At 34.6% G+C, this 72,089-nt stretch overlaps 3 protein-coding genes, 1 long non-coding RNA gene and 1 pseudogene across 4 annotated transcripts; 4 read left to right on the forward strand and 1 right to left on the reverse strand.

The window, feature by feature from the left end:
- Positions 1-8,845: 8,845 nt before the first annotated feature.
- Positions 8,846-10,300, forward strand: LOC145607006 (uncharacterized). The gene is made up of 3 exons (XR_014105484.1): positions 8,846-9,001; positions 9,141-9,592; positions 10,055-10,300. It is a non-coding gene; the product is annotated as an uncharacterized LOC145607006 (long non-coding RNA).
- Positions 10,301-12,189: 1,889 nt separating this feature from the next.
- On the forward strand, positions 12,190-18,017 carry LOC145636092 (uncharacterized). Its single transcript, XM_081687549.1, has 3 exons — positions 12,190-12,367; positions 12,427-14,280; positions 16,453-18,017. Exons 1-3 carry the CDS (start codon positions 12,190-12,192, stop codon positions 18,015-18,017), a joined length of 3,597 nt encoding a protein of 1,198 aa, XP_081543675.1.
- Positions 18,018-26,592: 8,575 nt separating this feature from the next.
- On the reverse strand, positions 26,593-48,192 carry LOC145607054 (receptor-like protein 4). Its single transcript, XM_081662849.1, has 9 exons — positions 48,059-48,192; positions 46,909-47,964; positions 46,253-46,403; positions 46,095-46,166; positions 44,931-44,999; positions 41,853-41,924; positions 30,633-30,710; positions 29,884-30,089; positions 26,593-27,393 (listed from the first exon to the last, which is right to left on the reverse strand). The coding sequence occupies exons 1-9, from the start codon at positions 48,126-48,128 to the stop codon at positions 27,287-27,289; spliced, it is 1,881 nt and encodes a 626-aa protein (XP_081518975.1). The 5' UTR covers positions 48,129-48,192; the 3' UTR covers positions 26,593-27,286.
- An 11,945-nt stretch (positions 48,193-60,137) lies between these two features.
- Positions 60,138-62,866, forward strand: LOC145636103 (uncharacterized). The gene is made up of 3 exons (XM_081687557.1): positions 60,138-60,155; positions 61,710-62,396; positions 62,537-62,866. Exons 1-3 carry the CDS (start codon positions 60,138-60,140, stop codon positions 62,864-62,866), a joined length of 1,035 nt encoding a protein of 344 aa, XP_081543683.1.
- A 1,525-nt stretch (positions 62,867-64,391) lies between these two features.
- Positions 64,392-65,965, forward strand: LOC145607128 (putative galacturonosyltransferase-like 3 pseudogene; annotated as a pseudogene).
- Positions 65,966-72,089: the final 6,124 nt, after the last annotated feature.

The raw sequence follows: 72,089 nt of genomic DNA on the forward strand, positions 1-72,089 counted from the left end.
TAACAATAGGGGATTAGGGGTGTTGTTGTTATTAATATTTTGTAATATACGTACTATATATCTTCAAAATCAATAAACTCTCATCTCACTTGTCCATGGACGTATTTGACTCGCATTAGTAAGTCATGCCACGTATGTAAAATTTGTATTTTTGTTTGTTGATTTCAATAATCTTTATTTCTTATATATGTCGTAACATGTTGTCCATTACCATATAGAGAAAAATGCAAGGTTTACTAAAAAGACGACTAACTAATAAACTTAAAATAATTTTTTAAACATTATTGTATGGATATAAATATCCAAAATATTAAGCGTAAAGGGAAATAATAAATCATCAATACAGATCAAATGATTTTATAAACATTTAAAAGAAAAAAAAAATCTTAGAGGAATTTTGTTTTTAAAATAATATGTACTAGTTTTATCCCCGTGCAAATGCACGGATTTATAATAATAAGACTTGAAAATAAAAATAAATAAATAAATGAATAAAATTCAATTAAAATGGAGTTAGTTTAAATGAAATGGCTTATATGTAACATTTTTTATTTTTGAATTTGAATTCATATCATGTCTATCCTTAAAATTCTCTTGTTAGATACATTATTTAAAATATTTTATAAATTATTGTAAGTTTTTTTTCATTAAATTTTTTTTATCATGTTATTTTTTAAGGGGAAAAAAGAAATTTTAAAAAAAAGCTAAAAAATATTTGGGCGGGAAAATTTTTGTTGTGAATGTGACCTGTGTACTTAAGGGATAACTCTGGTGATTACTTTAGTATATAGTATATAGATGGGCTTTTTTTATAAATAAATAAATAAATAATTATATTGTTGGGTTGTTTTATACCCTTATATACGAAGTAGTTAGGATATCCTTGTTTAATATTACTCGTATTATTTTTATTTTATTTTACATTTTCTTGTTTAATTTTATAACAAATTAAATCAACAATAAACTTAATTCTTTTATGAAAAAATATAATCAACAGGATAAGTTACTTTGATCAATTTAAGCATATTGTGTATTTGTGATCAGATATGATTAGATGATAGGATGCTAGAGCATCCTTATCTTTGATACTATACTTCATATATATTATTACTACATAAACTAGCATCATTCGTCCAATTTTTTCTATCAATACCTACTTTAAATTATTGTGCATGCTTTAATACGGAGTACTAAATTACTAATCATCATATTTATTAATTTAATTCATTCAGATCAAATGATATGTTTTTATTAATTATATCCTGGAAAGAAGGAAAAAGGTTTGTCAATGCAAGTTCAATCTTGTATATTATGGGGTATCTAATTAAAAATATCTGTCTTTTTCTAATTAAAATGAAAAGAAAACCGTCTTTATTACGCATAAATCAATTATTAGCTCACCTATCTTTCAGTTTATAGATATTATTGCTCAGTTTTTCTTCAATCAATGTTGATACTTGATACGCAAGCTATTTTTTACGGAGTAGAAAAATATCCATTCTCTTCTTTTTATATTAACCGTCAAAAACTATTATTGTGCTTGTTTAATTTCTTATTTATAATCAATTTATCAACTAATTTACCGAGTATGTCAATCGGGTCATATGAGGGATTAGAGAATGTAAAATAAATTTCTTGATCAATTTTGATTAACAAAGGTATCATGTATGTTAAACTTGATTGGGGTTGTATATATATTGAAAATAATAATTAAAAAAAAAAAAAACATGTAGGTTAAAAATACTAAATGATTTTATCTCAACTCGAAACATAAGATCCTTACTTTCTATTTCAGAGAATTGATAACTTGTAGTCATCTTTTTTGAGTCAAAATCAATGTTGGCGAAAATTAAGTCATTTAATTTTAGATATTTTATGTATGATATGGGTTGTTTAATGTCGGCCAATTCTATGTTGTTTTTGTTAATTCTACTCATAGACAACATATGAAGACAAAAGACCTAAATAGTCAATAATCCGTCCCTAATTCTTAAAAACTTGGAAAAGTAAAACGAATTCTATGGATCAAAACTATCAATAATAATATATCCCATTAGTACGACTATATGACCAGTACCTTTCTTAAATTGTAAAACCAATTCACACCAAGAAAATAAACATTGCATGCATGGGTTCATTTAAATTCATGATATGATACTAACTCCGTTTCATATTATTTGCTATAATTAGACATTTTTTCTCTCTAGTTTATGTCAAATCGTTACAAATAATATGAAATAGAGGAAGGAATTTTATAAACCATGTCATGAAAAATTTGTCCTAAATGAAAAATCAACAAAAAATATTACTTATGGAAAAAATTGTACGGATGGGGGTCCTTAAAAAGTTGAATAAATAGACAAAAACAATTGGACAACCCATCTCATCTCTTCATGCAACTTGACAATACCACGCGCATAATGAATGGGCGGATTCAGTAAATACTGTTGTGCTGCCTAATTATTGGTCAATTCATTTGTTTCATTTTTATTCCATTTTTTTTTAATTTTTTTTTTCTCTTTCCTATTGGCTAACTAAACTACAACATTGTCACGTTTTGTCAATTTTAACTAAAAATAATTATTTAAATAGTAATTTGAATTACTCAAAAGATATTTGTCACGTACAATAATAAGAGTATAAAGGTACGGTTAATGGTTGTATAATCTTGACTGTTTGTGTATTTATTGCATTTTTCCCTACAAGTGGGAATTACTTGCACCCTTTTTTGGGGTTTTGCATGTGACCCCCTTTTTTTTTTTTTTTTTTTTTTATAATAATAATTTTCTTGTTGGGGAATATTTATAAGGGTAATGTTATATGTAGCCCTAAGGGCTATATATAAGCATTAAAATACTTTTGGAAATTGTATAAAATTAGGAATTTATGACAAAAACACGCGTAAATCAGTGTTATTAGTGTTTATATTTTGATGATTTTTCAACTTTTTACGATTTTCAAGTGTAAATTTAATATTTATATGTAGCCCTAAGGGCTATGTATAACATTTTCCTATTTATAATGTACTCGTAGGATTTATATATACCACAACCATCATGTGATGGTGGTACAAAATAGGGGTGAGCGTAGCAGGGTACCCTGTAAAAATATCAAGACCCGGAACCGGAACCTGTTGCAACAGGTTCCTAAAAATAGGAACCGGAACCGGAACCGGAACCGGAACCTGTTGCAACAGGTTCCTAAGAATTGAGAACCGGAACCAGAACCCGCAGGTTCCGGTTCCTAAACAGGGTACCCTGTCTGTGAAAGTAAGTTTAATAGTTACTTGATAAATTGTGACAAATTTTTTTTTTTTTTTTAAATAGATGATCACAATAAAAGCTTACAACTTTAGTATAGTACTTCAAATATAACAAACCAACACTAATTGTCTAGAATTTTTAACACCATATAGGTACCGGTTTCATGTACCCTATAGGGAACCTGTACTAACAGGGTACCCTACAGGTTCTAGATCCAAATTTTTATTACCCGGAACCGGAACCTGTTGCAACAGGTTCTTAATTTTATTACCTGGAACCAGAACCTGATCAACAGGTTCCGGGTTTGGAACCTGCGGTTCCGAACAGGTTCCGGTTCCATATCAGGTACCCTAAATTTTTGCTCAACCCTAGTACAAAACATAGGTGTACGAATTTGATTTCCAATTGTACCATTTCTAGAAGTTAGAAACATTTTACTCCGTATTTAGTAACCAAAAAAATAAAGTTATGTAAGGAAAATATATACTTCGAATTTAACAGACCTAGTAAAATACATGTAGCAATTATGATCATTACGTTGTTCAAATTTGTTTAGTATATTTGTCTGCATACAATTTTAATTAAAAAAAAAAAAAAAAAAAAAAAAAACAGTTGAGTATTATTCACTTGATTATAAGATTCAAATATATTATCAAGTATCATTATGATTAATAAAATAACCAGCTCAATTCATAGCTAAAATAAGTTTTAAACACAATTTATTATAGTCTTGAAAATTCAAATTTCGAATTAATCAAGTTTAGTTTAATTTAGATAAATGAATGTATCCCATGAACAAAACATACCTCTATTCACCCCTCAATAAATTTTCTTATCACTTTTACTCCCTTGACACAAATTATCCACCACCACAAATAAATAAACTAATTTCATCTTATACTTATTTCTTATTTTATTTTTTAAAAAGTTCAAGTAATTTTAAATAGTAGGGCTCGTAACAGCGGCCCATAAGCTATACAACCTAAAATAGGCTCAACAAGTTCATAAAAAATAAGTTTGGAAAAAATTGATTTGGAAAAAATAAGTTTAGACAAATAAAATATATAAACTCTAATAATATAAAATAAGTTCAGATAAAATAATTTTAGACAAGATTAAATGTACCAAACAGAGCCTAATTTTGATTTATCTACCTTAATTCTTAAGTAGTTTAACGCCATCATATATTATTCTATATCATCTAGAACTTTAAGAAATCATATACAAGTACATGTATTACTTTGTAATTTCGTATATTTATATATGCAATGTTATCCGGCCCTTATCTCCCCATGAATTGAATTTTATTTAGTTTACAAATACTAAATCGGTTTCTTCCTTCCTAAGGAAAAGGAGAGTTATATAACATATCTCCATAAAACACCTATATTTATTTTTCTAGAAAAATGAAAAAAAAAAAAAAAAAGAAAGAAAGAAACAGGTTGGATTTAGTTTAGATTGATGACATCAACATGGAATTTATTCGTTAAGATCTTATAAGCCTTCCCATTATAATATAGGTGTTGTGAGGACTAAACACGTAGATAAATCATCCACCACTTTTATAATTGACAAAGCAATGTGAACTTGAATAGATTGTACCAATATCACGATGAACTTAATTGACATTATTATCTTTTCTTAATAAGGCATCATTTTGTTTAAGTGATCTATTTCTTGATTGGTTTGTACCCCTTAAATAAAATTCATTAGAATGCTTTTGCAATATGCTTCATTATCTACTCGACATTATTGCCAATATATTGTCATCGATAAATTAAAGGCACTTAAATAAAATCATAAGAGTGACATAGTATGATACTCAAAATGTATGATCAGATCAAATGTCGTTTGCATTACTATTTTTTGCATAACTTAAGCTTGTATATATTGCTTGTTAAATATATTAGAATAAATTGTGGTTGTATAATTTGATGAGTATTCATGACACATGGAATATCAAGCTTAATCTTAGAACAAATGATCGTTAATATATGATATATTCCGTACAAGATTTTTAGACTAACCATAACACAATGTAATATACGTTGCATCTTTTAATATCTCATTTCATGTTGCTTTTGGTGGCATTTCACTTTTTCACTTTTTCACTTTACTTAAATCCAATAAGCTATATATATCGATACTTTTGTTCTTTTATTCATTAAAACAATTACTTTACATTATCTAGCCTACCTATCGGTATCACTAACTAGCTTGATCCAATAGTAAAGACTCAATTTATTGGTGGTAATTTTATCCAAACCTAAAATTGTCCAAGTGGGATTAGTGCTAAGTTTAGCTAAGCCAATAGGTTAAGAATTAGTAGATTTTAAGGATTTAGTTAGTGCAACAATGCGGTCAGTTGCTCCCACTTAATTTGAGATATTTGTAAATTAAACTATCCGAATTTAGAATTTTTGAAATTTTACTCTTAACCTTGACTATTCGCCTAAATAAAATTTTTAAACTACGGGCAAAGTTTTACGACGCGAATTGAAATAATAATTTTTTTTCATGAATTTGCCACTTGATAATCGATTGTACAACTGTACTCATTCCTTTTACTACTTGTAATCATCATCATCATCCAATTAGGTTAGACTTTCTTATGTGGCCGGTTTATAGCACTAATGAAGCCACTAAGATAGAGTAGGAAACCCTTTTTTTCTCTCTAATCCACATAATTAATATGTATCTTTATAACTCTTCTTAACTAAATTTGAGTGGTTGTGATGTCATTTTCAAAACTAAAAAGTAAATTGGAATTTTATTTAATTTTTGACGCGTTGTTCCACCGTTTAACAACACAAGAAAATGATAAAATATAGCAGCCTCTTTTTTGGAAGCATTCGTTTACTAGTTTAGTGCTTAATTATATGCCTCAAAAAGCCAAAAAGCATGAGTTTATCTCTAGCTATCTCTAGATTTGTTTGTTTGCACTTAAACTTATCTTAAGCAAATTATACTATAATACTATCTAATTAATTAATTAATTAATTAGTGCGTGTGATTAAAATTGTAACTCCTTCTAACTCCAAAGAGCCTATTTCTGTTGGTTGTGACGCAATATAATTTGATTTGAGATTACTATGACACCTCATATTCTTTATATTTTGCACTATTCGGAATAACTTTTATTTTCCAAAGGTGATTGCCAAAGAAGATCTCCACAATAAATGAAAGAGCAAAAACAATAAAAAAGAAAGGACCTATTTTTTTTTTTCTTTTTTATTTGTTTTGGATTTGCTTACCAATGGGCGGCTATTAGACGTACGTAGTAAGGGTAAGGTGGCTATTCTAATTCCTACACTCGGGTATAAAATTACAACATGTTTGATTTCATGTTGTTATACTAGTATTACACAAATCGTGCAATCAACAATATAGTAATGAAGAAATAATAAAAACTAAATTAACAATAACAAAACTCATAATAACAATAATGAGCCTATGAAAAAAAATTCATATGGAAATTAAAATCGCCTCTTCAATTCTCCAATATAATCTTTATGGGTTGGTGTTGTGCATGAGCAATTGATGGCGTGGCATTACAATCTTGATTGTAGCCTTTGTAGGATAAAATTCGAACATTATACTCTGTCCGAATTTATATGTACATGTGGTTACTTTGTCCGAATAAATTATTTGAGTGTTTTTGAAATATAAGTCTTAGGGCCTGTTATGGTTTATTAAAACTGAGCTCAACTGAATTGATTGGAGCTGAACTGAACTGAAATGAATTGTTTATGAGAGAAAGAAACACTACTAGAAAATAGGAAAATAGCGACGGACTGGTTCCGACGGACACATTATTCCGTCGGAAAAGTCAAAAATTCGTCGGAAATTCAACAATTCCATCGCAAATCCGTCGGAAATTTCCGACGGAATAAAAATCCGTCAGAATATATGCGCGTTTCGACGGAAAATTTAGTCGGAAAAGACATTTTCCGACGGATTTATAGTCCGTCGGAATATATATATATATATTTTTAAAAAAAAATCCCAAATTCTAATAACCCTACACTGCTTTACGCCTCTTTTCCTCTTCTCTCTCCTCTCCTTATCCTCTTTCCTCTTTATTCTCCTCTCTCCTCTCTGACGTTCTCTTCTCCTCACTCCTCTCGTTCTCTTCTCCTGTTCTCTTCTCCTCTTTCGCTCCTCTACTTTCCTCGTATCCCCCACCACCACCGACAACGCTTATCACCACCGATATCACCATCGACATCGATCACCACCGACATGAACAACATCACCATCACCGTACCGACAACAATTTCTTCTGTTTTTGCCCTTTTTCTCTCTTCTCAAGTTGAAAACAAAGGTTTTCGGGTCAAGTTCGACCATGAAAACTCTAGATCTAGAGTTTTCATGGTCGAATTTGACCTCTTAAACCTAATTTTGAGGTCATGTGTGGTCGAATTAAGGTATGTATCTTATTTTATTTCAATTTTCTTTCTTTAATTTTTTTTGTTAATTTTTGGTGGTGATTGTGGTATTCGGCGGCCACGGTGGTGGTGGTTTGCTTAGGTTGGGGGGTTCATCCGAATATGAGTGTTAGGGTTGTAGATCTAGGCTAAGGTTAGGTGGGGTAGGTTAGGTGGGGTAGGTTAGGTGGTGGGTCTGGTTGTTTAGGGTTAGGGGGGCTGGTTTGGTTTGTGGGTTCTGGTTTGGTATGGGTGGTGGTACGGGTTAGGTGGTGGCTGGTGCTGTGGGGGTAGGGTTAGGGGGGTCTGGTTTGGTTTGTGGGTTCTGGTTTGGTATGGGTGGTGGTACGCATTAGGTGGGTTGGGTGGTGGCTGGTGCTGTGGAGGTAGGGTTAGGGGGCTCTGGTTTGGTTAGATGGGTTCCGGTGGATTTTGGTGTGTTGGGTAGTGGGTGAATGTACGGTTTAGGTGGGCTGGGCTGGTGGCTAGTGTCGTGGGGTGGTGGTTGCTGCCTGCTGGTGGGGGTAGGCATTTTTTTTTGTTTTTTTAAAAGCATTTTCCGACGGAATTTTCGTCGGAAATTTCCGGCGGAATACAGTCCGTCGTCGTACATTTCTGACGGATTATTTCGGGCCTTAAAATATCTTCCGACGGACTGAATTTCGTCGGAATAGTGGTTCCGACAGAAATTCTGTCGGAAAAGGCCCATTTTCCGACAACCAGTTCCGACGGAATTTCCGTCGAAAACGGGTTTTTCGACGGAAAACGGGATGTTTCCGACGGAAAATTTCCGTCATTATTTGGCTGTTTTCTAGTAGTGAAATTAGGAACTGAACTGAACTGATTGAAGCTGAACTCACTAGTGGAAAAAATCTCATTCGTAACAGGCTATTTGTAACAGGCGAAGTTCGTAACGGGCAAAATAGTGTCCGTTACGAATACTATATTATTCGTAACGGACAAATTAGTGCCCGTTACGAATAAATAAGTATTCGTAACCAACACTATTTTGCCCGTTACGAATATTATATTATTCGTAACAGACACATTGTGCCCGTTACAAATAAATTAGTCCAACTAAGCCCATAGCCCATTAGTTATTACGATTAGGGTTTCTCTCCAGCCATCAACCTTACTTATTGGCCTCACCCCTCTTTATCCTCTCTCCTCTATCGTCACTTCCACTCACTCTCTCTCTCTCTCTCTCTCTCTCTCTCTCTCTGTTGCTCACTCAATTTCTCTAATTCTCTCATCTCGACGGTAAACCAAGGTAATTAGACCATTGTTTCTCCTTCCACATACAATACCAAGGTAAATTTTTCTCATTTTTCTATTTAAATTCCTCAATTTTTGGTGTTTTACTCTCAAATTAGTTTTTTGGGGATTTCATGGGTTTTGTGGGTTTGTGAGGGTGGTGTTCATGGTCGAATCTAACTTTCTTGATTTTTAGGGTGGGTGTCACGGGTCAGAACAGTTGTGTTTGTGGTGGTCGGATAGCTTTGTGGGTGTAAATATGGGTTTGTGGTGTAAATCTGGGTAAGTGTACGGCGGTGGTGATGGTAAGTGTACGGCGGTGGTGTTCATTCATTTTGTGTGGATTTTCTCGTTCATAATTTGTAGATCTATAGTTGTTCTTTTGAATTTTGAGGAATTATGCATATTTGTGTTATGATTGTATTATGATAAAAAGGGATTGTTCTCAACAGACAAAAAATGGCTGTAAATTTGACATCGAAATCTGCTATAATCGAGGTCTATGGAGGACACTTGAATCATTCTTTCTCATCCGAGAACTCCAACCTTGGAATTAAATTTGCTCACTTTTAGCCATTTCATCTCAATCTCACTTTCGTTCTTCAAAGCTGCGTGCTTTGCCTCAAATTAGAGCTCAAACTGTTTCAGGTACTATTTCTCTGTGTTTTTGGGTTTTTAGTAGTTATCAATTTTTCTATCTTGGGTTTTCAAATATGGGCAGTTTCTTAATCCTCGTGTTTGTTGGCAAACCAAGTTTTACAAAGTGGAGGCAATTAGTTTCTTTACTAATTACTATCTCTCTATTTCGATTAACAATTAAAATTAAAATTAAGAGCACCCCTTAATTCAATGCTATGGATTATACTGCAAAATTTTAATGGGATTCCTATAAAGAATGCATATCATAATCGCATTTCATTGACCGATTGAAAGGGGAATTATAGTTGATTAATTATAATGTGGTATATTAGAAGTATTTTTGTATATATATATTCATGTTCACTTTTTTTTTTTTCCTTACGGGCAGATTCAACTAATTTTTTAATTTCGATTTTTTTTTGTTTTTGTTTTTTCAATTATGTTAATTTTGGTTTGTTGAAATTATTGAAGGTGGAGCATATAATATCTACACAAGGGAGCTTAAGACTCAACGTATCGGACCACAAATGTTGGGATAAAACTTGTTTTGTTACAATTATGATTTGTTTTTGCTCTTTTATTAGTCTTAGTCTTAAGATGTAAACTTGGGACATTATATGAGCAAGTTGATAAATTTTGAAGTGATAATGAATATATTTTTGCTTATAGTATATTAAATGTGTATTATACTTGTGTAATAAAAAAATTATTTGTGTATTATACTTGTGTCATAATAAAAAAAATTATCTGTGTATTATACTTGTGTAAAAAAAAAAAAAACAAATTATCTCATTATTTGGTAAAATGATCCAGCATGTGCTAGCACGTGCTGGATTTTTTTTAATTGCATCAAACACTATTCGTAACGGGCAGATATAATGCCCGTTACGAATAACCCGTTATTCGTAACGGGCACATGAAACGCCCGTTATGAATAACTACTTATTCGTAACGGACATTGTAAGTGCCCGTTACGAATAAGTAGTTATTCGTAACGGACGGTGCTCGTTACGAATACTAATGGCCATCCGTAACGGCCTCATACGTAACGGACGCTGCCCGTTACGGATGGGCCCTTTTTGCCTGTTACGGATGGCCTTTTTTCCACTAGTGACTGAACTGAAATTAAGCTGAAGAAATTAGGGCATGTTCTCATTGATTGAAATGAGCTGAGCTGAACTGAACTGAAATGAATATTTTATGAGAGAATGAAATTAGGAGCTGAACTGAAATAATCTAATGAGAACAGACCCTTAGTAGCAATATTTTAAAATTGTTTTTATACAACTTATTAATGAGAACAGACCAAATCCCTTCACAGTTCCAGCCGCAGCGGAAGCCTCGGAAGCCTTAACCAACAACAACACCCAAATTAACCCTTTGAGTGGTGATCCGTATCAATTCGTTGCGGCTGCTGATCTGGCACCGGAATCAGGGATTCAGCTCGATGCAGACACAAACATGATAGAACTAACCCCGCATTATGGACCGGAAATCAAACGGTTGAGGTTCGATGTTCTTATGAGCTCGGCGATACAATTGAGGGTTGAACTCAACAACGAAATCGCAGGCAGAAGACTTGACAATTCCGGTTATAACCAGCGCTTCTTTGTTGAGTACGACTCCCAAAACAACCCTAGGGCGGTGGAAATCAGGGAACCTGACTCGCCGGAGTACGAACCAATGGATTTCCAAGGGGAGGGGGAGGAAGATGCCTTTGAAACAGGGAAAATCCCGGAGGATCCCTTTGCACCTTGGAATGGGGAAGTTCAGGTCGAGGTGGAAGAAGATAATCAGCTGGATCAGCGCAGCGTTGATGCACAAGCAGAACAGCAACAACAAACCCAGCCGCAGATAGAACGCCTTGAGGTTGCAATTTCTGGGAACAATGAGATTGAATCACCAAATCCGGTTGAGACAATGTCAGACAGTGCAGTGATCTTTTCCTGGTGGGATGCGAAAGACAGACGAGGAAGATCGATGAGGAAAAGACGATTCAGGAAAGGAAAGAACAAGAGACGTTTTAAAAGAGAGCACTGCCCTTTGAAGAGGAAATCAATCTCTGATCTTGACTTGGTTTCAATTCAATTTATAGAGGAGATTAAAGATGATGCTGACTCCTTTCTAGCCAGGAAAAAGAAGAAAGGAAAGGGCCTTAATTGCGGCGGACCCCCAGAGGCTGGACCATCTTCTTCCAATCACGGGCCTGGGCCAGGTCCTTTTTTCTCTTTTGATGCTTGCATTTCTCTAACTTATGCAGGTGATGGGCTTGCGGTGGTTGACCCAATTCAACCACCTCCCGCTCAGTGATTGGGCTCTTTTGGAATTGTCGGGGAATTAAAAGCCCAACATCCCCGATAATTCCTAAGCTTAGAAGACTTGTTGGGTCTTTTGGTCCGGACTTTATCTTTCTTGCGGAAACTAAAAGTAATCCGGATTTAGTTTTTAATCGTCTTAGAAGTTTAGGTTTCAATTACTTTAAAGGTGTTAATCCTAAGGGTCTTAGTGGGGGACTTTGGCTAGGATGGAAAAACAGGTCCCTTTTTAATGTTGTCTTCACGTGTGTTAATTTCATTGTTGTAAACGTTAATGACGGTATTAATGGAATGTGGAGACTGATTTTGGTGTATGGTGAACCGTGCACTTCTTACCGTGGCGGGGTTTGGGACTGTCTTAATCAATGGACTAGTCCTTCCTTAAATATCCCAATTGTGATAGTCGGGGATTTTAACCAAGTGGACTCACATTTTGATAAAACAGGACAAAACGTTTCGAACATTAGAGGTGCTAACATCTTTAATGAATGGAAAGACCTTAATATTTCCATGACTTAATATTCCAAGGGCCTAGATATACTTGGTCAAATGGAAGAGAGGGTGATGATTTAGTCCTTGAAAGGCTTGATAAGGGGTATGCAAATTCAAGGTGGCTAAATTTATTTCCTCACTCGATCATCTCCCACCAACTGATCCAAATCTCAAATCATGCACCAATTGTTCTCCAAACTCAACCAAGGCCCAAGAAAAAGAAAAGGGGATTCAAACTGGATAGTTGGAGCCTGGAGTATCCTGCTTGTATTGAAGTGGCTCGAGAAAGGTGGAACAAGGAACAAAGGGGTTCCCCGATGTACCGCCTTGCTAGGAAAATCAAGGAATCAAAATTAGGGATCAAGCGATGGACTCTCGACAAGAGAAGTGAATGGAATGGGAATTGGGACAAATTTGAGAGTGATCTACTTGAGGCGCAACTTCTCCTTGAAAGTGAAGGCAAAAAAGAGGATTTTTTAAGAATTAATAAACAGCTAAAGGAGTACTCAAAGAACATGGCCTGCTTTTGGAGACAGAGGGCGAAGCTCAACTGGAGCTACGCGGGGGATACTTGTTCTAGGTATTTTTTCAACTTTGTCAAAGGAAGGAAAGCACGGAACAATTTGCAAGCAATTAAGGATGGTAATGGTGACTGGGTCACGGAAGAGGAGCAAATAGCAGAAATAGCGACAACCTATTTCAAAGCCCTGTACTGTGTGAGCGAGAGCTCGACCTCGGCCAACCAATTTTCTGCAATCCACAGAGAGATAGAAGTGGAACAAGGTACAAGGGGTATCACTAAGTCACTTTCGGAGGACCAAAAAGATCTGCTCTCAAAGCCGTACTCGAGCAGGGAGATTAAAAACGCGCTTTTTGCTATGCAACCATGGAAGGCGCCAGGCCCAGATGGAATTTCGGCTGGCTTCTACCAAAGGAATTGGAACTGGGTGCAGGAGGATGTCATTAAAGCGGTTAAATCAGCCTTATCCTCAGGTAATATTTTACGTGAATTTAACTTTACCAACATTGCCCTCATTCCAAAGTGTGATAACCCAGATTCCATGGATAAGCTGAGGCCTATAGGACTGTGTAATGTTATTTACAAGATCATATCAAAGTGTATTACTAATAGGCTTAGAAAGGTCATCAATGACTTGGTTAGCCAATTTCGAAATGCTTTCATTCCTGGTAGGGCCATCTCGGATAATATTTTGCTTGCGCATGAACTTTTGGAAAACATTAGGAAAACTAAGAAAGGTGTGAAAGGGAAGATGGCAATTAAAACAGACATGAGTAAAGCATACGATAGAATTAAGTGGGATTTTCTAGAGGCAGTTTTATTCAAATTTGGCTTTCCCACCTTAATGATTAAAACCATCATGAATTGTGTCACCTCTGTTTCGTTTGCGGTGATAATCAATGGTAGCACCCAGGCCCCCTTTAGGCCGTGCTATGGTCTTCGCCAAGGTGATCCCTTATCACCTTATCTCTTCATTTTATGCATGGAGGGCCTGTTTGGTCTAATTAGGGATGAGGAAAGATTGGGTAATATTGGAGGACTGAAGGTATCTCAAAGAGCTCCAAAAATTAGTCCCTTATTCTTCGCAGATGACTCAGTTTTCTTTTTACAAGGGAAGAAGAGTAATGTTGTGGCCCTTAAGGATGTCCTTAACAAATACTGCAAGGCCTCGGGCCAAGTGATCAGTGAAAATAAATCTATCTTACTGGCTAGCCCAAACTCAAGAGAAGAAGAAGTGAAGGGGTTTGGTGATACTCTGGGCATCAGAGTGAGCAACAATTTTGGGATTTACCTGGGTATTCCGGCTGACTTTGGATCCACAAAAAAAGAAATCTTTAGTTTCATGATTGAAAAGGTTAAAGAAAGGCTCTGTACTTGGAACTCCCTTTTTCTCTCCTCTGCTGGAAGGTTAACTCTAATTAAATCTGTTCTCTCTAACTTAGGAACTTATGTGCTCTCGGTTTTTAAATGCCCAATGAGTATTCTAAAAAAAATCAACAGCATGGTAGCTAAATTTTGGTGGATGGGGAAAAGGGAAAACAAAGGAGTATTGTAGGGAATAATTTCAAGCCTTTAAAATCCCACTAGCTTGAACCCCACTGTGATCATACACTAAAGTACGGTGGCGTCCAAAAGGGAAGAAGATAGAGCAAAAGAGTCACCAACAAGTTTTTAAGGAACTTGTAAACCGTTCACGAGGTGAAGGTTACACCCCTTAACGATCCAAGAGATCGTCAACTCCATAAGGTCTAGAACCAAATAAGGGTTCGGGGATGATGGTACAAATCCAACCTAAAAGAGATTGAACCTACCCTAATAATAGGCCTCTACTTTATTCTGATCGTATTCATGTGCGCTTTTTAATTAACATGCAATCAATAGGTTAACCCTAAACCTGTTTAATCTATGTTGGTTGAATATAATGCACAAACAAATCTATTATTGGCGATCACTTGAATTATAATCACAATTAACCTAACAAGATTATTAATTATCTTATTAAGCGTGATTACAAGTACCAAATTCCCTTTAAACATGCACAAAGGTGATCAAGCAATAACAAATATAATCAAGCAACAATAATAATCATAAATAAAATAATCATGAACCATTATTATAACAAATTATAATGACCATGAACAATAACGAATATCATAATCATAGCAATCATAGTTAATAATAATCATAATAATATTCATGTTAAAGCATAAAAGCAAGATCCTAGGCATGATACTAACAAGATTAATAACAAACCTTAGCATGACACTAAGCAATAAAAATCAAATCTTTAACCCTAACATGATACTAGCAATCATAAATATTAGGAAGAATATAGGAAGCATCGTAACAATCATATTTAATATTAAAATTACCCTAGACATGATACTAGGAATATCATAATAACAATATAAACATGATTTCTACATCATAAATCAATTAATCAATTAAAGTACTTACTTTGATGCCTCGTACCTCTTTCTAATAACAAAATACACGCGTTAGTAACTTCAAGGAAAATAATAATCAAAACAATTAAATTAAATAATTGAAAGAGAGATTTGGGACCAAACCCTCAGAAATTAAAACCTTTCACGTCTAGGGCGAAGGCAACTTCGAATATGGCTAGGTGTTTCTAGATCTTGTGAATGCGGAATTTTGTATGAAAACAAAGTAAGAAAGAGATGAATGAAAGAATGCTAAAGAATTAATGATTGTTGATAAAAGCTAATTAAAACTAATTGTTAATGAGAATTCGTCCATGAAAACAGAGTTTTTGATACGATATTTATAGAGAAAATCAGCCAAAAAAGGTAATTTAACAAAACAGAGTCTGACGCACGCAAAACAAGGTTGGCGCCAACCCTGGCTAGCTGGCGCCAGGCACCAGTGGCTAGCGCCAGGCGCCAATGGCTAGCGCCTGGCGCCAAGCCTGGTTCCAGGCGCCAAGGCCTAGGGTTGGATGCCAGTCTTGATTTTAACGCGTTTTCGAAAATCCGATAAGTTTACCGTACTGGAGGATAAAATAATATAATTTCTTCGAAAATGCTATTTGATTTTGATTAAAACTCTGAAAAGTCAACAAAGTCAACGTATCAATGCTAATTGAATTAGGAATGAAAAGAACCTTCTAGAAGAATCTAGAAGACTAAAACCATTCCTAATTGCATTAGGAATGATAAATCATATTAGGCCCTCCCCAAGATCATTGGGCCGTACATAAAGCTCAAACCGGGTCCAGTTTAGTAAATTGGCCATAACTTCCTCAATATTCATCGGAATTGGGCTTATAATATATCGTTGGAAAGGTCTTTGCAAGCCCCATCCAACTACACTATTATTGGATCCATATCATGGACCAACCAAACTGGATTGGCTGTTTTCTTAAAAATAAAGTTTTCAAAAACAGAGAGAAGAGAAAAGAAATAAAAACTTTCCGCAACACTAGACCTTTCCACACTTTCGTTTCATTCGATTATGATTCGACGTGAAAGGTACTCATCACTGAGTTTGGTTTTGGGGAGATACAAATGGGTGTCTACAAGTATATTGGAAGAGCTGGAAGCATTTAACTGCTCCTAAAAAGGAAGGGGGTCTCGACATTCTTGATGCAAGATATTTCAATCAAGCTCTTCTGGCTAAACAAGGTTGGAGGATCATCACGAGGACTGAATCACTACTCAGCAAGGTTTTCAGAGCAAAATATGGAATAGAGAAGAAAAATCTGTTTGAGAGCAACTGGTGTAACCACAATCTAGGTTCATGGGGGTGGAAAGGGATAAGATGGGGTCTTCAGCTCCTTAAAAAAGGCTGCTTATGGTCTATAGGGAATGGGTGTGACGCTAAAATTCACCATCCTTGGGTTCATGGGAATATATCTGGCGGAAATGATGGTTTTGCCACCTCTAGCACTGCCAATGTGAGCTCCCTTATCAGTGAAAGTGGTGGCTGGAATCTGGAGGAATGCAACCTACTCTTCGATCATGACACAACTGAAAAGATTGCCAAAATTCCGATAATGGGGAGAGGTTTTGAGGATTTACTTATCTGGAATGGGGAGAGCAAAGGTGAGTACTCTGTTAGGAGTGGTTACAAGTTCCTACATCACCTAAATTGCCAGCAGCTTGATCCTCAAACCCCTACCAAGATCATAAATTGGAAAAGTTTTTGGAAATGGTCAGGCAGCCCAAAACAAAAGATTCTGCTTTGGAAAATTTTTAAAAACGCTCTGCCAGTTGGTAGTGAAAGAAGAAGACGAGGGCTGGGTACGGATCACTCATGCCAACTATGTTTTAGCATGGATAACATGGGAAGTAACCACCTAGAGACCTTGGAGCATCTGTTCCGAGATTGCATCTTCGCTAGTCATGTTTGGAAAGGATGTATCTTGGGCATAAATGCTGATCACCAACAACACATTCCTATTTCTACCTGGATTCAAAACTGGCAGAAGATTCTATGCGACAAGGCGAGGGGTCTAGAGGCAAGCTATCAAGTTTTTCTAGCTGGGATTGAGGGCATTTGGGAAGCTAGAAATAAAATGATTTTTTCGAAAGTATATCAGAATGCAATGTCCACTATTAAGAGGGTGGAAACTAGGAGTTTATTCAGGAACTGGAACAGCTGTGGGACTATTGCAAGTGACACAGAAGATGACAAAGCTGGACCTCCGGGCTTCAACAACAAACACAGCAACAGGGAGGATGAAGGGCCCAGGAGGGTTGTCTCCTTGATCAAGGGTACCAATGACTGCAGGCAGGCCACCTTAGATATAGACTGTATTAAGTGCAGGTACAAAACGCTTTGGAGATGGACTATCGAGTTCACAAATGGAAGTTTTGTGCAGGGGGAAGGTCCTGAGCATTCAAGTGACAAAGTGCAAAACATGGTCAATACTATGCAGGATGGGATAAATGAAGCTCTCTGCAGGAAGATATGGCACCTTCGAGTATCTGCTAAGGATCACAGAATAGCCAGTTGGCTGCAGGGAGATTACAATGGAGCTCTGCAAGTGAGAGACAAACTAAGCAGCATCAGAAATAGCCTTTGTAATTTTCATTGCCTTAGTGTTTGTATTACTGCTAGGAAGTGTTTTGGTTCTGGGGATTAACTCCCTTTTGCTCGGCTGCCAAAAAAAAAAAAAAAAACTTATTAATATTAATTTTGTAATATTTGGATCAAAAGTAAACACTATTTATTGAAACTTAATTTTACTGATTGAAATTGTCGTTGCTAATTATCTCTAAACTCTAATGTTCTCCATAATTAAGTCTTTAAGTTGAAGCCCTAGAAAAGTAGAAAGCCTGATATTTGTAAGACCCTGTTCACTTCACCTTAAAAAAAATATTCAGTAAAATTTCACTTCAATAAAAATAATTTCAATTCAATAAAAATAAGTTATGTTCAGTAAAAATAATTTCAGTTCAGTAAAAATAAATTCAGATCAGTAAAACTCAGTGAAGAAGAAATATAAAGAGATTCAGTAAAAAAAAAAATTTCAGTTAAGCAAAAATAATTTCAATTCAGTAAAATTAATTTATGTACAGTAAAAATAATTTAGTTCCGCAAAAATAATTTCAATTCAGTAAAAATAATTTCAGTTCAGCAAAAATAAGGTGAAACTAACGAGACCTAGCTCCTTAAAATTTTACTTGTTGAAATTGAATTGGTCGGCTTTTGCTAATCATCATGTTAATTGCTTGTTTTGTTTATAATAACATGTCATCAATTCCAATACAAAGTATATGTTAATTTTTATGATATTTAAGAGACGCACAATGTATGGTGATTTCAGTAGCACAATATATTACTCTCCGGCTCTTCGTCAATAATCTTAATTTTCGATCTCTTCCTTTTTGTGTCCCTCAGCTGGTTCTTCCCCCCACAAGACCACTACACTTTGTTATATACACCCGGGTGGTCGGGTGTACCGTACATCGAGGTCATTTGCTAATTTCAAATAATATTTTTACTCATTTGTTGATTGAATGAGCAAATAACCCCGGGTGTACATAATAGGCTCCCAAGACCACAAAGTGCTAATTCATTAATGGTTATCTGCAAGTTTTGAATGTTTTATATTTCACAAATAATACCTCAAAATTACAGATAACCATTAACGGAAGTAGTATTATTTTTACTACTTTGTTGATTGAATGAGCAAATAACCCCGGGTGTACATGATAGACTCCCAAGACCACAAGTGGTAAATTCATTATGCCTAGCTTGTTTTTTAACCATAGGTAGCTCATTGCTGCAATTGGAAGTACATTTACCATTTTTATTTTTGTAAAGTGACCTCTAGAACAAATGTTACGAAAAGCCGCCAACTAATCTTTGATTGTGTGTGCCATCTCATCATTAGTGGATTCACATTTGACTGATTATATTGGATTTGATTTTGATCCAGTGTGCTGGCAAATGTGATTTACTTTTATCATTATTTTTTTTATGCAAACTTTTATCATTATTATAAACTGTAGGCATAGTTGCACAAGGTTAATTACAAATATTTTATAGTAAGTTGCTAGACCTTTTGATTTATTTCCGTTACTAATGTTTTATTTTTCTTAGTCATTTTTTTGTTACTACTTTCATAAGCCTCTTAAAGTTATAGCTGTATACAATTTGACAAGATCGGTACACTGTAATACGTGTTTAAAGTAGATAATCTATTTATTTTACGGAACAATTCATTTAATTGGGTAATTTAGAGCTTGATGTACTCCCATGAATTAAATAGTGTGAAACTAATTGTATTTTTTTTTTTTTTGATATCAGCGTATGTTTAAATTTTATGGAGATATTTACTTGATTAGTTTAATTTGGTAGCTATTTTAATAGCTAAGTCATCAAATCGGCATTTGGTATATAAATTCCTTTGTTCTATACGTTTTATTTTAGGTTTTTATCTCGCGTGAAAGAAATTGTCAATTTATTATGACTCCTTTGTAATTAATTAGATAGCTAGTTACTTTAGAGATTAGATATTCTAGCAGTCTAGCTAGGGCTTGAATTGAGAGAAACACATAACATGATACATGCAAAATTGCAAAAGCAAGAGAAGTTTTTTGTGCCTTGCTACATTACATAAACATTAGTTGCGTACAATTTCTAGCAAACTATTTTGTGCCTTTTTCTCATGATTCTAATTTTCTTTTTTTCAATTATTATTATTGTTTTTTCTACTTTATTTTCTTGTGTTGCCATTAATTATTGTTCAAACTAAGAAAGCTAGTCGGACATGACACATGAGAAATTAACTAACAAAAAATCAAAATAATTCTAGATACTTATTATTCTAAGAGACAACATGGTTTGGGGCAGCAGCACCTAGGGCACCTACCTAACATGCACAAGACTTTGCTTATTATGTTCTCACTACTTCAATAAAACTACAATTACCAAAACTTATCCTTAATTTTAATCCTATACTTAACTAGGTCAATGTTAATTATCTTTAGTAGTAATATTTTATTACTTCGTATTATTTTCATTCTAATCTACTTGCATCATTTTTATATTTGGTGCATCAAAATTATTTACTTGTATCATTTCCTTTTATCGACATTTTTTCCTCTCTATTTTTTTTTTTCTTAAATCGAGTCTCATCCTCACCAGCTCAATTTGTTCTCTATACTTTTTCTTATCTCATAAATTTATGTGTACATAAATGCTTACAAGATAAGTAAATTGAGACGGAACATATTTTATAAGAAGATAAACCCAAAAAGATGTAAAATACCCTAATTGTGCAAGCAAATGGATATTAAGATATAAAGTTGCCTAAAACTAATAAACAACACCATCGACTAGTCAAAAATAATGGATCTCTCATTCTCATGTATCTTTAACCAATAGTCTATAGTTCTATTATGTATGTAGTCTATGTACTAACATATTTATGTGGTAAAGTGTTATAGTATTATAGTGATTGGAGTACATTTTAAGAAGAAGATTCCAATTGGGAATATCTATATATTACATGGAAGAGTAATGATATTGATTTGGCCTTAATACAGCCACTAGCTACATGTCTAGGCTTCTATATAAGTGGGGTCCTTTTTACCCTATATTGGGCTCAAGTTGCTTTTGTTGACCATAAAATATCTCTTCTATGTTCTTTCGTCAATGGTATTCTTGTAGAAATGGTCTTCTTTCTTTGTGTGCAATCTTGAAAGGACTTATATATGTTTTAAAATTAATTAGGTTTATTTATTGGGCTTGTTCATTTGATCTCTTTACCTGAATTTATTTGATTTGAATTTAAAAAAACCCTATGTTATATATCGACTCTACTTTTTACTGAAATCTAATTAATTATAGTTAATTCTTTAACTTTATTTTTTTATAAAATGAAAAAAACACGTCACCTTAAGGTCCTAAATATTTTCTACGTTTATATATTATATAATTATGATATTTGGATGTGATGATCAAAACATGTTATTCGTAGTTATAAATTACGTAGTAGTTGAACAATTTTATGTTTTTCTTACTAATGTTATTTTATTTATTGATATCAATTTCATTCTCAGCTAGCATCACATAATTTTTTTTTGAATAGTTGATTAATAATATATTTTATTTATTTATTTTTTTAAAATTAAGCTGTAGGTTTCACTAGAATCTTGCTAGCAAAACATCATAACTCATTATCAAAATGAAAGTGTCTGCAATAGTGCAAGATTGCCATTGGTTGACAAAGGAATATTATAAAAATGGATCGTGAGACCCAAGGTACCTTCAATTATCTAAGGACAAGTGTATAGAAAAATAAGAGTGCACTAGTACAATTTTAATGTTTCACGTACAACTTGTCTTGCATTAAGTCTTCTATTTGTACGTCAAAGTAAACCTTACGGCTTGGAGTAATAAAATTAAGAATTTTTACCTTAATTTTCACTCTTTCTTAATTAGTTTGCCTAATTTTTTTGTGCTATTTTACAAGTCAACTACTTATAGGTTTACTTTGGATTTCACACTCTTCGAGGTCTTTCATAAGTAAACTATAATACTTCATATGTACTCCGTAATACTCTATACTACATGCTTAGTAATTCTTAAATTTAACTAAGTTATTAGGCCTTGCTGCAGCAATAAGATAGAAATACTCCATATATGAAGATTTAAAAAACACGTATGATTCATAATATTAAGTTAATAAAGCTTTGTTTGGTAAATAGATTTTTAAAGAGCTTTTAATTTATTGAGTCTATTAAATATATTATGAAAAAACTAATTTGAGTGTTTGGTAAAACAACTTTTTGAAAGAGTTTTTCTCCTTTTGAAAAAAACTCAAAACAGGAGTTTCATTTTAGGTTATTAACAATTAAGTTTTTTTGGTTATTTTATTAACTGAAACAACTAATAATTAACAACTATATACCAAACACTAACACAATTAATTATTTACAACTAACCAGTCAAACCAGGCCAGCTATATCAGTCAACTAGCAGTGATTTACCGATCAAGGCTTAGAGCTATAAACATTAAGGAGTAATATTTTTCATAATATTAGTTGGAGAAGATTTTGCGTTAGACCGTTTCACGTGAGTCCGGTTTATAGTGCACATTCCCATCCTCATCCCCCTGCTTATAAATTGATATATTTTTTTTTTTTCTGTTTGTATGACCGGACTCACGTGAGTCTGTTCTACACAATACTTTTCCTATAGTAGAAGCTAAAATTGTATTCATCATATGTACATTGCTAATGCTAATGCTTCTTACTAAAATTAAAATTGACAACTTAGTTGAAATTTCTTATTCTTTTTTCTTTTTTTGGAATTTTCTCCAGCCCTTCTAGAATTTCAAATTTTCTTGATGGCACAATATCAACCTAAGTCTCTTTAATGTGACTCTTTAAGTGGGCCTAAATGTCCTCCGTAAAATGTCATATTTTGAATACATTGTTCATTGTCCAAGTAAGATACTCACATAGAAATAGAGTAGGCACTTTGACAAATTTGATGAGATTGGGATTTATGTTTTTTCAGAAAATAGTAATACATCAAATAAATGGAGTAAATAGTAATACATCAAATAACTACTATATCAATTATGCTAAAGTACAGTTTGAAGAGTTTAGATACGAATTGAAGTGTATTCATATACTTTGGAAAAAAAAAAAAAAAAACACTCCTTTTATTATTATACATAAAGTTATGTACGGATTGACATAAATAGAAACTTGTCCTTGATGAGTTTGGTTTCAAATAACACTATTGATAGAAATTTTCTATATATGTTGATTTTTCCGATGCATGAACTCAATGAGTAAATCTAGCCACTCATCCTTTATGTTGTCAATATATCGCAAAATTCATCCTCATTTCAATAGAAATCTGTCCATTTTGGGATATTGAAAAAAGAATTTAGTGAACATATATAACATTTAGCGAACATAACACAATTCATAATACTAACTACATCTATGATAAGAAACTATTGTATTAAATTAGAAGAGAACTTAATTTGCTTGTATATACTTTATTTAAGTAATTAAATTAGTTAAAAAATAAAATAAAAAAGGATTATTACTTTTTAAAATATATTTGTAATTTTTATTATAATATAAAAAGTTAAAAGTTAAGTAGTTCATGAAAAATATGTAAAAATTTGTTTATGATATCTCTAACAAAAACCATCCCACAATTATAGTTTTGTGCAAAAAGAAAGATATACTTCGTAATAAAGAAAATAATGCTTGTATAAAAAAAATTATACGTAGTACGTAGATAATAGGAGTAATAATAATACCAACAATAATGCTAATAATAGTTGTAATTTGATAAGAAGACAAAAATTTTGGGAAACACAATGCATATGCATGATGAAAAATGTAACATAGAAGTAAGCAAATGAAAAGTAATAATCAAAGTTTGTTAATGCAAACAACAAAAAGTTCCAAGTGGATAATAAAATATGATGCACATGGAAAATTAAATAAATCATGTTATATAACCTATGGTTATGGGAGTATCTTTTTTATAATATAAGATTATTATTATTATTATTGTTATTATTAAATAAATTAAATTTGATCCATACACGTGAAATAAGGACATAATTTGCTTTGTAAGCATCATCATCTATCTTATTAGTCAATTGGGTCATCATCCAATTATTAATTTAATTTAATTTAATTAATTAAAAAAAGTACATCGGGTTATGTTGTTGACATGGCACGCACCAAAGTTAGGGAAGAAAAGTCAAAATTGGGTTGGGCCACTTGGATCAGTTTTTTGTTGTTGCTGGGTTGGCAGTTGGACCTGATAGGTCTGTTTTTCGTCTGTTGCAGATAAACCTGTTTTTTTTTTTAAAAAAAAAATTAATTATTTTTAATAATTATATTTGTATTTTATTGGGTTAATAGAATAAAATAATGGTGATAAAAAGTAGTACATCATCATCTTTATTTTCTTATTCTTTAGTCAATGTCCATCTGATTTTTTTGGCTTACATAAGATTATGTTAATGTTTTATGTTATGTGTGTGACATGTAACTATCCTGGCATTATTTTGAAAATTCTCATTTTAACCAAATTTTCCACAATTTTGATGGTTTCATACTAGGGCATATGTGAGAGGAGTGAAGTGTACTAGTTAATGCTTTTGTTGACCGATTATTTGAGCTATCTGAGGAAGGTGAAACGTCGGTGGAAAAAGATCCAAGGAGGGAGTAATTAGGAATTTAGAGGATAGTATTATTTACGTAGACTTGGGTTTAAAATGATTTGAATCAAATCCAAACTAAGAAAGTAAATACTTAAGTGTGTGTTCGACTTAGGGCCTGTTCTCATAGACTGAACTGAACTGAATTGAAATGAATATTTTATAAGAGAAGGAAATTAGGAGCTGAACTGAACTGAATTGAGCTGAGCTGAGCTGAAAATAAACGTATGAAAACAGACCCTTAGTATTGTTTTAACTTTATGAATGCTTGATTTTATTCATCATGAAACCGCATATAAAAATACTTTTTTATATAAAAAATAATACTTGTAGCAAGATAGACCACATATAATCTAGACTTGAATCAAATTAGCAAGGCTAATTTGCTACCTTTGCCTATAAACCTACACATTGGAGTGGTAACATAGTATGTTTGTATGTATGTCCTTGAATACTTCAGTATCTTCAACACAAAGCCTTTCAATGAAACAAAATTTCCTAATCAGCAAAATCCTAGAATTTTTAAAATTAATATGTCAAAGGCCGCAAGTCTTAGTGTTTTAAAATTAAATATATTATCTAGTACTTCCTCCGATGCTTTTTAGTTAGGAACTTTTAGTTATGCTTGTCAATGCACAAATTCAACCATTAATATCTATAATTACCGTTAAGCAAAAACTTGTAAAAAAAAAAAAAACTTATAGTTTGAAGTGTATTGCTATGATGATTATAATAAGATCCCACATAACTTTATTTTATATTACAAATAAATCACTAAATACGATTATAGGGAAGTGTGTGAAAAAGGCTAAAGTCAAAAGATGTAAACAAAAAAAATAAAGGTATTTTTAGGTAGTATAATTTATACCCCTTAATTTTGAGTTTTCAATTGATTAGTCAAATAACTCTCTGAAATCATATCCATTGGTTATATAATAATGTTTTGTTTTGTGTAACTCACCACACCTAATTTAAACTGTGATTTGTTGTAATTTTTTTTTTTAAAAAAGTTGCAAACCTTTTTAACATCTCACACATTCCAATGTTGTTGGTGATACAGCTGATACTAATAACTATACAAATATCGACACTAGACATCAATGGCATCTTCTTTACAGCAACTTGCTCCTTTAATCCTTCACTCTGTATAGGAAGGCATTGTCAACTTTTCATTTCCATACTAGTCCAATGCATTTGGCTATACAAGATACATGCCCACTACTCAAATCTCTATCCTTAAATTGCATTGACTTCCATGTCATGATTAATTCAACTGTTGCAGATACCTTCCGCATACAGTACGCAACGAACATAATATCTTACATACACTCGAATATATAATAGATATACTGATGCTTTAACAACAATTAAAAAAGATTAGGTTGGTTTTATCAAGACTTTGGCTTCTTGTATTGAATAGGAATATACATGTGAGATTAGACATAAAAACAATAGCAAAGGTAATGATAAAGTATAAAACATATTCTTGGGCCTCAACCATCAGCTTATAAAAAACATGTTCCTGGACCTCAATCATCAGTTTTAGCTTTTGGTTGAGGTATAGGAATATGTTTTATACTCTATCAGGTAATATGTTAACGTGAAATACAAAATACTTCGTATAAGATTAAATTGCCAAAGAACTCAATGTCATCTAACTTAGTTGAGAAATTCGTTGAGAATGGTACTCCAACCCTAAGATCAAAACTTGTCTAATTCAGTAGTCTTTATAAGTCATCCCATACGTTGGAAAAGTTGCTTCAAATCATACTACCTCCTATTCTTATTACTCGCAACAAAGGGTTATTATTAATGAAACATAAAATATTCCTTTGTTGCGAATAATAAGAACCGGAGGTAGTATTTAAAGTCATCCATTAATAAAGCTGCCTGGAAGAGTTGCATCTACCTGGTCCTTAAGAAGCATTGGTTATCATAAGAAGAAACTTATCGTAACCAATCAACAACGGAATGCAACAAAGTAATGAAAAGTACATAAATAAAATTCCAAGATAGCGTGAAATTACAATATATTCACAGTAAGCTTCATCAATGAGATAATTTAAGCAGAAATGGTTACATTGAAGGGAATTCAATTGCTTAGTTACAGATTTCCAGAGATTATTTGGCTGCAAAAAACTACTTTATAAATTCCTTTCAGACAACATAAAACCACCCAGGATCATATTCGAACAAACGAATACTCGTACATGTTATTACCTGACAGTAACACGAAGAATATACAATAACTAAATATAAGGGGGAAAAAAAGATGAGCTAAATTGCTAAAGATGATCAATAGCGTCAGATCAATGATGATAAACAAGTTGATTTGGGACCAGCAGCTACAAGTTGATCGTGTGTTGGAATTTTTAACCATTTCAGCAGTGGATGTCAATTTCATACATACAACAATCTTTCCTCGAAACTGGGTATAAATACTTACAGTTTTCAAGGGCATTCGCCTTTTCTGCCATTTCCAAAGAATAAATACGATGCACTGTATTTTTCATGGAATTGGTTGTGTTGTGACCACATTTTGTACCAAATTGTTGGAAGATGCCAAACCTGTCAGGATCTCAATCATACTGAGCTCTCTGCAATTATATCTCAACAATTTCATAGGACCTTTTTCTATTAACTATTGGTTAGCCACAAATAGTGTTGCTGCAAAATTTTGTTCCTGCCAAAAATGTCTCTTGTTATTGAGGTTTTGATGGCGGTATTAAACCTTTGGCATGCTGGCTTTCCATTTCGAGGACCATCAAGGACTTCTGTCTATGATATCGGTTTCTCTTTGCTGCCATTGCTGTAAATTGACACACAGGATGGGAAATAATTAGCCAACTGCCCAAGTGCCCAACAGACAATAAAACCACATAAGAGCACTGCTTAGCTTTAGAATACTATTCTAGTTAAAAGTATAATCTTGAGAAACATGAATACTCCGCTATCCGTTCTGCTAAGGCATTTTCACAAGAGGCACTGTGTAAATTAATAAAAGCTCCAGAAGACTGATAAAATCATCTCACCATCCTCACAACTTTACTATAACAGCTGTTAAAATTTGATTCTATACTGCATTTATTCACAGAGCTATCAGCATCAGACTTATGTTGTAACACTCACTAAATCATTGTCCACATTGCAACATAGTTTAACATCAAACTTTGGTTTTGAATTTCCTATAGTTCTTCAAGGCTTTCCTTGTTTACATTATGAGTATCTTTTTCCAACAAAGATGGATCCATTATGCTCGGAGCTCCTTGAACATACAAATTGTGAATGGCAACCCCACCAGAACTCGAAATGTGTGTGTGTGTGTATGTAATTCGTTTATCATAGACTATTCCATACAGAGTAGACAATCAAGTACCTTTTCAAAATCAATATAGAAGCAATAAATGTGAACAAATCAAACTAACAAAGCAAGTCACGGGAGAAGGCTTTATGGTAAATTTAATTGTTCATTATTTATGTGATATTTGACCAACAGTACGAAAGATAGCAAAATCACACAGAGAAATGTTAACAGAATTCTAGTTGAATGATGATTCAAAGTAGTTCCTAATGTATAGGATCACATGTTTAACTAGTCGGTTTATTTAATGTAGAGGCAGATTTTTAGGGATATGAATACTTAATTTTCCTACTAATAACTAGTAGGGAGTTGGGCATGATCATCATATCATAAAATGTTTATTCTTTGCTCTACATCATAAGATGTTTGTTAGCTCTATGTTTGTTTTTTGAGTGGAATGAACTATAACCAACTTATTGTTCTATATCCTTCACCTTTTACTATGTATTTTAACTCCAACAGCTCACTTGTTCAGAGTTTAGCATACAGCATGTACTCATGTAGCCAATAAGCCCAACATCTAGCTATTCTTCTCATTAAGAGAAAATTGTTCTTCCTTCAATAATCCTTCCTAGGTTACATATATGTATGGTTACACATTCTTTTAACAGAGTTCCCCTACCTGACATGCAACTCGATATTAGATCATACAGGTCAGTTGAATCGCATTCAGATTGGATCCTCTAGATTGATAGTTCAGGTTAAATAGGGTTTACATTTTATCAATATGGGTGTGTTATGGTTTGGATACATTTGAGTTTGGGTATACTATAATGGATAATAAAGGGTATGGCCATCTCAATGTCAGAAAGGGTATGGTTTGGATACATTTGAGTCAGGTCAATAAATGGGCCATCAAGTTTGACAGAGTTGTATCTATGCACTTCTTTAAGTTGGTTGGTGTTGTTAACAATTTGTTCATACCTTTAATTTCATACTTTGTATGACAATTTTTTATTTATTTTTTTAATTAAATGACCTTGGTATATCAGCTGAACATAATATTATATGTTCAATTATTAATACTGATCACTGATGTTTAATATTTGGTAACAATAGAATTCAGTAACTTCTTCGTATATTACAAATATATAACTCTGTATATTGGTGAATCACTAGAAGTGAGACTAATTTATTTTAACATGCCACTTAGTTGCAATATTTTTAGCCAAATTGATTTGAGGGGTTTCCAACAAAACATACATAAATTAAGAATGAGAATGTTATGATTTATGAACAAATTAAGAATAATGACAACAAATAAGTAAATATATAGAGCTAGATTTGATTCTATTTCAGGTTTGGGTCATCTCTATTTGGTTCAAATTCACCAATGGTTAAAATTGGTTAGGGTCGGTTTAGCCGTTTTGCCCGTTTAGGCCACTTCAAAAGTATTAAGGGTTGCTGAAAAAAAGAACTAAGAGAATTTATGGAGAACTATTTCAATGAATTTTGTTTTATTTCCTTTTTCAATAAGGTGGGGTTCCTTGAATGCAGGTTTATCATTTACTTTCACACAACCTTTATCCTTATAACAGTATCCTTTTATTCCAGGAGGGGATAAAATTGAGTCCCTTAAATGTCATTTGCCTTGTGAAAATCTACTGAATCTAATCAAAACATTCCTAAAATTACCCCTACCCACCCACATGGTCAGTCAGTCACACCCCACACCCCCCATACACACACCTACTAGATATTATGATAACTGGTAGAAAAAGGAAAAAGGAAAAAGATGTAGCCAGCCTGTAAGTATGGGATACATAAGATATGTTCTTTCAGCCAAATATGGGAACTACAATACCAACTCAACAACTATTTCAAAGCAAAATATTCTAGGCATGGATTTTCATACACTCTCAGCAAACAGAAATATAAATAAATAAATAAAAACAAGATATGAAGATTAGAAGAAATACAAGATGAAAGTCAACTTACACATTAATTCATGTGGTAAACCAAAGTCATAATCATTCCTCTTTCTCCTTATACAGATGTATGCCACCAGCAGAAGCACCATGACGACAACCATGCAAGATAATCCTATTCCAATTTTACCACCACGGGACAATCGACCATTGCTCCAAAAAAGAGGACATTCTGGCAAAGAAGGCATACCACATAGACCCTTGTTCGCAGAGAGACTGAAACAGTTCAATGTTAGCATAGAAGCAGACAGAAGACGGCACTAATTTCAGATGTTTATACAGCATGTTTCATTGGCAAATTCGAGTTAGCATATGGAAAAAGAGATCCAATGAGCCACAAGCAAAAAAAATTGCAATTTCAATTCGTACCATTACTTTATTCCAACAAATCCTTGCACCATAACATTATCCCCAGCACAGAATGGGAGAGACAGAGGAAAAAAAAAAAGTGACACACTCCAACAAGCATAATTGCAGAAAGAATGACAAATTGACAATATGCATGCCAAGATGGTAAGCAGGACAAGCCAAATAAACATTTCGCTATATTGCTCGCAACAAGAAGAGTACATGTTGTGAAGGACAGCATGGTCAGCATATATTATATTTAAAGATCTTCAGACCAAGCAATTCATGTTGGTTTCTTAAAGTTGAACTAGCTCATTACATGCAATCCTTAAATCATTTATATGTCTGCAGCTAATGGAAATGGAGATAGAATAGCGATATATTATAGCATGAAAACATAACCAGACATACTCGATAGCTCCACCATGTACACCAACGGAGTAAATTTCCTCTGGCACTCGTCCTTCCAATTTATTATCATTCAACAGCCTGGCACATGTAAGAAATGTAAGATAAAGATACATAAACTGAATGTAAGGTAGTGCATTTACATGAGAAATGAATTTTAAAAACTACCACGGGAAGTTAAGTTCTGTGAAATTTCCCATCCACTCTTACAGTATAGAGCATGGTCTAGTTCAATTTCTATTAAAAGTTCATTACTCTATCCCACACATAGTTAGGCTTCAAAAGGAGTCACCAAAACCATTAATAAACCAATAAAATGCCTTTTGGACATCAGGTTTACAAACTTAAGCAAAGCATTAGCACGTTTCATCAAGTCAATATGCCTCCACCTGGGCAGTTTCTAAAATTTAATTCAGTCCAACCAGCAAATTTAGGGTCTTAATCATATAATGTCTTGTGTAGTGTCAATACATCCTTTGGTCTATAATAAAAGCTCCATAGGTGCACACACAAATATGACAAGGCATAGAGTTGGTCAATGATTGATGTAAAAGTAGGAAAGGGTAAAGCAGAAACTGGAAAAAAGTAGTGCCAAAGAATAAGTAAATAAGGGATATTCATCTATCCATCCGAACTTACTAAATAAAGGTTTCTAAGCATCAATACCCAACTTCCATTAATCGAAAATGTAGCAATTATTTTTAAATGAAGTATATGATATGGAATTGTCACGCCAGAACCAGAAAACTGTCACAAATACTTGAATAGAGCATGGAAAGTGTTCTTCAAACCACTGAAATTCCAAATTCGTATCAAACTCGAGACAGATCTCTCATATTCACTTTATTTGTTGCACAATGTGTTGCTGAGCATGATTGCTTGGACATAACTATTTTTTAAAAAGGTAACCGGTCCGGCAGTCCAGAACCTTTTACATATCAACCAACCCGGGTTTAGACACTTTGAGAGTGGGGGAAGGGTAAGGGTACCCCGCTCTCAAAGAGCTCCTAGTATGGATTGAACCCCCCAACCTCTTGGAAGGTCCTTTTCTTACAAATGTAGCAATCCTGCATTTTATGAATATTCCATCTCATAATGAGAAATTATATCTGGATACTCAACCCCTCAATAGTCAATATACATGATGAGAAATGCAAGAGCATACTCCTACAAATTATCGTCGGATAATATGAGCATGTGCATTGGTAATCTTCAAGTAGCTCTTGGAGGAGAGATAAGCTTAAGAGCAAACTCTACTCTGACAATGAGGCTCTTCAGTTGCTCTCTGGAGTCACTTAATTTTTTTTTAAGAACTAGCCATTGTAGGGTTTTTTGGCCCACATAATGTGTATTGAGTGACCATAATTCTCCGAGGAAGTATAAATATAAGGTTGAGACAAATGAAAATGTCTCACAACATTAAATAATATAACAAATGTACTAGGAAGAGGGAGAAAGTAAGATAGATATAGAGAGTGAAAAAAGGTTGGGGTGGGGCCCACCTGAAAAGTCAGAATGGTTTCGCGTGACAAAAAAGTATTGGGACCACAATTACTAAAAGCATATTTTTTACCACTGATGATTTTTGTAAATACCATTGAAATTGTACTGTGTACCACTGAGAGTATATTTTGTACCAATGAAGCTCCAATGGAATTAATTGATAGCTTAATGGGACATTTGAACCTTTTTTAAATACTATTGAAATTATATCTTGTACCAGTGAGAGTGTATTTTGTACCACTGAATCTATAATGACAAAATTTAAATCCCGCGTAAAATGACCAACCTGCCCCTGAGTTCTCTCTCAACCCTCCATTTAGAATACCTCTAATTCTCCAAACTTTTATTGGCCCCCAGCCACAGAGGCACACAAGGGTAGATTATCATAGAGAGAAACCCACCATTGTAGGTGTTTTTTTTTGGGAGGTTTCTTATAGGGAGTGGAAGCAAGAGGGAAGGAGAACCCTTGAAAGAGCAATGTACCGTTAAATATGATATTAGGGTGAATCTAGCCTTATGCTTGATTACTTGTCTAGTGTGAGCCCCCCCCCCCCCCCTCCCCCCCCAAAAAAAAAAAAAAAAAAAAAAAAAAAAAAAAAAAAAAGTATGTGAACTACCAAACGTGTCGCACATCTCTAACAAGTAAGGTGTTCACAGCGTAGACACGTTGGAAAAAAAATCACATCACCAAACTTGGTTGTGTCAATCTAGATTGGTGTCCACAATTCGGATTAAAACTGAAATCCAATCCAAACCAAATTGTCAATTCAACTCGAGTCCGAACTTATAATAAGACGATTCGGATTGGATCGGATTGACTCTGGGTTTGAATAAATCCGAAAACCGAATTGTAAAATTAAGTTTGTATGAATATGGATTTTTTTTTGTTTTATAATTGGCCTTTTGAAGTTTAGCCCAAATACTTACTATGGTATAAAATAAATTTGGGAGGCTTTGTATTAATTAACTAATGACTTGATGTTAAACTATTTATTTTAATCATGATATCAAAGACTTGTACTAATATTAAGGCTTTGTTTTTATAATCGGATAGGCGCTAAAAGTTAACGTATTTTGATTCGGATTTTCGGAGCGGATCAATCGGATCGGATTGGGAGAGAAATTCGGATTAGATTGAATAAGAAACCGAATTATATTTCGGATTGGATCGGATTTGGCCTAAATCCAAATCGAAAACCGAACGAACATCCCTAGCCATAATATTCCTACCAATCAAATCATGGATTTTAGAAGAGTGATTTCAAAACTAAGGGTTCGACGAGAGTAGGAGAGAGGCAAAGATATGTAACTTTGTACTCCATCCGTCCCAAATTACTTGCAACATTTTGACTTTTTACTCTATTCACACCTCACTTTGACCATCCTTTTTTTTGTGTGTGTGTGTTTTGCTACTCAATAAAAGCAAATGTTAGTACATGATGTTGATGGATCTATTTTAATGTATATTTTCCAACTTCAAACCTTTTGAAATTTTACTAATATGTAATTATATATATTGATGGTCAAAGTTGTATTGACAAGCCTGTATAGTTAAAATGTTGCAAGTAATATGGGATAAAGGGAGTATGCAGTTTTAGGGTGAGGATGGAGGACAAGTAAACAATTTTCTTACCTAACTTTGAAACTGTGAATACAGCCAAAAATCACTATTGAGGAAAATTGTTTAGTTTCCTTTATATCTGCTATCATTTCGACTAAGTTATTGTTCATTTTTTAGAGCTGGGAGAAAGGTCTGGCAGTGTCAGCTTGTATGGTCCATACATATATAAGTTGATACTCCTTAACCTCAACATAACCACATTAATTATCGAGTCAAACAAGGCTTGGTTTGCTAATAGATTGCTTCCTTTTGTATACTTCCACCATTCCACGGCTTGTTTAGTCAAGAGATTATACAGATGTGAAGAAGAGATTGTAGAAATACAAATGCTTTGCAAACTCTAACCTGTTTCCTCTTGAAACATAATGACGAGGAAAAAAGGATTCTTGTTAACTGTTAAATACAAGTCTGGCCACACCCGCAAACCAAGAGAAAGAGTCCACTTTTATATAACCAAGGAGGTTCCATCCCAAAACCATATGGCAATAGGAGGAGTAGCCCCTTAGCCTTATAAAGTGTTTGACTCTCTCTTCTTTTCTTAATGTGGGACACTTACATGTTTTATTTGGTAGGATATACTTCAACACTCCCCCTCACATGTAAGGTTCCTTTTTAACTCAAGGATCACTTGATCCAATTCAAGGTCCTGAATACTTAATGCCATTAAAAGTCCCAAACCTTGGGCGTGGCAATATGATCAAGCCATTAGAGATCCCATATCATGGGCATGGCTCTAATACCATGTTAAATACAAGTCTGGGCCGCACCCGCAAACCAAAAGAGAAAGTCCACTTTTATACAACCAAGGAGGTTCCATCCCAAAACCATATGACAATAGAAGTAGCCCCTTGACCTTATAAAGTGTTTGACTCTCTCTTCTTTTCTCAACGTGGGACACTTACATGTGTTATTTGGTAGGATATACTTCAATAGACACGCTTCCTTTAACATCTTAATACCCTTAAGGTTATTTTAAAAAAATCAATAAATAATTTATAAGCTTATGTTTATGAGTAGTTTACACAGTGTGAGCAGTGGCAGCAGCATTGCATATGTACTGTAGAGTGATGGCAGCAATGACCCCAGGTGGGTTCCTGCGTAGTGTAGCCAGAGATGGCAGGTGAGATGGAAGGGGTGGTTGCAGAAACTACCCAAAGAAAAGCAATAGAAGGCTATCATGGATAAAGCGGAACCATTGATCATTGATATGATGGTTGAGATTTGGCAAAATCTACTACATAGATCTTTAAAGAGCTCTACCGTAACCCAAGCCCCCCTTTTCTCGTAATTTTCCCAGCATCAATCAATTTTACAACGTGGTTCTCTTAAAAAATAGTTGTTCACTTTTTCCTACCACCCAAACTCTACCATATTAAATAAATAAAAAATATTTAACATTCTGACATTAAAGCTACAGAAGAAGAGCGCCTGAATATAACTTGTGGTAACACTGAGGTCAGTGACAGCACCAAGACCAGGTATGCGACCATAACTAACATGGGATCAATATGAGCTCTATGCAATTCTAAAAGCCAAACCAAATAGTACTTTGTTTAAGAGCAAGGGATGTCTCTCATGATCTTGAGGTCATGTGATCAAAACCCCGATTCTTTCTCCCTACCCCCAAGGGGACCGGTGAGGGGTCATTCATCCTACCTACCCAAAAATTGAAAATCTCTATGCACATAAATGCAATTAAATCATGTTCCATATCAAGGATAAATCCGAATATTTTATCAGGGTGGTCTTTAGAGAGACATTGACTAGAACTCTAGAATTACAATGTTTCATCAAGCGCTGTGACAAACAACTTATGTCTAAGAGAGTCACTGTCTTCACATCACGGTAATCTAAGACAGTCATTTTAAACAATCAATAACAAATGCTTTACCATGATAAAGTCTGAATATATTGACCCAAACCCTGATTCAAACCAATCCCAAAATCTACATGGAATTACATAACACAATTTTTGTTGGAGTTTTGCTAATCCTTGTAATGCAAATCGGAGTGTTGTTAAGTGAGTGTGGTCACCTTGATGCCGATGTGTGCAAGGAGCTAGTGAGAAAGGGATGTAGCACACAAGACTAGTGAGCCACGCAAGGCCGAGCTAGCAAGGGAGCTAGAGCTCGGTGCTAATAAATGGCTTGCGGCAAGTCCGAGCTAGAGCTCTCATGCGAGAGAGCTATAGCTCGCTGCCAGAAAGCCTATGGCAGGGGGGCCGAGCGAGAGCTCTCATGCGAGAGAGCTATAGCTCGGTTGTGGGTTTGGGCTTTGCGTGGAAGGCTTGCCTTGTTTTGTTTCTTTTTCTTTCTTCTCCTATAAATACTACTCCTTAACTCTTATTTGATACACGTTAATTTCATTATTGAAATAACCTAAACACAAAAACAAAAACAAAAACCTACCCTTTGAGATCTGAACAGTTGAGTAATTCCACGCTTCGGGTTCGGGTACACGAATTACGAAGGAGAGTTGCGTGAAACTTGGGGGGCGTGCGTCATCGGGAAACCTGTACCGGTGGTGGCGTATTTCGCTTCTAAGGCAGTGGATTATGTTCCACGGCGCGACTGTGAGTTTGAGATCTTCGATGAAGTATTTTTTCCCTTTCATCTTCTCTATTTTGTCATTGGAATCAACAGGTATTTTACCAACAATTTAGAAGCGAAATAGTATTAATTTATTATACTGTTGATTTCTGGATTATTCAATTATATAAATCGTTTGATCGGGATGGAAATTAAAATTTGGTTCGGGATCCTCGTATGAAATTCATCCGTATTTCTCGAAGTTCAAGAACCCTAATTTTTGGGGAAATTTAATTTATCCGTCAGTGTGCAATATCTGTGTACATTGTTGGATGGATGAACTCGGTAAAGTGTGTTTGATCTTTGCTTAACTGCAGCCTTCTTTATTTAATTTATGGCTTCTAGTGGACATTATGTCAGCAAGGTTAAGGAAAGTTAATTCCTAATTTTTTAGTTTGTCAAATATGGTTTCAAATTGTATCATAGTATCTAAAGAATTAAGAGAAAAGAAAACCTGAAATTTCCATTGAAGATTGTCGGTGGAATTTTTAGTAAATTATATCATTAAGCAAGAATTTGCATTGATGATGAATATACAATTAGAATATTATTATTGCGCCTACCTTGTCCTTTACCTTGGAAGTTTGGGTGGAGCGTAATTATGAATTGCTGACATTGGTTTTGGGCTCCAAGTTTGATGCCATGATGATGCAGTTAAGGTGGACATTTAAATTGTCTCTATTACTCCGGTATGTGATATTAAGGCACTGCAATTAAATTGATCTTGGTGTTCAACTGGATGTAATACGGGAACTATAAATCGAAGACTCAGAAGAGTGCCGAATGGATATCTGAATTCAGGATTGTATTTCCATGAAAAAGATGGTTCTTGTTCTGGTGATGTGATATACAACTGTTAGCCCGATAGTAGCAGTCTCCTCGATTCACTCGGTTGATCAAGTAAATATGATATAACAGCTACAATAAGCTAAATCAGGTAAGTCCTTCTCAAATAATTATTTTCTAACTTTACATAATATGGTGTCTATTATTATGTGGCCCCTGATATGCTTAATTTTATGATTATGAGCTATTGCAACGCAATGTGGGGATGAGGTGAGTTAGATCTTGAGACTAACTAGTAAGTTAATTAGTTGTTTGTACTCTTGTTAATGAGTGGTATAGAGGAGGAAGGTCTCCGTAAGAGACGTTTATCTGTGGTTATTTGCTTGTTGGTTTGCTTCTGCTAATTTATGTTTTGTCCAATGGTAATTTATTTATGTTCATGGACTTTAATGTGTTTAGTCCTAGTAGATTAGGGATGACATGTGTTCTATCTTACGATAGTGTTTTTATTGTTATTTTTCCTGATCATGGACAATGTTTTGTTGAGCACGGAGTATGTGATAAGCTTGTAAGTGTCTCTTTTTAGATTAAAAAGGGATTTAGAATTATTGTTTCTTTTAATTCTTATGATCTTAATCAGCTTTGTTCACAAACTTGAAATGTATTTAATTTGCTAGAGGTGTAGCAATTATTTTTCTCGTTGATGGCCTAGATGAGACCGGGTTGATTTCCGTGCTTATTAGCAAAATAAAAAGGCTTGACTTAACAAAGCTAGAATGGCCGTGCAAGTTTGAAGTGTAAGTGCCCCACATGAGGTAAGGATGAGAATTAACATCCCATATGTCTTTAAATTCTATTAATATTCTGTGAATGTTAGTATTGTGGGGGTTACAGATATGTTTAAGTTGTTTATTTGTTTAGTAAGTATTTCACCCAAGAATTTGGTTGATACTCCCTATTTTGTTACCCGAGTCATGATTATTTTCATGTGGTATATGTGATGTGGGGGTTTCCAATAATGAAGAATTGACTTCTATATATGTTTCACATAAAGTATGAAGGCTTGTGGGACTATCGGTGATATGTATGCTGAATATCTGCTACGTTTATCATGTACGAGCTTGATATGTTAAATCCTTGAAATGTCTCGGGTATATGTTTTCCTATGACATGACATGTTAGTTTTGCTCGTTCATAGGATTTGTTCTTGCTTCATAAGCTTTATTCTGCTAGTAAAGTTGATGAGTTCATCATCTAAGGTGTGTTGGATTAAAGCTTAAACTAGTTGTGTATCATCTTGGTTTTACTTTCTTGATCGAAAGTTGTATGTGGATGGTTGGTTGTGTGGTATATATTCATATAGTGGTGGATGAAAACTTCCTGAACCATATGAATACACTTTGATTACCTAGTTGTTGAAAGAAGCATGTTAATGCTAGTGTGCGTTCTTTTGAGTCTTATATGCTTGAGAATAGTATATCTCTCCTTGCTATTATAAATCCATCAGTTGTAAGTATCTTTCAAGATGAGTTGAAAGGTGATTGATTGGAAATGGGCTAAAGGTAAGATATTATGTTGTTAGGATTTATTCTGTAAGTTTGGTGCTGACCAACTCTTATGACTCACCTGGTTTGTTCTAAGCTTGTCTGGTTTGCAGTAAGGTTGCTTAAGCTTCCTAGCATGATTGATTGTAAATCAAGGGTGTGTATTTAAAACGCATGCACAGGTGACAACTTAGAAGATGAGGTATTTTTGCTCATGATGTTATATCCTTTGTGATATGTATGGTGAGTGGGGGTTAGATTTGAGTACTCTAACTTGTTATGTTAAGTTTTTCTTGGCATGTGAGTTGAACTTCTTGATGCATGTGTGATGTTACTATGGTTCGCATTGATAGAGTTCATTTGCTAGAATGATCATAAGTTGTTAACTTCACATGCATGTTGTTAATTGAGATAAAGATGTATATGTGTCTCTAAGCCAAGAAACAAGTACAAGATAATGTGATAAGCAGAATAGTTCTAGGCAGTATGCCAATGAACTAATAAAGGTATGCATCAATCTCATTATTGTGATGTAAAGAAAGTGGTTTGGTAAATTATATTTATCATGTCTAAGCCAGAGTTATTTTTATGATTTGACCTTGATGTTTGATTCAAATGTGCTAATGTTTTGCAATCTAAATGATGAACAAACTATTCTTGACGTGTAGTAGTTTTGTTGTGAACTATATTGTTCATTCTGTTTGTCAAGAGAGAATTACTCAATTATTGTTTGAGTTTCAGATAGTAAAGGGATGAAGGTTAAAGTGAGAAAATTTCTCAAGTACTTATCCAGTAAATTCTAAGAGACAATGATTGAATGAACAACGATGATTAGTTGAACCTCTTCCGTGTATGGTTTTTACATGATGAAGGGTGGTGCTATGTTTCGAGTGAGCTGCAAAACAAATTGTTGTACACTATCCATTATGAAGCAAATGTTCATAAGATTGGATGACGTGTGTTAAGAAGATGATTGTTGCAAAAATTAATCTCTGGAAGTCTGTCCATTGTGGGGGTAAGTTGATCCTCATGTTCTCTACATTTTTTTTTCACAAGTGTCTATGTATGTTGTCGACAAAGTTAGACAGATCTTGTGGAGGTGATACTCATGTCAGATTACGTGAAAGCAAAGAAGAATCAAGCAGGTCCTTATACAAGGATGAAGCACAGATAAGTGCTTGATTGTCTAAGAGAATATATTTAAGATCCTGTGGGTATTTTAAATTATTCTAGTGACGAAGTTTAAAAATAAAATTTAAGTCTACGCTCTAGAGTGATCTGGCTTGATAACCCTCTAACTTATATGGTTATGAAATGCTTTGGTAGACTTGTTGCTTGGTTGAGCTTTAAGTGCTCTTAATATGTCCATAACCCAAGTTGGGTGGTCAATTGAGACAGCTTACATGGACACACCGAAGTGTTTTAATTTGTTGAACTTTTAATCTGAATGGGTCTAGAGCCTTGTTTTGGTTGACTCATTGTTGGATTTACACCATTTATGTTTATTGAATCTATAACTTTTTTCAGTGGTTTGTTGATGAGGTAGATTCAGTAAGGTTGAGCGTGGCTCTTAATATCATTTGTCCAGTTATTCTTTGAGCAGGGATTGATAATGGTTCTTAAGTGGATTTAAGACCATTAGCCCAGTGGCTCTTAGAGTAGGATTGATAATGACACCGAAGGTGGAAGGTTGAGCATTGCTTGCTCTTAATACTACTAGCCCAGTTGCTTGAGAATAGGGAACGATAGTGATCCTTAAATGAATTAGAATCACTAGCCCAGTTACTACTCGAGTAGGGAACGATAGTGGTACCGAATGACTGAGGTTGGGAGTATCCCTTAATGTTCTTATTCCGTTGCATAGATAATCTTGGGTTTGCAAGGTGCTTGAATGTGTTTTAAGCTTGCATGGAAAGACCCTAGATGTGCTGGGAATGTGTATTTTATACACAGACGGAACACCTACGTAAGTACAAGGGGTGGCCTCCTTCAAGGGAAAATTGTGGTGTAATTTTCCTGAAGTACTCATGAGAGCCCATGGCTGGGCTCAAGTTTCAAAAGGTGAAGTATGTGATACATGTTCCTTCCTTGGCTCCTGGGAGTTCAAACCTTTGGATACTCATCAGAAAAGTGTTGAATACCTGTGTCACTAAGGCATTAGTTCAAACCTTATGGATACTAGTGCTTAAGTACTTAACCTTTCATTTTACTGTTTAGATTTCATGATCTCATGTCCGTTTTGCATTAGTGGGGGATTGTTGGAGTTTTTCTAATCCTTGTAATGCAAATCGGAGTGTTGTTAAGTGAGTGTGGTCACCTTGATGCCGATGTGTGCAAGGAGCTAGTGAGAAAGGGATGTGGCACACAAGACTAGTGAGCCACGCAAGGCCGAGCTAGCAAGGGAGCTAGAGCTCGGTGCTAATAAATGGCTTGCGGCAAGTCCGAGCTAGAGCTCTCATGCGAGAGAGCTATACAGAAAGCCTATGGCAAGGCCGAGCGAGAGCTCTCATGCGAGAGAGCTATAGCTCGGTTGTGGGTTTGGGCTTTGCGTGGAAGGCTTGCCTTGTTTTGTTTCTTTTTCTTTCTTCTCCTATAAATACTACTCCTTAACTCTTATTTGATACACGTTAATTTCATTATTGAAATAACCTAAACACAAAAACAAAAACAAAAACCTACCCTTTGAGATCTGAACAGTTCTTGAGTAATTCCACGCTTCGGGTTCGGGTACACGAATTACGAAGGAGAGTTGCGTTAAACTTGGGGGGCGTGCGTCATCAAGAAACCTGTACCGGTGGTGGCGTATTTCGCTTCTAAGGCAGTGGATTATGTTCCACGGCGCGACTGTGAGTTTGAGATCTTTGATCAAATATTTTTTCCCTTTCATCTTCTCTATTTTGTCATTGGAATCAACAGGTATTTTACCAACAATTTTGACCCAAACCAAAATTTAATCCAATCCAAACTAAACCAACCCAAATTGGTTATTGTTATTTTGCAGATCAAGATAAGAATTTGGTTAAGGCTGGAGATACCCTACTATTTTAGTATTGTATGACCCTAGAATAGCAATAGAATATGAGATAAGCAGTAAAGTATTGAACATCTACAATTACTTTAAGATGAAACCATTAGTTAAGAGATTGAAGAAGTCATGAGGATATAGGTGGTTAATACTTACACAAGGCGCAAATTTCTTGATGTAGCAAGACTATCAGGAATAGATCCTGTAAGTTCATTATTTGACAAATCCCTGCCAAGAGACATGAAAAAAAATATAGATATTAAAAGAACTGCATTTATGTATCTTATCACCAAAGGTTAATCTTGAAGTAAAAGTGCATCATCAATATGATGCATGACCACTTTCTGTATCAAAAACCATAGAATTTGATCCAGCAATTTCATCTGTTCTGGTAAAATGATGCTGGTATGTGTTATCATAATAATACAATAAATTAATAAATAATTTTAAAGAAAAAAGAAGAATTGCAAAGTAGGGACTTCAGAAATCAAGTGATAGGAGAAAAAATCAATCTCACATACATCAAAAAGGGAGACGCTTGGGAAAGCCCATCAGCATGAGCTTATAGACAAGATAAAATACACCACTCAATTCCATTAAGAAATCAAAATAAAACAGAGCATATCAAAAGTATCTATATTATTTTTATTTCCTGGCTTTGCATACTATAGAGACCAACGTTACAAGGTTCGCGGTACGTTGCTGCGAATCGCGACCTGATTCGCTCGTACCGGAACACGGTACAGACGTGACTCAGTTCGCCGGTGGTCGCGACTCAAATCGCCGGACTCTGCGACCCGATTTCGTAGCTTGGAACGTGTAAAAACTCGGCCGTGATTTTGTGAAGACTCCATTGTTAAGCCTGTTGCAGACTTCAAGGAGAGAGAGAAGGGACAAGGCTACTAGGGTAGGTAGAGGGGGAGTTGGGTGGGACAGCTGTCCACATTTTGTGGTTTCTTTTATTTTCATCTTTTATTTATTTCTTGACTTTTTGACCCCACTAAAGAAAGTCACGTGATGATTTAGGGGATTTCAATTTTCTTTTTCATTTTTTAAAATTCCACTACTTTTAATTTTCCATTTAAATTTAAATTGTTACATTATTATACTAATATAAAATAATTGGATAGATGACAATTAATTTAGAATTTAAACTTTTTTTTTAAAACATAATGAAGAGTAAACGTTATTTCACTAAAAAGTACAGTATTAGATTTTTAAACACATCGTACCCATCGTACCGGATTCATACATGGTAACGTACCACGTATCCGTTTCTGTACCGCGTTTCGAATCGTACCTCGTACCTTGTAAACGTTGATAGAGACATATACAATATACTCTTCCGTTCTTTTTTAGTTGACACGTGTCTTTTAATAGGTTTGCCAACGCACAAGGTCATTGATAAACATCTCTAATTATCCAATAAATAAAAATATTAAATAAAGTTGATATTATGAAAATAGACATTGAGACAATTCTACCAAGATCCCACATGAATATGTTTTATATTGCAAAAGCAAGTGAAAATAGAGTTTGTGAATAGTGTCAAAAGTTAAGATGTGTCAACAACAAAAGAACGGAGGAAGTAAAGCACAAGTGCATAGGAAGAATATTGATATTGTAATCCTTCCCCACCCCACCCCCTCTTTTTAAGGAATGACCAACGCTAGGAATCCAATCTAAATTAGTTTGGAGAGCAATCCTCTCTCTCTCTCTCTCCCCCCCCCCCACCCTATAAGGAATGACCAATGGTGGGGAATCCATTCTAAACTAGTTTGGAGAGCGCTACAAAGGCCCTACCTTAATACAATATAACAAATTACAAGCCGCAACAAAGTAGGAAACCAACACAAAACTTCAACTATACAATTCTCAGTTCTCAAAGTATCAAGCATTCAAGCCACGATAGGTCATTGTTAGACAGCACTTTTTATAATACTAAATTATGAATTTTATATAATAACACTTCCATTACCAATGCAGACAAATTAAGGCAATTGAAGAGAGAGAAAGAGAGAGAGAGTAGGTTTGGTGAGCGGGTGTAAAATAAAATTTGATAAAGTAAGAGTGTGTGAAAAGTGGGTGGGTGTAAGGAAAAGGTGGACAAAGTAAGAGAGAGTGAGTGAAAAGGTGTGTTTATTGTGGGGAACTATCTGAAACAAAAGGTAATATTTGCTATTATAAAGTCTTCGGTTAAATATGCACCATGTTTTTATCACACTTTTTAGGGGTTCAAACCTGCTTCTCTAGACACACACACACACAAAAAAAAAAAAAAAAAAAAAAAAAAAAAACTCAAACAAGAGCAGAAATAAAATATACTACCTCTGTTACTTTTTAGCTATAATAGGAAGTTTTTCCATCTCACAAAAAATACCCCTTTATTGCATCTAAAAAGTAACAGAGTTACAGAGGTAGTACATCCATTTTCAATATTAAATCTTAGAATGTTAATATCTTGGAGTCCATCCCCAAAATTTTGCAAGTCATTGCTAAACTAACTGTCAAACTTTAAGAGCACTAAACAAGCCTGGCTACCATAATATTCAAAATTAAAAGTGTATTGTTGCATGTTTTTACAATGTTCAGGAACTCGACATGATTAGCCATCAAATGATTAATTTAGTTGAAAGTACTCCAACCCAAGAAAGCCATGGTATTTTTTGGTAAAATCCCTTCAGCGAGAATAGCCAGTGACACAATGTATTCCTCCTCCACTACTTTGTATTTTATTGGAAATAATTTTGTGCTAAAGGTCTTTAGGCTACAGCCTCTCTACTAGTCTTGAGTATTCAGACATTTTAGGTTATATACCTCATGACCTCCCCAGATTCTTCCAGTGGAAACAGCATAATTCACAGAAGCTTTGTTGTTCTTTTCACATATATGTAGTAAGGAAACCTCAAAAGGAGTTTCAAAATCTTAGATAACATTCGTCACAGCTTGAGACTATAAAAATGGCATGGCATGGAGTTGGCTCTTCTTTCACAGCTAAAACCCAGCAAAGACTTCAAATAATACTAAAGATATTAAAAGGTAAGCATACAAGGAAGTTCGTTAGATTTTAAATTAACACAGCTGACAAGCAAACAAAACCTGACGTAAAGAAAATTAAACCGCAAATCAAATTGAAGAGCCTTCTGTAAAGTCCAAAATGCTTTGCCAATCAAAAAAAAGAAATGTGCTTAAATATAAATGACAAGTCCCAGCTAGCAAAGTAGTTGTACTTACAGTTTTACAAGAGATTGTTGACCAAGGCCTTCTGGCAAAGAGCCTGTCAATGAATTAGAACTTAAATTCCTGTCATAGAAACGATAATAAAGGTCAAATTATAAAGGCTAACAGACTACCACTTAAAACAAATTGAAAATTCCACCATGAGAAAAGAACAGAAAACTCTGTTCCTAGCATGCATTATAGACACCCTGGAAGATATGAGTGGTAATCATGAGTATCCTTCAAAAATTCGCTAGAAGCCAACTTAGCTCGTAAGACCTTAGATGCGGCATCTTGGTTTCAGGCTAACATATATTTTTCACATTGATGATTTTAAAAAAAAATTTGCATGTTTCAATCTGCTTTTCTTATAATACCTTCATGTTCTTTGGAACCAAAAAAAAAAAAAAAAAAAAAAAAAAAAAGTGTAGAGCATACAGTTAGTCTCCAATTCTCCATATTCCTTTCATACACATTCATGTCCTTAATAATATAAGACGGAGCCAAGGGGGCTGGTGGAGACCCGTTACCCATGGCCTAAACGCCAACTCTTTTATTTTTCTATGCTGGCCTCCTTTAAATCTAGCATAAAACTTCCTTATTTTATTGCATTGAAATCTATAGCTCGGTGGTAAATTATGATGGCTGTTATACTACAAGTCCCAAGTTCGATTCTTGTTATTTACTTTAATCCTTCTCAACTTTCTTTTTGTGATCGAATAAAGGTAATTATAATAGCGCAAAAACAATAATTTTGCAATGAAAAAACCTTCAAAATACAATATGAATTACTACTTTATCTAATGTAGTGGTATAAGTTTCAGCCCCCTTGGGTTTTAATTCATGGCTTCGCTCCCTTTTAAAGTACACATTCAAGTTCTTCTTAGCACAGCTTTATGTTTAAAGAAGGATCCTTTCACCAATAAAAGTAACGGTTTTTTATATTCAAGACAAAGGCCCTTTTTACAAAGTTTGTAACGTATAATCCTTATCGTCAAAAATATATGTCAAGTCAGCTCTGTCTTTATCTCTATTCTAAAGCTATACATTTTAAAGTTGTGAAATACGCAGAGAGGGGCCAAAGAGATCGAAAAATGCTGAATCCTAGGTTGACATGCAACAGGTTATAGCTTCTCCGGAATAGATAAGTATGTAAAAGACCATGTGTTAGATACTTACAAGACAGCCAAGTTCGTTAAAAGACTGATCCGGTCGCTGATGAATCCTTTCAAACCCTGGCTCCCAAGGTCACTACATAGAACAATTGAGGGTATCAGGGCATGACAAAGATGTTTAGTACCAAAAGATACAAAGTTATAAGCAAAGGAACAACATACATTTGAGATATAACAAGGGCATTCCCCTCTTTGTTAGTACGACAAATAACTCCTTCCCATGCATTCCAGGTAGCAGGGGCGCATGGATCACCATTCCATCCCATTCGACCTGGAATTCGAAGCGAGTCCTTCAATGCCCTCATAGCCACAACTGCAATAACATTCTCATATCAGGAAACTCAAAGTACCCTAACAATAACACATGCAAGTTCTGATCATATAATTTTGTCCACATTTCAATCAGCAAGAGATGACACGATGTGCTGGAGAAAACAATGTAGTAAGATATAATAGGCCAAAGATCAGAGACAAAGAAATCGGAGCTCCTACAGCATAATCATGACAGGAACCATCAAATGCCCAGATTGTCTCATCAAAAATCTACTTATGAACCACAAATAAAACCCTCCAATAGCACATTCACCTTTTTCCTATTACATTAGGAAAAATCGAAATGGCAAATTGGACCGAAAAATTAGTAAATTATCATCATAAGCAACATTCCACAAAGGTTTTGACCATTTCATATCTACAAGAAATGAAATGAAAGCAATCCCAATGATCATAAAATTAAGAAACTTGGCATGCAATTACTCATAAAAACAAAACAGAAACTCCCCAAAAACAAAACATCAATTATACAATCCGCCATATACCTTGATCAGGAACCGTAGCAAGGTCATTAGGTACAATGGCATAAGCCTCCAACCCACTAAGAATAGGCTCTCCAACAACAGGAGCCAACTTAACAGTCAATGAAGTACTACTCAAATTCTTAGCAACATAATGCCAATCATGAGCCTTAAACCCTCCGACCGCCTTATAAACATCGATTCGATTCACATTCTCCCCGTTCACCTGCACATCAAACACCCTTTGTCCAGCCTTAGTAACCTTGCTATCAATCTCAGCGAAATGAAAGCACAACAGATAATCCAGCTTAGCATCCACAGTCAATTCATACTCCAAAACCCCTGAACTCCCCACAGTCACCGCGTGCTGATACAACTTCGTCGGAAAATAATTCGGCTTCTGGTTCGCCCCGTTAACCGCCGTTGTCGTCGAAATTTCCTTCGGACCCTTCATGTTCTTTGACCGGAACTTAGCATCCGACTGCCACGACCGCCACACGAAGTCGGTATCATTGCTAAGTCCCGGACCCCACTGTTTCTGACCACAGCTCAACCTGCCATAATTAACCAAAACGGTGTCGTTCCCCAAGTTGGAAGCGTCATATGAATCCGGATCAATCTCAACCACCTCGAGGGTTCCGATAATGGGTGGATCAGTTGCGATGGAATAAAAGCACACATCGGCATCGCCGTCGTGGACGAATGCAATTAGATCAGAGTAAAACCCATCGGAGGAGAGAGACTCCGCCCACGGGGACTGGTAGCTGAACACGACCGTGCCCTCGACGGAGACCTCGAAGCTCGGAGGATGATTTTTACCATCGTAATTGTCGTAAGTGGTGAATGTGCGGAAGAGGTAGCGACCGCCGTGCACGGCCGTGGGAAGGATGTAGCAGTTTTTGGGTCCGGTTGTAGTAGGGGGGAAGAAACGAAGGGTTTTCTCTTGTTGGACAGAGAATTTGAGGGGTTCGGAGACGACGGAGGTGGAGCCGCCGGTGAAGTAGCGGTCGGAAAGCCAGGTGGTTTTGAAGTGGTCGGTAAAGGTGGTGGAGCCGCCGCAATCAATGTGGTAGGAGATATCTGCAAAAGAGGAGAGAGAAAATAATGGTTAGTACTTAGAAGTAGTGACGTCATCAATGGCGGAAATTGAAGAAGAAGGAGAAAGGGTGATTACTGAAAGGGGTAGAGAGAGAAAGAGGAGGAGAGAGAAGGAAGAAGAAGAATGACAGAATGAAGGGAGACATGATTGATTGTCTGAAAGATGAGAAAAACCCGCGATTATTAGATATTTGGTATTTGATTAAAGGAGAGGAGAGAGAAAATGGCGAGATTAGCGGGAGAAAAAGTGGAAGTGGAAGTGGAAGTGGGAGCACGATGAGATGAGAAGTGGGAAGGAGGAGTATTACAATTACAGTAATTGACTGCTCAATTTACGCTCTATTTTTTTTTTTTTTTTTTTTTTTAATTATTATTGTTTAGACTCAAATTCATTGAAAGTGGTGAGTGAAGTTGAGGTAAGTAGTTAAGCTGCTGACTTCTTGAGATGCCACTGCTAATTATATTAGGACAATGCTACTTTTTTAAATTCAACGGTGGGGGTGTGGTGTTCCCAACTCTCCACGGTCAATAATCTTTCTCCCCAGGATTATCTTATTATCTAACTAGATTAGCACTCGTGCAATGCAGATGCACGAATTAAAAAAAAAAAAAAATCAATACAATACAAAATAATTCATTCACAATTGTGGGTTTTGGGAAAGAAAAATGTCACTAATACGCTTTTGGTTAATTGATGTTCACCGTTTAATTATTTATTTAAAATTATTTTTCCTAATATTGAATTTAGAAAGAGAAAAATATGATAAAAATGATGTCATAAGCAATTTTGGATGGAAAATTTTTCATGAGAAATTGACATGTGTACAGACGTGATGTAGGCGATTTTTATTATAATAACTAGTCTTTTGGCCCGTGCAATGCACGGCTTGTTCGTAGAAAATTGCATTGAGAGATGATTAAGGAAATACCAATAAATAATTATGAGTGTAATATGTAAATGAAAACATAATTAAAGAAAAAAAAAATTTGGGACTTTAATTTGAAATGAGACTTAATAGAAAGAAGATGGAGGGACTAAAATCAAAGAGAGAAAATAAAAAGGTTGAATTAAAGAGGGGAGATGAAGATGAAGTGTTTAATGAAAGAGTTAAGAAAAATTGTATAATTAAAAATAAAAAATGTAAAACGACATGTGGCACATTGAGTTGAAGAAGAAAATAGAGAAGTGTAATAGAATTATGACATATGTCTTTTTTGGTTTGCTTTTTTAAATACTAAGTATAGATTATGGGTCGTTTGGTTGGGGGTATTCAGGAAAGGGAATGGGAATCAACTGGCCCGATTCCCTTTGTTGATGTTTGTTTAGCACTTTCTTTCATTCTCTTTACCCCCTCCATTCCCCAAATTCCTTCTAAGTCCATTCCCCACCCCCCTAGGTATTTCCATTCCATTCCCTAGCCACCCCAACACCACCACATCACCACCTTTACACCTACCAACACCACTGAAAACCAGCCCACCTACATACCTGGCCACCGCCGACCCTACCCCGACCACCGCTGCCCCACCCCCGATCCTCGCCGCCTTCCCCTCCCCCGCAAAAACAACCACAACCCCCGCAAAAATAACCACCACCACCCACCCAGCCCTCCCTATCGCCGTTAAACCGCCGCCTAGCCCTCCCAAAGCCACGCCCCGCCCCTTCCCCTCTCCCCGCAAATCTGCCCCTCCCCCATAAAACGTCCCATAACCACCGCAAAACCCTTAAAACTCTTCTCCCTCCCCTTAAAATCGCCAGCCGCCTCTCCCACCACCCTCGAAACCCTAGGCGCTAGGGTTACGAGGGTGGGGGAAGGGTTGTCGACGGTTTTTATGGGTGAGGGAGAATGGTTTCTAGGGTTCATTCGTGGCTGTGGTAAGTTTTACGTGGCTAAGGGAGGATTTACGAGGGGCGGGGACGGCCGGCGAAGGGAGGCGCACGGTGAGGGAGCAGCGGCGAGGGGTTTGGTGGCTGGGTGGTGGCTGGAAACGGTGGAGAGTGAAAGTGTAGGTGGTTGTGTGGTGGTGGGGCTCATTCTCTTTGTTGTAAAACAAACAGCATACACAATTTTAGGTAATTTCATTCCATTACTTGTCTTTCCTTTTGTTCATTCCATTCCGATTACCCTGTGCGAACCAAACGGCCTCTTATAGATTATAGATGTCATTATGGAATCAATCAATAACAATATACTAAAAGACACACCAGCAATGACACGTGTCACCTCCTGGTGTGTCCTTAAGTATTTTCTTTCTTTTTTTTTTTGGAAAAACACTAATTTAGTAAAGTTTTAATGAGGTAAAAAAAAATTTGACTAATAGGTCTTATTGCCTTATTTGTTAAATATTAATTATTGTCTAAATCTTTAATAATATGGTAGATTATAATACAATCCATAATAATAATAGTAAAATATTATTATAAATTATTTTGTCAAGCTAATTACCTTAATAATCAATAACTACATACGAGTAACAACCATTAACCAAAAACTACATGATATATTGATTTTTTTTTTTTTTTTTTTTTTTTGGAGGGAACATGATATATTGATTGATTGCTAATATATATATATTTTTGAATATTTGTATATGATGTTGCCAAACAAAATATAAAACATACCGATATTCAATTAGAATTCATAACAAAAGAAAATTTCAATAAAGCAATAATACATTATTCGGAAGATATTGATTAATATTGTAAATGGCTTGATTTGAGATAAAATAATAGCGTGATTTTAATAATGATTGCGAAGGGAATTGAATTATTTCTCAATGTAGATATATAGCTTTAAAATTTTATTTAATTAGCAATAAACTAATTTGAATTACATAAATATAATTATATGATCAATCAAATGCATAAAAGCTAATTGGATCTTCTATGATTATTTCAAAAAGGATCTTGCTAACGAACGCCCCCGGAACGTCGGTTAAAATAAGCATTTAAAATATTACCTAAAGTGGTATTAATATAGGAAAGGGGGACAAAATCACGCGTCGATCAGTGTAATTAATGTTAATTTAAATTTAATCTTTCTACTTTTAACTAGCTTATCCAACGCCCCGGGACATTCGTTATCTTTTGTCGTTCAATAAATATTTTGGTAGTTTATTTCACAATAATATTATTAGATAATTTTCATACACTAAATTTTTTACACATACTAAAATAGTGTAGCATAGCTGAGTTGATAATAATACTAAAAATTACCATGCGTAGCACGGGACCTAATCTAGTGATTTTCTAATTTAGTACTCGTACTTTGTATGTTTTTTTTTTAAAAAAAAAAAAGAAGTTAAAATAATTATTTACGTAAATGTATATAGAATAATTATGAATACCAAATAAAAAGGAATATACGAAGTATATATTCGTCATAAAGATAATATTAAAGATTTGGAATGATATAATTATAGAATCAAATATTAACTTAAAAAAAAAAAAAAAAAAAAAAAAAAAAGTTAAAAGAGGAAGGGGAATTTTGGAAGGAAAAAAATAACATCAGGATGTGACACGTGTCACCCCCGGTGTCTTTTTTTTTTTTTTTTGAGGAAACCGGTGTCTGTTTTAATATTAAGTTCTTAATAATTTTTATTAAATTTAAATTATGTGAACTTGTTATTTTTGAAATAATATAAAATTAGTTAAAGTCAGATGAACTAAAAAAAAACAAAAATGCAATGCTTTTTCTAGAGGTGATCACGGGTTGGGCTTTGGCAAAAAAAAAGGGTTGGTTTTGAGCCTAATTTCGGGGCAAATAAATTGCTTTTCTGGCCAAAATCAAGTCATGCCTATTTTTTTTTATTAAAAATGTAATTTTGGATTACCCACAACTAGTTTAGGCCCAAAAACTTTGCCCAAACTCGACATTTTTTGTGTCGTGCCAACGTTGATCTAATATAACTTATTATAATTTCTCCCAATTATTGTATCTCATATGTCATTCAATTCCCTTTATTTTAAAATCTTCAATTTTGTTCAGTTTCTTTGTAAATTGTTTTCATTTTTTGTGCATTTCCTATCCATAATATGTAATATGATGTTTGAATTTCACTTTATGTTGTTTATTTGCCAGGTTATTTATGTGTGATTTTGTAAAGGTTTGTGATCAAATGGTATAGAAAAAACACATTAAGAATCAACTTCAACAATAAAATCCGAGACTCGAATTAAATGAAGGTAATTCTTGTTTTTGTTTGACTTAAAGGGATTTATATTGGACTTTAATTACTTCATAAGTTATTTTTTTTGGTACAATTATTACTTATAGTGATCTTTTAAATAAAATTGTAGGTATCTAGTTCAAAAAACCCTAACCTCTCTCCTCAACCTTAGCCTCCATTGTTAATTTTTTAGGGGCTTTCATCGGATCTTGCCGGTGGAAAGCCCCAATCTAAGGTGTTTTTTTTTTCTGCTTTTTGTTTGTTTTTAGTTTATAATAATGGTTCCTCCGTTCGAGAGGAACTTGTCTCCCTCGAAAGAGAGGGTTTTTCTCCTTCGAAAGATAAAGTTTTTTCGATCTCCTTCGAAATACAAGGTTTTTCGAACTCCTTCGAAAGACAAGGTGTTTTCTACGCTTGGAATAGTATCAGGTTGTGCGGGGCTACGATTGATATTGGTTACTCTGATTCAGGATACAAAATTGTCACAAGAATTTTCTTCCTCCAAAAATTATGAAGCGTTGACGGACCTACTCAAAAAGTTGTATGAGACAACAAATCGAGAATGTGCTGAATTATTAAATCTATGTATTAGGATTTTTAGTCCTTCTCCAGATAATTCTTATTTGATTTTGTTAAATTTATTTTCTTTGTTGTTAATCATCAATTGTAGATGTCGTATGACTTTAATCAATGAAATTTAGTGTCATTTGGGACTTCTTTACAAAAATAATAATAATAAATTTGTAGGGTTCTATGTTGTGAACTTTACCTTGAGTCATCTTTGGAATTAATTTCAAGGGTTTTACAATTTACATGATTTGAATTTTATTTTCTTATAACAATGTTTTATACCTTATGGAAGTGCAATGTAAACATTCATTTAAGTCCATGAATGGAATGTTAATTATTAGAGGATTTGATGAAATGTGGAAATTAAAGACGGTGATGGAAATTTGGAATGGCCATCTACATATAAGGTTGCTAGTTACACTTTAAACTTAAGTGAATAATAAAAATAATAAGCAAAAACCAAACCAAAAATGGTTCATAGAAAATAAGAAAAAGAAATTTATTATGGTTCAAGCCCTTCAAGGCTTCCAAGCCAATATTTTAGCCACTTTAAGAATAAGAATTTACAAGTATCCATTTGGGTAATTAATTTTACTAAATTAGTCATTTTAGTAAAAGATCTAGTAGATTATGGGTTTGATTCAAGGTGCTTTTAAATACCATCAATTCTTGTCACTACTCTTCGTTTTCTTCTCTATATATACGTTTCCAAAGACTTCCTCCTTTCCATTATAATAATACATTCTGGGTGAAATATATTTTGGGTATTGAGTAATGTGTCACCAACACCAAGTTCCCCATTTCTTCTACCATGTACATTATCAACTATGTGTTTCAAGGAGTTATCTAGCATCCACATATGCTGAATTGCTCAAACCTAATTTTTTTTTTCCACTCTTTGGTGAAGTATGAATGTATGATAAAGGTAAATAAATGGACCGCACTGGTCTGAAAATGACTCTAGGTATGTGTAGATACCATGGTTGGGAAATTATTCAGAAAAGCCTACATCATTTTCCCGCCCACAATTGTAACACCCTAGAAATTCCTTCCTTTTAAAATGTCGGCATATTTTGTCACTACTAGAAAACACCTTAATTGCGACGGAAAAAGTTCGTCGTAAACTATGTAAATTCCGTCGTAAAGTTGGTTTACGACGGAATTCCGTCGTAAATGGTTGTCGGAAAACCATTTGTAGGAAAATGGCCATTTTACGACGGAAATTCCGTCGTAAACACTATTCCGACGGAATTTCCGACGGAATTTTCCGCCGGAAAAATAATTTCAGGTACTGCAACAATCCGTCGGAAAATTCCGACGGATTCAATTCCGTCGAAAATTTCCGACGGAAATTCCGTCGGAAATTGTTTTTCTGAAATTTAAAAAAAATACGCCGCGCCACCACCGGCACGGCGTATCACCACCTCCAATCGCATTTCACCCACCACACACCTAACCCAGCGGCCACCACACACCCACCCTAAACCCTAAACACACCTAAATGGCTAAACCCACCTAAGCCCAAACCACCCCCCCACAAACCTAACCCGGCCAGCGCCACGCACCACACACCACCAACCAACGAAATCCAAAAAACCATTTCCAACCACCACACGCATGCACATAAGCCACACCCACCACCACCATCGAAATCCAAAAACTAATAACAATAAAAAAAAAAACAGAAACAAAATCGAAAATTTAAAATATAAAACATACCTTAAATTGAAACATGCTTTGAATTTCACCATGGAAACGGTTTAACAAGGTCAAATTCGGCCATTTAAAGTCTAGATCTAGGCTTTAAATGGACGAATTTGGCCTCAAAACCTTTAATTTTCTTTACTCATCATGAGAAGAGAGAGAAAGGGCGATTGTGGTGGTGTTGTTAGTGATTGTGGTGGTACCGTGTTGTTGGTGATTGTGGTGTTGTTGGTGATTGTCGAAAAGGGGGAAAGAAGAGGAAAGAGAGAGATGAAGAAAGAGAAGAGGAGCAGAAATAAAGAGAGAGAAGGAGAAGGAGAAGAGGAGAGAGAAGGAGAAGAGAGGCTGATTGAAGGAGAAGGAGAGAGGAGCGACTGAGAGAAGGAGAGAGAAGGAGAAGAGGGGCTGATTGAAGGAGAAGAAGAAGAGGAGAGAGAAGGAGAATGAATAAAAGGAGGCGGAGGAAGCTTTAGGGTTTAAAAAAAATATTTTTTTTTAAATATATTCCGACGGAAAAATCCGTCGGAAATTTCCGACGGACTTTAAATCCGTCGGAAATGGATCATTACGACGGAAAAATCCGTCGGAAATTTCCGACGGACTTTAAATCCGTCGGAAATGGATAATTACGACGGAAAATCCGTCGGAAATTTCCGACGGATTTAAAGTCCGTCGGAAATGGATAATTACGACGGAAAATCCGTCGGAAAACACATATATTCCGACGGATTTAATTTCCGTCGGAAATTTCCGACGGATTTCCGACGAAACTAAAATCCGTCGGAATATATGTGTTTTCCGACGGATTTTAGTGTCCGTCGGAACCATTCCGTCGCTATTTGCCTGTTTTCTAGTAGTGTGTCCTATTTAAAACTTTAAATAGGAATATCTAAGACATTACCGCCACCATGATAACGGTTAAGGCAACTATCAAAGACACACAGCGGAAGACTAATTTTGAAACAATTCTAATCAAGTCAACTTTGAAAAGTCAAACAACGAGAGTAAAGTCAAACCAAAGTCAAACGCAGTAAAATAAAATCAACCTACAACTTAGAACCATTGTAGGCCCTTATTAAAATAGAATCGAACTCAAAACCCTTTTTGTTAGTCACCAATAATAATATAGTCATAAATAAATAAAGCGATAACGAACACATTCTTATAGAAACTAGCATGATTCGCTCTTCACTCATGCCCATTCATGAATATGCTTCATCACCTGAAAATCTTATCTCTACTTGTTTCCACTACTCTCCATTAAAAAATGGGTCATCATAGGGCCAAGATAAAGACAAGGCCAACAAACTGGGAATTTTATTTTTAGGGTTTTTATAATAATTGGGAAGGTGATTTGGATTCCTATGGGTATGAGATTTGTCATCAACTGGTCGATCAAAACATCAGCGCAGATTGCGGAGGTCTAAACTTGGAAAGATGCAAAGACATCGAAAATCATTGCTTGCGTCAAGCTTGAAGCGGTGGAGTATGAGCTATGCCAAATATGCAAATTAGTTATGATTTTGATTGTAAAAGCTATGATATTTTCTCTAAATCTGTGGTTTACAAATCTTTATTATTGTAGATGCTGTATGGCTATTATCTAATGATATTATTACTTCCCGTTTTTTTTTTTTAAAAAAAAAGTAGAGGCCTATTTTTAGGGCAGGTTCAATCTCTTTTAGGTTGGATTTGTACATTCATCCCCAAATATCCAGTCACAGTTCCAGACCACTATGGAGTTAGCAATCTCATGGATCGTGAAGGGGTGTGACCTTCACCCTGTGAACGGTTGACAAGTTCCTAAAACTTGTTGGCGACACTTTTACTCTAGCTTCCTTCCCTTTGGACGCCACCATGTACGATCACAGTGGGGCTCAAGTGTGGGATGCTTGAAATATTCCCTACAATTATAAATGGATCTTATTTTAAATGACTTTTCAAAACGAATTTTATGATGGAGAAATAGTACCGAGTTATAAGATATTTATTAAAAGTTATGATTAATTTTGTATATATGAAATATTAGAAGTATATCGATATAAATTTCTATACAACATTATTATCTTTAAAAAAACTATCAAACTTCTTAAAACGAATTTGATGATGGAAATAGAACAAAGTTATAGGATATTTATTAAAATTTATGATTACTTTTATATATATAAAATATTATAATTCTATCGATTATAAAACTCTATACAACAATTTTATTATCTTAAAAAAAAAAACTATCAAAACATCACTTACTTAATATCATATGTGTCACAATAAAACCAAGACTAGCTTTGTATAATAGTGACGATATGATGTACAAAATAGTACACCGGTCACCCGATAAAAAAACGAGGAATATTCTATCTATATACATATATGTTTTTTGGTATTAATTTTCTGTTTTATTTTCAAAATACATATCGTGTTAACAATTTCCTTCACTATACAATCTAAATAAATAATGCCCACCCTTTGTTAAGCCTCTATTTTATTTTATTTTATTTTATTTTTTTTTGTAAATTGTCAATATGTATTTAAATATTTTTTTTTTCAAAATATATGTAGTAATTTTTACTACCACACTATTTTGGTTGGTGAATGTGGGGAAAATTTGGACATTTGAAACAAATTATATCAACATAAAAATGCATTTAAATACTCTATTTACTATTGTGTGACAGTAGAAATTACTATAGGTATTTTGAAAAGAAAAAAAAAATCAGGGGTAGGACATTATTAATTTGGATTATAAAGGAAATTCTTAAATAATATGTATCTTGAATAGAAAACATGACTTCTCGTCCTAACCCTGGCCCCTTCAAAACGCTGACAACCCTTGATTAATAAACCCTTGTTAAAAAGGTTTATACCTTCAATTCTCTTACCCCTAGTTTCGATTCTTTTGATTCGCTTTTCGTTGAAACTGTCGGAACTAATTCTGATCAATATACCCTAGTTTTTACAAATTGTTACCCAGAAAATCTGCGTGTTTAGGTTAATATTCGATTTGCAATGTATAATCTTGAATTCTTGATAGGAAAAGCCAAACCCGAAAATATCTTTTCGCAGGTCGGACTATTTTGCCTTGGATTTACTTCTTCGTAATCAATTACTTTGGCATGGTTGTGTTCTGGGGGAGGCTTTGGCGATTTTCGGGGGCGAGGGAAGGTCAGGAAGGGGGATAGTGGCGGAGAGAGAGGGGTACAAGGGGGGAACTTCCAAAAAAAAAAAAATTAGCTTAATAACTGATTAATAGATAAGTATTATTTCATGTGATATATTATCTACAATAACTTAGTTGATGCGGTACGGTGGTAAAGCACCCACTATTTAAGCATTTTAAACTTTTTTTAATTGTTTGTACATGTCTAAGATAATTTGCCTTCCATTCTTTTTAACAATAATCTAATAGGTTTTTTTTTTTTTTTTTTTTTTTTTTATTTTTTTTTTTTATATATAAACTGTTTTAAGCATTTTTAACTTTTTAATTTTTCTTTAATTTTTTGTATATGTATAAAATAATTTGCCTTCCATTATATTTAACAATATTTTAAATAGTTTTAATAAGGAATCACATTGAATCATGACAATTGCATTTATTTACCTATATTATCTTATGTTTGAATTTGTCAAAACCTATTAATAAATATTTATAGATCTGTCACTATGCAAATACTAATAATGTACCATTAGAGGAGAAATAATTAGTTTATGATTGTGGGGAATAATTTCAAGCGTTAATCCCCTAGCTTGAACCCCACTGTGATCATACACTAAAGTACGGTGGCGTCCAAAAGGGAAGAAGATAGAGCAAAAGAGTCGCCAACAAGTTTTAGGAACTTGTAAACCGTTCACGAGGTGAAGGTTACACCCCTTAACGATTCAAAAGATCATCAACTCCATAAGGTCTTGAACCAAATAAGTGTTCGGGGATGAAGGTACAAATCCAACCTAAAAGAGATTGAACCTGCCCTAATAATAGGCCTCTACTTTATTCAGATCGTATTCATGTGCGCTTTCTGACTAACATACAATCAATAGGATTAACCCTAAACCCGTTTATCTATGTTGATTGAATATTAATGCACAAATAAAACTATTATTGGCGATCACTTGAAATAATAATCACATTAAACCTAAACAAGATTAATAATTATCTTATTAAGCGTGATTGCAAGTACCAATTCCCTTTAAACATGCATAAAAGATGTGATCAAGCAATAATAATAAAAATCAAGCAACATAATAAATAATCAAAATAATAATTAATCATCAAAACAATAATCACCATAATAACAATCATATTAATCATAATAATAATAATTATAGCAATAATAAAATTATAACCATAATCAAAACAATTATAAAAATAATCATAAATCATGTTAAAGTATAATAAAAATAGCAAGATCCTAGGCATGATACTAACAAGATTAATAACAAACCCTAGCATGTCACTAAGCAATAAAAATCAAATCTTTAACCCTAACATGATACTAACAATCATAAATATTAGGAAGAGAATAAAAGCATCGTAACAATCATATTTAATATTAAAATTACCCTAGACATGATACTAGGAATATCATAATAATTTAAACATGATTTCTACATCATAACATCAATTAAAACCATTAAAATACTTACTTTGATGCCTCGTACCTCTTTCTAATAACAAAATACACACGTTAGTAACTTCAAGGAAAATAATAAACAAAACAATTAAATTAAATAATTGAAAGAGAGATTTGGGACCAAACCCTCAGAAATTAAACCTTTCACGTCTAGGGCGAAGGCAACTTCGAATATGGCTAGGTGTTTCTAGATCTAATGAATGCGGAATTTTGTATTTAAAAAGCGAGTTTAGAAAAAGAGAGAAAGAGAGATGGATCGTGAATGATTAGAGAATGAGAGAATTAATGAATGCGAATGAAAACTGGTTGTTGGTGTATATAATTGAAAACTGGTTATTGATGAATGAAAACGGAGTTTTTAATACGTTATTTATAGAGAAAATCAGCCAAAAAGATAAAATTAACAAAATAGAGCATTGGCGCACCTAAAACAGAGTTGGCGCCAACGCTGGCTTATTGGCGCCAGGCGCCAACATTAGCTCCAGGCGCCAATGCCAGCACCAGGCGCCAATGCCTGGCGTTAGGCGCTAATCCTGTTTTTAACGCGTTTTCTAAAATCAGATAAATTTTGCCGTACAGGAGGATAAAATCGTATTTTTCCTTAAAAATGCTCTTTTATTATAATTAAAACTCTGAAAAGTCAACAAAAGTCAATTTATCAATGCTAATTGAATTAGGAATGAAAAGAACCTTCTAGAAGAATAAAACCGTTCCTAATTGCATTAGGAATGATAAATCATATTAGGCCCTCCCCTAGATCATTGAGTCGCATATAAGGCTCAAACCGGGCCTAGTTTAGTAAATTGGCCATAACTTCCTCAACATTCATCGGAATTGGGCTTATAATATATCGTCGGAAAGCTCTTGTCAAGCCCCATCCAACTACACTATTATTGGACCCATATCATGGACCAAACAAACGGATTGGCTATTTTCTTAAAATAAGTTTTCAAAAACAGAGAGAAGAGAAAAGAAATTAAAAACTATCCGCAACACTAGACTTTCCACACTTTCACTTCATTCGATTATGATTCGACGCAAAAGGTACTCATCACTGGGTTTGGTTTTGGGGAGACACAAATGGCTGTCTACAATGATGTAAGATTTCATTAATAAGTTTTTTTAGATTTTGTAAAAATTTAATATTTGACTAATTATGTGTTCAAGTATTGAACTTTTTTAATTTCCAACATTTTTGTTAAACTATACGATGTTCATTTGTCCCCCCCCCCCCCCCCCCCGATTTGAAATTTCTGGCTCCGCCACTATGGGCTATTTTCCGGCTGGGAAAGGGGAGGAGGTTAGGGTGTTTACCCGAGGGGGGGTGGAGAGCTGGTGGTAATTTCAAATTTTTTTAATTGTTTTTTACTAATTAAACTAAGATACGTGTCATTTAAGAAATAAAGTACTCCCTCTATCCCACAATACTTGACACGATTTCCATTTTCGCCCGTCCCACAATACTTGACACATTACTAAATAAGGAATGAGACCGTTAATAAAATAATATTTTTTTAACATTTTCTCTCTCCTCATTACCCCCACCTAACCCCCGCATAATATAAAAATACAAAAGAAAATCTTTTGTAGTATAAAAAAAAAAACAAATGTTTTAATGGACCAACTTGTAATTGTTTTAAACTGCGTATCCACCCAAGTCCCAACGTCCCAAGTATTATGGGATAAAGGAGTAACCTTTAATCAGATTAGTTGTCACTTGACCAGTTAAAAGACAACACCTCTTAAAGTTGAAATTATTCTAAATCAGTTAAAAATTGGGATTATTGATAGTAAATGGCTTAAAGTTGGAATCTATACTAATCTATTAAAAAGTGTTTCTAATAACGTCGATATGCCACGTAGTCCTTTTTGTATTCCGCCATGTCATCTTTCTAACATTTCAAGACGCTACATCATCACTCAAACAATATTAGTCAATACGCCACATCACCCAAGAAACCAATATTACTCCATATAAATACATATGGATAAGGAGAATCAAACCCTCAACCTCTTATAACTAAATTGTTGTAGGATCTTATTAGATTCACCTTATTATGAATTTTCCAAATATCAATTTTTATAATTTCTACTCGTACATAGGCAAAGATATATATACTAATTAATTAAAAGACGTTTCTAATAACGTCAATATACCACGTAGTCCCTTTTGTATTCCGCCATATCATCTTTCTAACATTACAGGATGTCACATCAACACTCAAATAATATTAGTCAATACGCCACATCACCCAAGAAACCAATATTACTCCATATAAAAACATATAGATAAGGAGAATGAAACCCTCAACCTCTTATAACTAAATTGGTTATTTAACCATCTAAGACAAATATCAACTATGTTATTAAAATGTAAGGAAAATTATATATGTGCAAACCACAAGGTTTTTAAAATTAAAAAAAAAAAAAACAAAACAAAACAAAAAAGATAAAAAAAAAACTATGATAATAACTCAATTTTGTGTTTAATAATGACAATTTCAATTTTGAAAAACCTTTTTAAAAAATTACCTATACTACACGTTTACAATAGTAGCAACTTGGGACAATGCCCGGACTACTCACTAGTTAATAAATTATATTAGGTATCGTTTAGAGATTCCTTCATATAGTAAATAGTTATGTGAGTAGGACGTGCACCGCATAGAGAGCATATTCAATGAAAAGGATGTCCGTAGTAGCATCCTTGCAATTCTCTTGAGCTCGAAGGCCGAACCTGACTTACTCACTTGGGCATTCTCCTTTGATGGCTGCTACTCTGTCAAATCAGCTTATATGTTGGGTAAGTCATGCAATCTCAATCTTTTTCATAAGTCTTGGTTGGATATATGGAGTTTGGACATCACCCCGAAAGTGTGTCACTTCTTGTGGCGACTGTGCACGGGAACTCTCCCTGTCAGAGCCTACCTTAAACACAGGCACATGACAGAGTATTCGGATTGCCCTTGGTGTATTGGCACTCCCGAAACAATTCAGCACGTCTTCTTTGACTGTCCCACAGTCCAAGAGATTTGGGTGGAATGTGGGTGTACGGAGATGTGCCTTTGGCCGAACGACATGTGTTTCCTTGATTTAATGGAGTCTTGGGGCAAACTTGACGCAAAGAAGGTCTGCAAGGGAGCTATTTTAATGTGGAATTTGTGGAATAAAAGAAATGATATGGTGTTCAATGGCAAAGAAGTTTATCACCCCGTAATTGTCGAGCGTGTCTTCCGCTTGGCAACTGATTGTAACACTTATACGAAGAGAATCTATGGAGGTATCAAGAAACCTTCCTGCCGCAACCCGAAATCTTGGAAAGCCCCACCTGATCTGAAGGTATGATTAAAATCAATTGTGATGCCAGGGACTTAGTGTTGAAGGGTGGGTGGGACTCAGTGTCATAGCCAGGGACTGGAAAGGGGATGCTCTGTTTGCAGCCAGCTGCCGAGTTAGAGCCCACTAGCCCCCAATCATAGCTGAAGCTAAGGCTGCTGCCATGGCTATCAGACTTGCCAAGAGCCACGGCCTATCCAACATCATCATTAAACGAAGGGGATAACCAAGTGCTCATTAATAGACTCTCCAAGGCTTCGATTTTCTTCACGGATCTTGATAATGTTCTTGATGATATTTTAGCTTCTTGTTGTGCTTTTAATTCCGTCAATTGGTGTCATGTTAAACGGGACGGTAATGTAGTTGCTCATAATTTGTCTCGTTTAACGTCTTTTGGTATTGAACAAATTTGGGAGAACCATAGCCCTTACGAGGTTTCTCCGTATGTATTGATGGACAAATTATCAATATAATGACACTTTAGGTTTTCAAAAAAAAAAATTACTATTTTAAAAAGAAAAAAAAATTATTTAGATTTAAAATTAATGTTTTCTCTTTTAAATAGGCCCGGCTTGGTTTAAAGTCTTTAAACACAAGACTATCAAAATATATTAAACAGGCCTGACATTAAATATGAAAATCTTGTTGGTGCAGGTTAAACCTTTTGAGGAAGAAACTTCTATTGTTCTATCAATCTATTGTCACAATTTTTGTACGGGTCATAGCCAAGCCACTCAAGTTTGGGTCAATTCTCAGCAAACTTTTAAGATTATACTTTTATATGTACCCCATAAAAATTGAATGGTAAGCAAATTGTTTGCTTTTCAGAGTAAATAGTAAGCAAAATGTATACTTTTCATTTATGTTGATCAATTAAGCTTACTTTCCAAGAGTAGAAAAAGATGGAGTTTGAGAAATCAACAATGCTCAACAAGTTGGTCGTTTGGTTAGGTCAATATGAGTGTAATAACACCATACTGCATTTAAAGCTTGTATTACTTCATTGCCTTTATGTTATGGAGTATATCATAATAATCGTTCTCACATTTCTTTGTAAGCAATATAGTTGTTCTCATGGACCACAACAAATGTAATCCCTAAAAGAGAAATGCTTGTTTTTTTTGGCAATGCCAAAATTTCTTGAAAAAAGTCAATTGTTGTGTGGACAAACTTTTTACAAATAAATATTTCGTATTAAATTAAAAATAAATAAAAAGAAAAGCAAAAGAAAATTTTGTTTACTTTCTTTTTTCTCAAATAAAAGTCTTTCTTTGTATTTTAGGTGAATAAAAAAAACTAGTGTATACATTTGGTAGAGTTTGACTAATGTAAGGTGATTGAAAAATTAAACAAAGGTGAATTTTTGGGGAGGACAAAGGGAATATAAAGTATAAGATTTGACTAATTAAAGCTTAACGGTGAAATTAAATTATGAGTACGATAAAAATACATATGCTCTTTGGAGATGAGATTCCACAATTTACTACTCCTTATTGAGTGAGTTTATGGTTATCTATCTGTTCAAAATAATAGATATGAATCTAATTTGATAAGTAGATATTGATGAAAAACTACTACATTCGTATATTTTATATTGTCGTCAACAAAAAATAAATAATACTAGTAATCTATAAACTATATTATATCACAATACAATAATACATACATGGATTAAAAAAAATAGTATAGAGAAGTGATAGTAGGCTAAATGTTTCTTTTTCCAACTTTATTTTTTCTCTAAGAAGGTAGTGTGAATACTAAACATTATAAAAATTCAAATGATGTAATTCATAGAAACGGAGGAAGTATTAGACTCGAGAATTTTATTTATTTATTTAAAAGAGATACTAGAATTTTTTTGAATTGGGGCATTAGATATGAGAATGGTTCTCTAAATAAAGTTTTTATAGTATCCAAAAAGAAAGAATATCTTATACTCAATCTAACAAACTCAAAACAAACATTTCCATGGGAAACAGAGTTAAACCTAAAATTTGGCAAAAGAATTCCTAGTTTTCTACCAAGGCCAAATAGAAGCATCCCAAATTCCCAACTCAATACCATCACTATCCTCAATCACGGATCTTAAGAACACTTATTATTATTTCTTTAATATTCACTCCAGCTTTTACTCATAAATTCTTCTGCAGTACTCCCTCAAATTAATTTCCTACAATCCTTCCTTTTAAACAAACTATATTCAAGGACCCATCTTTCCAGCCTGGCGCTCTTCCATTTAACAACAACAATATCACTCTCCTTGACCCCACCCTCTCCCCAACTCCACCGATTATATTCATTGTTTTTTCCACTCATCCAAGACAAATTTAACAATTTCCCATCAAATTTAAAATACTCCAAAATCTCCTCCCAATATCTATCCTATCCCACCACCACAATGCCACTCCCCCTCTCACTCACCCTCCTCCTCCTCCTCACTCTCCTCACCCTCGGCTCCGCGGAGCCGAGGGATATCCCTCTGTTCCGCGAAGCCCCAGCGTTCCGCAATGGCGCAAACTGCGCCATTGCGGGAACACAGGGCTCAACAATCCACATTGCCATGACCCTCGATACGACATACCTCCGCGGCTCAATTGCCGCGGTATTCTCCGTCCTACGCCACTCGGCTTGCCCGGAAAACATCGCATTTCATTTTTTAACCTCTTCCCGCCACTTCCATAACCTCAACCGTACCATCACCTCTACTTTCCCTTCTCTCTTAGTCTCTCTCCTCCACTTCGACCCTCTCCTCGTCCGCGGAAAAATCTCCACCTCCGTTCGCCGCGCACTCGATCAACCCCTCAATTACGCGCGCATCTACCTCGCTGAACTCCTCCCGAACTCCGTCGATCGCGTGATTTATCTCGATTCCGATCTCATTGTCGTCGACGACGTTTCCAATCTTTGGAACATCGATCTCCGAGCCCACGTACTCGGTGCTCCAGAATACTGTCACGCTAACTTCACCAGCTACTTCACCCCGAAATTCTGGACCACCTCAGAACTCTCTAGAACCTTCCAGAAACGAGAGCGACCACCCTGCTACTTCAACACCGGGGTCATGGTAATCGATGTAAACAAATGGAGAAAAGGTGGGTTCACCTCAAAACTCGAGAATTGGATGAGATTGCAAAAACGACATCGTATTTACCAACTGGGTTCATTGCCGCCATTTTTGCTGGTTTTTGGAGGTGAAGTTCAGAGAATTGAGCATCGATGGAATCAACATGGATTAGGGGGTGATAATATTAGAGGGTTATGTAGAGATTTACATCCTGGGCCTGTTAGTTTGTTACATTGGAGTGGTAAGGGTAAACCTTGGCTTAGAATTGATTCTAATCGTCCTTGTCCTTTGGATAGTCTTTGGGCCCCTTATGATCTTCTCTATTCCCCACCGTCGTCATCAGCCGCGGTGTTGCTTTCCGACGGGTGAGGGTTATAAAATTATTGGGTGGTTTAAGATTATCACGTCCCCGCGTATGTGTGTACATTATTAGTTTTTGTAATTATTATTGATAAGATCGATTGGTACAATTTGATTGCTACCACTCTAATTTTACATATTTTTGTTAGGTGGGGTATATTCAAAATTTAGTAAACTCCGACTAATTCAAAATTGAACCGTCTTAAAACCTCATATGGGAAAATTTAAATTTCTCTTGATGATGTTGTTGGTAAGACGGAATAACTTCCTTATCAGTTGATTTAAGATGTCGAGGCATGACCGAGTGGCAAGTTTAATTTCGAGGTCACCCGTTGATTTTAAAAAAATGGTTACAAGCTGTTTATAATAAGATGATCAGGCTACAAGTGTATACTAGCAAGAGCTAAATGATGACAATGGTAGTAAAAAATAATGGGATCACTCGGACATAGAGATTAGATAGTAAAGATGCATGTGAAATTTTGTTGGCAGTTTGTTAACGTGGAGAAATATTGTTGATAGTCTAGAGATAGTGTTGATTCTGTTTCAAATAATTTATTTGAGCCTTTAATTTTTAATCTATTTATTGTGAAGTCACAGATTTACAGGTGGTGGTGGTAAACTGGTAATTGTTGTAGCTTTGTCGATTTACATACTATTTCCGATAGTATTATTTGTGAGATATAAAATATTCCAAAATTACAACTTAAAAAATCAAAAATAATTGTTCAATTTTAAATATTGTTTTTGTTTTGAATTTTTTTTTTTTTTTTTTTTTTTGTCTCGTAATTGCTTCTAACTAGGAAAATCTTTGTAAGAATGAAGGGAGTATAGGTTAAGAAATGTGTGAGATTTTTGAGCAAAAAGTTTTAGATGCTTGGTTAGGAGATTACTGTGGTGTAATCATTAGCAAGAGTAATGATTAATGGAGATTTATTGGATGCTAATCTAATGTACACTTTCAATGTTGATCTGCTTTATTAGAAATTGCTAAATTGGAGGTGCGTCAACTTTTGTTGTTTCATGTTTGGATATAGATTCTATTGATTTAAAACAATTACCTGGGCTAATTCAAATGCAAAGTTTAGCTTTATGTGATACTTTAATTAAGAATACAATCATATACGAAGTAGAAAACAATACTGGTGTTGTTATTTGTCGCTCCCATTTTACCGGGTAACGCTCCCTTTTTGTCTTGAAATTCCAATTTTACCCCTAATATATAAATACGGTTTTTTCCTTCCCGACCAACATTTCTCACTTTCTTACTTCTCTCTCTAACTCTCTTACTCTCCAACTCTCTTACTCTCTAACTCTCTAAAACACTCTATTTAAAAAAAAAAATTCAAAAATTTTTCTTCATTCTTTAAAAAAACAAAAATCATCATAAACACAAAAAAAAAATGGGTGATTCGAGGCGGATTAGGCTGAGATTCGGAGGGAGGAGCTTCAGCGGCGCTGGTGGCAGCGGCGGAGGCGATGGTGGCGAAGAGGTAGTTTTTTTTTTTTTTTTTTAATTTCGGATCCCAGGAACTTCCGCCCAAAAATTCCGGAAGTTCCATGGAGGATCCGCCTGGAAATTCCGGATCCTCCATGGAACATCCGGAATTTTTGGGCGGAAGTGGGAACTTCCGGAATTTTTGGGCGAAAGTTCCAATTTTTTTTTTTTTTTTTTTTTTTTTGCCCGTTAATAAAATTGTTAATTTAAAAATTTTTTTTTCGGATTTTGTTTTTTTTTTTTGTTATTTAGAAGTGTTACGGTGATTATTGTTATTATTATTGTTGTTGTTATTATTATGGTTAGTATATTTTGTAATGTAATTATTTTTAAAAATATGATAATTTTTATTATTTTGTTGATATTAGGTTTTTATTATTAATGTTAAGGTTATTGTTGTTGTTGTTAATTTTTTTTTTTTTTTTTGGATTTTGTTATTTTTGTTGTTATTTTGAAGTGTTATGGTTAGTATTATTATTATTGTTGTTATTATTATTGTTGATATTATTATTATTATTATTATTATTATTATTATTGTTATTATTATTATTATTATTATTATTATTATTATTATTATTAGTGTTATTATTTTTAAAAATATGATTAGTATTATTATTAAACTAATTTGATATTAGGGTTTTTATGGTTATTGTTGTTGTTTAATTTTTTTTTTTTTTTTGTTGTTGTTGTTATAATAATATTATTATTATTGTTATTAGTAGTACTATTATTAATATTTTTAATTATGATTAGTATTATAGTTGTTGATATTAGTGTTATTATTATTGTTGTTATGGTTATTGTTGTTGTTGTTAATTTGTATTTGTTGTTGTTGTTGTTGTTAGTTATTGTTGTTGTTAAGTTTATTTGTTGTTGTTAAGTTTATTTGTTGTTGTTAATTTGTATTTGTTGTTGTTGTTGTTGTTATTATTGTTATTATGGTTATTGTTGTTGTTGTTAAGTTTATTTGTTGTTATTGTTTTTATTATTATTATTATTATTATTATTATTATTATTATTATTATTATTATTATTATTATTATTATTATTATTATTATTATTATTATTATTATTATTATTAGTAGTAGTAGTAGTAGTAGTAGTAGTATTATTATTATTATTATTATTATTATTATTATTGTTATTATTATTACTAAAATCGGATTATTTTTTTATTTTATGTAGATCGAGGGTTCTAGTGCTCGACATGCAATATCACAACGTCTGAATGCGTCTGTTAGGAGACAGACATCTCGATCTTCACCGCTTCAGCCCGAGCAGCAGCAATACGGGTCTACTAGTGGTTGGTCGAGAGACCAACAGTCTGGTAGTAGTCGGCCCTTGTACTCTGCAAGTGGAGCACCCATAAGGAAGACGAATGTTCGGCTAGTCATGCTGGTGACCGGGATGAAGAACAGGACCCTCAGGATTTCCATATGGTATATAGGGGTCAGTCTGGGAGATTTGTTGGTAGTGGATCGAGTCAGCCTACTTCCAGCTCTGCAGAGGCATGGTTAGTGCAGGAACCGATGCCGGGTGGGCCTGAGGATGGGTCAGTTATCCCTAGTTTTGGCGGTCACGTGGCACGGTATATCTGGATGGAGCAGGAGCGTAGTGTTTTGCGCTGTTTGAGTAGGACAAAGTTATGTTCTGACTTGTTCACTTGGCGAGGTCGTCAATCTATGGAGGACCTTGCGGTGATTGATGCTAGTTGGTTGTCTCACTTGCCCGGCCTGATGTTTAAGAGACTTGATTGGCCGTTGATTTCTGCTTTTGTTGAGAGGTGGCAACCAGATACGAACACCTTTCACATGCCATTTGGGGAGATTACGATCTTGCTGCACGACGTGTACAACATACTTGGGTTACGGGTTGCAGGCAATATGGTGACCACTACTCCTAGCACGGACGTGTTACGGGACGCGTGCTCGGTCACCATGGATATGACTCCAGATGATCTGTCTGAGGTTTGCGGCACAAAGACCATTTGGCAGGGTAGTGGGGTGTTGACTGATAAGATTTTTGAGTCGACATTGGCGGTTGACCGGGATTTTAGTGAGCAGCTTGATGCATACTTGTGGTTAGTGCTTGGAGGTACACTGTTTATAGACAAGAGTGGTAACCGTACGCATCCTTCCTTCCTCCACGAGCTATGTCACACGGATGTCCCTATTAACGAGTATGCTTGGGGAACAGCTGCACTGGCCTACTTGTATCGGCAACTGGGCACGGCATCACGGAAAGGTGCTGATTCGATTGCTGGTTGTCTCATGCTTCTGCAAGCGTGGATTTACGAGTACTTTCCGTGCTTTCGGCCACAGCAGGGTACCTTGACCCGGGACCTTCAAATGCCTCGTGCGTCTGCTTGGGATGTTGGAGCGGGATTTTTTAGGCGGATCCCATCTTCCGCTTGAAATTTCCGGATGTTCCATGGTACATCCGGAAATTTTAGGCGGATGTACCTAGGACATCCGGAAATTTTAGGCGGATGTCCTAATTAACAAAAATAAAAAAAATAAAAAACTTACAGAATGATCCGACGCATTCTCCGGCGTACGTATGTTCCACTCGCCGTCCATGACCCAAGACCCGTCGGAAAATTTCACGATTTTTAAAAATAGAAAATTTAGGTGGTCGTGGGGACCGATTTGGTTGCAAGGCCGTGGGTCCCGATTTTGGGAGGCTCGGGACAGCAATGTCGTGAAGTGAGGGGACCGTTTCATGTATTGTGTCCAAATGGGGAACAAGGTCCTTTTTATAACACAAATTACATAAAGGGCATAGTGGTCCATTCAAGTAAAAAAGGGAGCGTTACCTGGTAAATTGGGAGCGACAAATAGCAGTTGAGTTCTTGTAAGCTACTTTTCTCATCTGAGTGACTGAGTCATTTCTATACTATAATACTTATATTTTTCTCTCTCTCTCTCTCTCTGTTTTTTTTTTTTTTTTTTTTTTTTTTAGGAAACTTATACGTAGTACATTTCTTTTTGTTCACTCAGTCACTCTTTGTTTCAAAACAGTGTGATAATTTCTTTAGCGTATGTGTATGTGTATGTCTATGATTGATTATACGGTTATAGCTAAAGTCTTCTTCACTTCATGCATTAAATCTAGGTATAATAAGTTTCATATAGTGAGTAGTACGGGCGTTGTTTTGAGTTACTACTTTTGTAATCGTGCAATTGGGGCATTTTTTTTTGGAAATTTTGTAAAAAATCACCCACTTAAAACACATTTTTGTGAAAAACCACCCACAATAAAAAAATATTGTAAAAAATCACCCAAACTAAAAAAATGTTGCAAAAAGTCACCCACTGCCAGAAAACAGGTTGTTGACCATATTTTACGGCGTTGACCGCCCTCCCTTGGTGTTGGCCACCCGTCTCATCCCCTTAAAAACCACTAGAATTCACCGGAAAACGTCGATCGCCCTTCCCCCTCCCCTTTGAAAACCTTTAAAATTCACTTGAAACAATGAAAAACCCCATACCACCACCGAAAATGTGGTCAAAGTGATTTTTGAGGTGGACGGGGAGTGAATATTAGCGGTTTTCGGGGGGGGGGGGGGAGTGAATGTTAGGGGTTTTCGAGGGGGGAGGGGGAGGGGCGGCCAAACTTTTCCGGTGAATTCTAGGGTTTTCTAGGGGTGGGGAGTGTGGTCAACGCCGGGGGAGGACGGTCGACGACCTGTTTTTAACAATGGGTGGCTTTTTGCAACATTTTTTTAGTTTGGGTGGTGTTTTACAACATTTCTTATCATAGGTGGTTTTTCACAAAAAAATGTTTTTAGTGGGTGGTTTTTGACAAATTTTCCTTTTTTTATTAAGAATTTTGAAATCTGAAATCTACATTATTCAATGGGATTTTTTTTTTTAATAATTAAATCATGCAGTTAACACATATCTATATTTCTATTTCATATTTATAACATGCATTATAAATTGATAACTTTGGCGGAAATTGATTTACGCTAATAATATCCTCTTGCTTGGTTTCAAAAAAAAGTTGATAATAGCTAAGATGGTTAAATAGCCAACTTTGTGTTAAATTGTTGGGTGTTTGAATCCCCGTAACCTTATATATTTATATGAAGTAATGTGGGTTTCTTGGGTGACGTGGCGTAGCAATCTATACTTAGTATTTAAAAAGCGAAACCACAATCACCTATATGACACATGTCATCATAATTCACCCATATGCGATATGCCACATAACACAATAATTAATAATTCCTCTTTATACTCCCTTTTAAAGTAAAAAATAAAATAACATGTTATTGAATGCTAAAGTCTTTATGCATTCCTAACTTACAAATTTGAGTAAGAAATGGAGTGTTCTATTTTCACTATAAAAAAAAGTTGTACTCCTCTTTATACCATTTTAATGTAAAAGTTAAAATAACAAATTATTTAATCATGTCATCATAATTCACCCATATGCGATATGCCACATAACACAATAATTAATAATTCCTCTTTATACTCCCTTTTAAAGTAAAAAATAAAATAACATGTTATTGAATGCTAAAGTCTTTATGCATTCCTAACTTACAAATTTGAGTAAGAAATGGAGTGTTCTATTTTCACTATAAAAAAAAGTTGTACTCCTCTTTATACCCTTTTAATGTAAAAGTTAAAATAACAAATTATTTAATGTTAAAATCTTTATGTATTCCTAACTTGCAAATTATAAGTAAGAAAATTAAGCAAATTATTATAAAAAATCACCTACACATACAACACAAATAAGTAACACATTTCAAGAAAAATAAAAT

This window comes from Chenopodium album, chromosome 1, assembly GCF_948465745.1.
Source record: "Chenopodium album chromosome 1, dcCheAlbu1.1, whole genome shotgun sequence".
Classification (NCBI taxonomy): Eukaryota; Viridiplantae; Streptophyta; class Magnoliopsida; order Caryophyllales; family Amaranthaceae; genus Chenopodium; species Chenopodium album.

Bases quoted from the DNA above. Each gene is read 5' to 3' on its own strand.
- LOC145636092 (XM_081687549.1), top strand. From the start codon at position 12,190: ATGTGGAGACTGATTTTGGTGTATGGTGAACCGTGCACTTCTTACCGT. The intron at 12,368-12,426 runs GTGCTAACATCT...TAATATTCCAAG, and splicing joins AAACGTTTCGAACATTAGAG to GGCCTAGATATACTTGGTCA. The intron at 14,281-16,452 runs GTACTTGGAACT...GGTGTCTACAAG, and splicing joins AAAGGTTAAAGAAAGGCTCT to TATATTGGAAGAGCTGGAAG.
- LOC145607054 (XM_081662849.1), bottom strand. From the start codon at position 48,128: ATGTCTCCCTTCATTCTGTCATTCTTCTTCTTCCTTCTCTCTCCTCCT. The intron at 46,404-46,908 runs GTATATGGCGGA...ATGTTATTGCAG, and splicing joins TGCTACGGTTCCTGATCAAG to TTGTGGCTATGAGGGCATTG. The intron at 45,000-46,094 runs GTAAGTATCTAA...TTTCTATGACAG, and splicing joins TTAACGAACTTGGCTGTCTT to GAATTTAAGTTCTAATTCAT.
- LOC145636103 (XM_081687557.1), top strand. The intron at 62,397-62,536 runs GTATGATTAAAA...CCCCAATCATAG, and splicing joins AAGCCCCACCTGATCTGAAG to CTGAAGCTAAGGCTGCTGCC.